The 72,089-nt window shown below is 40.4% G+C and overlaps 1 protein-coding gene across 7 annotated transcripts; it reads left to right on the forward strand.

The window, feature by feature from the left end:
- Positions 1-2,798: 2,798 nt before the first annotated feature.
- MACROH2A1 (macroH2A.1 histone) lies at positions 2,799-45,824 on the forward strand. 7 transcript variants are annotated; one of them, XM_088173693.1, is made up of 9 exons: positions 2,799-2,950; positions 10,851-11,050; positions 23,667-23,773; positions 25,198-25,395; positions 27,232-27,342; positions 33,953-34,043; positions 37,785-37,874; positions 40,945-41,119; positions 45,109-45,824. In XM_088173693.1, exons 2-9 carry the CDS (start codon positions 10,879-10,881, stop codon positions 45,272-45,274), a joined length of 1,110 nt encoding a protein of 369 aa, XP_088029819.1. In that variant the 5' UTR covers positions 2,799-2,950; positions 10,851-10,878; the 3' UTR covers positions 45,275-45,824. The 7 variants fall into 7 exon arrangements, with proteins under 7 accessions (XP_088029819.1, XP_014738901.1, XP_088029818.1 ...); XM_014883415.2 differs by lacking the exon at positions 33,953-34,043 and adding an exon at positions 32,368-32,467 and having other exon boundaries at positions 2,819-2,950; XM_088173692.1 differs by lacking the exon at positions 33,953-34,043 and adding an exon at positions 32,368-32,467 and having other exon boundaries at positions 2,820-2,950; positions 27,235-27,342.
- The last annotated feature ends 26,265 nt before the right edge of the window (positions 45,825-72,089 follow it).

Consider the following 72,089-nt stretch of genomic DNA (forward strand, 5'->3'; position numbering starts at 1 on the left):
TGGTGAAGGCAAGAATGTCACTAGCATGATACACAGTACAGGTATATTTATGTGTCACTGTCACCTGAAGCTAAGAAGCATGGATTAGTCACAGGGTCTGCAAAGAGAGAGGAGGCTGAGCAGCTGAAGGAGGTTCAGATAACCCCTTCTGAGAAGCAGGTCATGTCTGAGGAACCTGTACTTTCTTTTGACCATGTGAAGGTTGAAGGGAAACAGCAGGGATCTGCTGGTTAGGCACACAACATCCTGAAGGAATATTTCAGCAACCTACAGCAACCTAGGACATGCATTCTCAGTAACCAATAAACACACAACAACAAAGAAATACTAGTGACAAAAGAGGTGACACATTTAGAATTAGGATAGCTATCCCAAAGTGAAAATGCTTATCTAAGTTTAGGAGGATTACCCCCAGCCACAGCCCTTCCCACACTGCTCTGCCCTCTCCCAGGTGATATTTCCTTCTCCAACACCTCTGCTGCATAAACAAGTTAAGTGTTTGTATTCTCAATCACTCAGAACTTTCTTCTGCAAATAGTCCCTTGAGGTTGTTAGAACTGATTATAGAATCAGAGTGTCAAAATAAAGTAAGAGTAAATAAATGGAAGAATATGAATTGTTTATGTTAGAAACAAAGACAGTGGAACCCTGGAAAGGTGCTTTTTATCATTCTATAGATATATAAATACATCACAACTGCCAAAGAGAATAAAATCTAAGCCAAGATTTGTTTTAATGAGGTAGTTCATGTAGTGTAGTTTCACAGGCTTTTGTAGAAACTTCTAGACAGTCATGACACATTGTGTGCTTTTAAAATGGGCACTCTTTGTAGACCCAGCAGATGTTCAGTATGATAAATCTGTGCTTTGGTGGCAGGTGAGCCAGCCAATGCTAACATTACACATTATCCACAGCAGTCTTCATGCTAGCATCCTATTCCATGGACAAATTGTTCAGGGCCTCTGCAAATTCAGGCAGCTCCCACTCCAGAAATTCTCATCAATTGAAAAGGCTTTGAAAGTTAAAACTGAAAGTTTTGAAGGCTTTCTTCAAAAGCATAAAATCCATAGACTCCACTTCAAACAAGACAAAATGAATAATGATAGTAGAAAGCAACCTTTGGGTTGCAAAGGACTTTAAAATCATCTAGTTACAACCCACAATTCCCTACCCCTTGCAGCCTTCCATCAATCTCATTAGACAATGTTGCGCATTCTTTAATTTTACATGGGCCTTTACAGCTCATATCAACAGAGATATTTGAGGGAGGGCTAGTTTTGTGGTATGGGTTTGTTTTGTTTTTTGTTTGTTTTGTTTTTTTAATAAAGCTTGTGTGGGTGACTGGAAAACAGAGTGTGAAGAGCCAAGCACTGGAGGACCAGTTCTGTTGGGTACTCTGCACAGCATACAGAAAAGGTTACTGCGTGGGCAGCACTACCAGCAAGGAAAAAGGAAGTGGGGCAGCGCAGAGGAGGAAGAGGAGGAGGAGGTGGGAAGATGTGTGTGGATAGGAACACAGGGAAAGCAGAGTGTGTCCTCAGCTTCATAAGAAGAGCCATGGCAGATGGCCCAGTAAGGACTGTATCTATATTCTTAAGTTAAGGACAATCAGGGACTATAGGGTACTTACCCAGCAGAGAGCCTTTGTTAGGCAAAAGTGCCCCACTGCATGATATGCAGGGTACAATTAGCAGCACTCAGGGAGTGCAGTCAGGACTAGGCTGCATTGGACTGTGTGGTGCACTGAGAAGTAACAAGAGATGTCTCAGGAGACACTGAGTTTAGCCTATGTTAAAAACCAGACCAGGTCTGACCATTTAGATGGATGAGAGCACCACAACTCTAATGCCTGAAACACTTTTTGAAGGGATATTTCTCAGACCAGCCACACATTTTACATAGGTTGTCCTCACTCTCCTGCTTTTTCTTTTGCTTTTAAACCCTCTTCTTCCTTTCTGCTTTCTATTTTGTATGAGAAAGGCCCCATGAAGATACACTGATACTCAGCAAAGTAAGAAGAGCTGGAGCTCAGAATGGTTGGTGAGAAAAGCAGGAGAGAAACTCCTTGTCATCTAGTAGTAACGGTATTAAGCCACTTGACACCTGGTACAGTTCTACCCATGAAAGAACAGCAAGGGACACTATGGAGGAGGCTATGGGCTGACATTCTGCTTTGAGTACTGAAGAAATAGGATGCTCCATTCAAATGACAGTGGCACAAGAGCCTGGGAGCATGAGCAAGCCAGGAATCTTCCAGGACATTCGGAACTCCAGCTGCTTCTAGTCCCACCATTGTAAACACAGTGGCAGTCTGGTCTGACTCGTCTGTCCTGCACCCAAGATCCGCTGCAGCAGCTCCTCTTTTCCACTGGCAGCTGGTGGGCAAGGCAACTAGGGGAGGCAGGAAAGGTGGAAGAGGGACTGAACTCTCAGTCTGGCACAGGGTGTGAGGGCAAGGGGCAGCGGCAACTCAGCAGTACCAACCCAACAAGGTGAGCTCAAGGACATGCGTGTAGCCCATGTACAAACGCCTCCAAAGGCTCCATCTGAGGCCTTGGTAAAATGGCACTGAGCCATTTTTGTATAGCACGAGGAAGAAAGTGCATGCTCCTCACGAACAATCCAACTGCTCGTTCTCTTCCCTCCATGAGCTTCATTCTTCGGAAGTACACAGCGGGAACCCCTGGCTCTGACCTGCCCGTCCCGAAAATTTGGAAACGAACACGTTCGTACACAATGGCTCGGCCGGCAGCAGCTGCAGAGGCCGCAGTGCCAAAGCCCAGCCCCATGCAGGGACCGGGCTTTTCAACAGCCAGGCCGGGCCAGCTGCCGCCTGGGGCCCGTGCGGGCGGGAGAAGCAGGAGAGCCCCCGGGAACCTCCGGGATCGTGGCACCGGTGGCCCAGCCGTGAAGGATCGTCAGGGGATTCGTGACTGGATCGTGAAAGATTGTGAGTAGATCATGGGGGACGGCGATTTATCGTGCGGGATCGCAAGAGGAGATCGTGAGGGGCCCGCCGTGAGGGGCGGGCGGTGGATGTGACGCGCGGCCGCGCGCGGCATTGTGGGAGCTCCGCCAGCCCGTCCAGCCGATCCCGGTAGCCCCGCGGGCAGAGCGGAGCAGCGGGAGCGGCAGCGGGGACGGCAGCGGGGAAGGGAGCGGGGCCGCCGCCGGCCGACAGACCGGAGACATCTTGCCGCGCCGTAAGTCGCTGCCCGTGGCCCGCCTGCCGTGCGGGAAGGAGAGGGCGCGGGGGGCTCTGTCGCGGCGCGGTGACACCCGGCGGTCGGGGGGCCCCGAGGCTCGCTGTGGGACGGAAGGGTGCCGGTCCCCTGCCTTGAGGGAAACCGGGAGTTGGTTCAGCTGATTCTTGCTGTGCCTCGGGTGAAACCGGGAAATCCACTCGCGCCCCGCGAAATGGTGGCAGTGGGGCTGTATTTCTATGGAATCCGCTATGGAATGACGGTGTGGGGCTGGCAGGAGTCCGCCGAGGGTGCAGGAACGGCCGGGGGTGTGGAGCCGCGGTCCCCCACGTCCCTGCTGTTCCACGTACGGACTGCCTCCGTCCTCGTCGTTCCCACCGCGGGTCGCCGAGAAGGGGAGGGTAATCTAGGGAGACTGCGAAAAGCACAAGGCAAAAAACGGCAGGACGCGTTTTCCGTGTAATTCACTTCGGGATAAAGAACCCGTGGTGTAAAAGTTACCTGCCTCTTGTGAATGACTTAATTTAAAAAATGCCAGATGATGTATTTTAAACCGTAAGCAAAGGCTTCCGAGAGTAGTAAAAATAAATGTTTGTCTGGAAACAGGGCTCCTTATTCTTTTAGGACTCTCACTTCTTGTAGAGGCTGCAATATGTCTGCCTGCAGGATTTGAGCAGCCCATACGGACTGTCTGGGTGTGGGTGTTCCTCCAAGGGGACTGTGAGTACTGCAGGGCGCAGGTGAATGCAGGTTCCTGAGGCACCGCACCGGCTCCAGCACAGGAGCGCTGGGACTGAGACTCGAAGCTGACGTGTTTGCGTGTGTAGGAGACAGTGAGGGCAACAGACTGCTTCTGTGACTTGCATCTCCCTGTAATCCTTTTGTTTTTTCTGTAATCTTTAAAAGTAAGTTGTAGAAGGCCCATGAAATTATGTCTGAAGGCAGCAGTTGGAGCTAGCTCCTATGCAAGCAGGATGGTGTAAAGCTGAGGTTGCTTAATTTGTGGAGATAGAAGGAGACTTGTTGTTGAAATATACTTGGATGAGACTTGTTATTTATCTCTTGACCATGCAAGTGAACAACCATTTTATCCTCAGAAACGTGTGTGGCTGTCACTTAGCAACAGGTCTACAGACAACTTGGCAGATCCACTGCCTCCCTCATTCTGAAGAGTAAAAGAAATAAATGAGGGAAGGAGCAAAAGTGCGATTAATAAAAACAGTACCTGGGTTCTCAGGGACAGCGCAGAGTTGAAAGACATGTTGGAACAAGACAATTACAGTTGTTTTGAAAAATGTGTTTTAATGCAGTTGGGTATGAAAGATTTTGCGCCAAGGAGTTCCTAGAAAACTATCCAGTGTGTTTGGAAGTTTGGGGCTTTTTTTTTAAGTGTTGTGAAAGAAAGGAGTTACATTGTTTACTTAGTAATGGTTGCAGGTTATTTTGCTGCATTATGTTTCATAACCTTTCACACTAATCTAGACCTCCTGGGTTTCTAAAGAGTAACTTTGCTTCGCTGTGTGTGCTGTATACCCTTCTGATTGCCAGTAAAGTCAAATGTTGACAGTGTAGATTAAGTCATAACTGATTTAAAAATTAGTGGCAAGACTAGAATTTGGCTTAATGACAGTAAAGTTGGTGGAGTGCTTAAGCACTGCTTATTTTGTAGATCAGTATGTGCAAAAAGAGAAGTCCACCACTGCAAGCTTAGTCTTAAAAGAAGCCAGTATGTTTAAATTAGTTGCCTAGTTCTGCCAATACGTAGAAATGAACTTTGATAAAAGATATTCTCTTGATAAGGTAGGTGATATAATCACATTCTGGAAGAATAGTCATGAACCTTTGCTCTCAGAGAAGTGCAGAAATAATTTTGTGCAACTCTGTCAGCTAGGATCAAGGCCTGCTGTCTGTTTCACAGAAAAGGTAGTCCTACTCCAGCAACGTTATAAAGTAGGGATAAAGGAGCAGGGATCTGGAACTGATGCCAAAAGAGAAGAAAAGAGTCTCCAGATAGATCCTCCACTGGGAGAGGAAATGTTGGCCCTGTGGGTAGTGCTGAGCATTAGATTTTGTCATCTCAAGAGGTAAAATTAGAAAAGAAAAATGCAGCGCTTGTGGAAAGACTGCAGGGCTGGCTTGGTAGGGAAGGATGCTGTGAACGCATAAAGAAGCTATAGGTTCCTTACCCAGACCAATTCTAAAGACAGGATGGTCAGGATTCAGCTCATAGTCCATGTTCCAGGAGTGATGCAAGAATCACACCATTCATGACCTCCTTGATGGGTCAAGTTTTTGCAATCCCTTCTCTGAGCAGTATAATATCTATTTTAAATTTTGTTTTCCATCTGAATTTTGCCTTGGAAGCATCCACATTAATTCTTTATTACGTTTTTATTTTCTCACAAAAATGTCAAGGGACAAAGTTGTTTTCAAAATGTTATTTAAAACAGTTTTCCTGCATTGAATTCACAAATGGTCCAGTGACTTAAGGCCTTCTATAGAGGGCTGTATGCTATCTAGTATACAAAAACCTATAATGTATAAATGGTTATTTCAGGCCAGTTCTCCCAGCAGTGGTCAGTGAAGACAATTATATTTACATTTTCCTGGCTATTGGTGGCAGGATGCCCAGCAGAAACACTTGTCACACTCCCAGCACTGTTCTTAGTGAAGGTTTGCACATTAAGGGGTGTTTGTTTTGGTGTTTCAGACGCACCGTGGGAGGGAGATACTTCTGCCAGTTGAATACAATTGTGCAGCAGTATTTTGTTCAGCACAGGTTTTGTGAAAACGTTATTCCTTTTTTTCCCATCCTTTATGTTACTGCTATAGGAATCCTAATTGTCTTACTCTAAAACAGAAAGTATGCCTATTGTGCATTCCTAGATGGAGACTGTCCTCTTGGTTTTCCAAATGAAAACAAATATATGGTGTTATCTTCTCAGATGAGAAGTTAATGGAGTTTTGGAACAGCTGTTTTACAACTGGTTTCACTCTTCTGTCTGTTTCAGACTCAGAGAGTTACTGCTTTGATAAAGAACTTGAGCTAAAGTTTGAAATCACATCAGATCAAATGATAGATGTGTAATTGGCCCTTTTTAGTACTGTTGTACCTAGAAGCCACAGTCCCAGGCAAAGACGCTGTTGTGCCAGGCAAGTATTATTAGAGACCATTCTCTACCATTTTATAAAAATGCCAGAGCAGCTTCTGATTAGCTAAGAACAGAGCAAGTTCATTGTCACAGCAAAGTCAAATGTACCTTTTCAGCAAGTGTTCAGTGAATGGCTATAATTAGGGACATAAATAGATTTAAGAGAGAATGGCAGCACTTACATTGTTAATCTTTTGAAAAAGTGGAAAGAAAATAGTGTTGCAGTTCATCTCTTGTAATACAAACATGAACTTTCCAGCTTAGTCTTTGTACTGCAAGAAAAGAAAAATAATTACTACATCTTAGTGTTTTTCCTCTTGTAGTAATGATCTCCCGAATTCCACTACTTACTGATATGATGATGTAGATCTAAATTGAATCATCTCTCTGCTGAGTGCAATTAATACACCAGTGTAAGCCCATGCTCAGAACAGTCTCTGACAGCTGTAAGATTCGTAGTAATTTGTTTAGTCATTAAGAACCAGTACCTGAAAACTGTTAATAACAGACTGTGTTTATTATTGCTGTCTGATCAACTGAACTAATGAAGTTCTGGTATTTGGAATTTGGATATAGCTTTAGCTTTACCAGGATGTTCAGGTTATACTTCAAGGATTATGTGATGTTAAACCTTACAGAAAAAAGATGCCTATGTGCATTTGAGGAAGATGGTATTTGAAAGTGTGGTTCAGCAGAGTATCTGTCTTCACACAGAAAAATATAGCCAACGAGAGTTACTCCAGCAAATTTCAAAGATAAAAATGCTAATTATGCTGATTTCATTGCATCAACCTTAAGATTGTTTCTTAGGAAATGTATTTCTGGCTCACGAAGACATGACAGCAGAGGAGCCTTGTAGCTTGAATCTTTGCTGTGACCCAGTTAATACACCTTCAAATCTTGTTTATGCATTTGGAGATCTTAGAAAGCTGTGTGACTCTTACCACAGTCTTTAAGGGGTTTCAAAAGGCTGTGAATCAAGTGCTAAATTCTGTATTTAGGGCAATCTGTGTCCAAGCACAGCAGTCACTGAAGAAAATAGTGTTAAATTTGATTTGAAGTCAAAGGTGAATTTAGATACTTGGCTCCTCAGTGATATCCCCTGATTATCACAGTGATAATTTTGTGACTTCTCACATTGAAAAAAAATAATTTTATTGTCAAATCTTTGGAGACTTTGCAATGTATTTGGTAAAGTTCTGAAAAATTCCATTGCAAAGGCAGGACAGAAGAAAGAAAGGAAAGTACTGGTCCATTGACTGTGATTTATTTAAAAATATACTGCTCAAATCTTGTCTGAACTATGATTCGTGTGATAAGGTTGCCTTCGGTTGCCTCTCTGATCTGTGGGCTCCCAGTGACTCAGCAAACAGCTCTAGTTCATTAGTGTTGGCAGCATTCCAGAGTTTCTGGTGTTACAAAGATAAACCATTTCAGAACCTGTAAGGCATACAGCCTCCTTTGGTTTTTGATCTGTTGCCATGCTCTTTATATTTCTCCTCAATACATTTTATTGTGGCTTTTGCAAGTGAAATCTTTCCCTTCTCTTTTTCGGTGAAGAACTAAAAATAGGGAAAAGACATCTGACAGTTGGTTGGGCCATGCTGCAGCTCAAAGGCAGGACAAACAGGTTCTGCAAAGTAATGATCCTGAATACACAAGCTCTGAGAAAGGTTTCAGTGCCAGGCTCTCACTTTCACCTTCCAAATTACGTGGTTGGTAACAGTAAAAGTGGTACTTGAAACCTAATTGAAGTTTTCCTCCCTCCACCCCCAACATCTAAACAATCTGAACATCCATGGAGGAATGGGTCCTTGGGATGGGAAGGTCTGAAACTCATCTGTATCACATTTCACCTTTAATACTAAAAGTTTCAGAAGTTCTTGATTTTTTTCATTATGCAGCCCTGTGCACCAGCATCTTTCAGATTCAGACAAAGTTTGTCCTCAGAAATAAACTTACAGCTAGAAAGGTCTTTAATGTTCCATATAAGGGGACCAGGTGAATTGTCGAGATAGGTTCAGGGTATCCTAAATATTAATTTTAGTAATGTGACCAAATGCATAAAATAAAGAGATAAATTACCCGTAGAATTTGCAGGGGTGATAAAAGAAGCTTATGGAAGAGAAAAATGTACACCATTTTATATATGGGTTGGTGTTATTCTGTATTACTACCTACTTTACTAATGCTTTGGTGCAAATGTTACAGCAGCTGTTAGCTAAGATGACACTCTCCCAAAGAAAGAAAACATTAGGAAATAAGGATTTCCATATTCTCTTCCACCTGTTCTGATAGCCCATAAACTCACTAAATGATTAATAGAAGTTAACTGCTTAAGGCTTGCAGGCTTTCTCTAGAAATACTGTGTTTTTCATCATTGACCTCTCAGTTACAAACCAGATATATTGCGGGACAGCGCAGATATTTCTTACGCCCCTTTCCATGGTGTTTGATTCAATGAACCTCTTAACATTTGAGGCAAAACATCCCTAGTACTGTTGATGAAAATGGATTATGAAATATGAAAATAATTCCTGGCAGAAGGTCCATAGAGGAGTCAAAGCCCCACCCAGTCTTCCTGCTAACAAAGGCAGAGCTAATGAGATGAGAAAATGCAATTAAATGGGTGTTTTTAAAATCATTGGTGAGCTGCATTTGGGTCATTTCTCAAGGCAAGAAAATTGGCTTTTGTCTTCTTCTTCACAGAATAATGATTGTTACAGAGCTGAGTTCACTATAGATGAAAGGAGAAGGAGCCCTTTCGACGGCTTCCCCTTCCAAAACATTCCTCTCTGTTTCTGGACATGAGTGTCCTAAATGTAGTGTGGCTTTCATCTGATCTGCGAAGATGGGATTATTTTGTTTAGCTTTACAAAACAGTAAACCCATTGCATTTAATTTACTTAATGTGCTGTGCGGGTGTAGATTCTTATGAATGGAATGTGGAAGTTGAAAGGAAAAGAAACCTCTCATACTCATGTTCCTTTAGCTATCCTGACTGGTCTTTTTTGGGCCTGAATCTTATGTATGTATGTATTATGAATTATGAATACATACTACATATTATATATGTATTATGAATATAGCGTGAATCTTATTGACTCATTGAGAATTGAAGGACTGCAGGATGTGTCAGCACAGAACAGAAATTGCAAAACCTAGAAGTGGTGTTGATGAACCTGTTTTGCCTATTTCTGAGATCGCTCCATTGTGGATTCAGGCATGTGGGAAATACAGTTAGGTTCGTAAGGGCAAGGAGAGAATTCAAAATAAACAAATGAAAAATAGAGGAAGTAGAGAAATGGTGCGATGGGAAAGCAAGATTAAGAGGGTTTTCATTGTGGAGTGTATAAACACATCGGTGAATTTGCATGTGTGTTAGGTAAGATTTGTGCAGCAAAGGAAGAAGTGGGATGCACAGAGGTGTGTGTGTGTGTGTATCACTGATGCATTCCACTGGTTTCCCTGGAGTTCAGACATGAGGGGGAGAGATGGGGAGATGAGCACTGTCTCCTTTCCTCTGAGGTAATTTCAAAACCCAGTGAGTTGCCTAAACCTTCAAAGACACCATGAGAGCCTGTGAACCCTCCACCTCTTTGGATTTGTCAGTTTCTATTTACAACCTGAGCAGAAATCAAAGAGAGGACAGAATATGTTTGACAGCTGTATCAGCAGTAGGTTCCCTCAGCGAAATAAACTGAGATACAGTTGTCAGATACGTGCTGGGTGTTCAGATCACTGTGCTGTTAGGGAAAGGTGGCAGATAGAAGATGGCCAAATTCCTGGAGAGAAGTTGAAGTGTAGAGATAACTGAGTTTTGGTAGATTCAAATCTCAAGGGAGTAATTTCAACTCTTTCTAAAAATAGAACATTTACTGTACAGGAGATGTATTTTGCCATCCGCAGTCCTTTCTTCTGTCAATTCTCACAGATCTGGAAAACTGAGTTTTTTAAAGGAGATGAATGGACTTTATGAAAGCTTTAGTGTATACAGTTTCTCCTAGTTTGGAATGTAATTATGCATGGACATAACTGCCCTACCACAGCTGTTCAAATGCCCTATCAAAAGTTTTTCATGGAGGTCAGGGTGTTGTGTCAGTCCCCTCACAGAAAGCATCCTCTGCTTCAATGAAGAAGTTCTATTTTAAATCCAGTACTTACCACTCTTCGTTCCATTAGTGGTACTGGGTTTAATCTGTTGGGAATTTCAGGAAAGTAGATTTTTAGGAAGTAACTTGTTTTAGATATTTTCCGTATAAAATTATGCCAAATTACAATGGGAAGTAAACATTCTGTGGGAAATTAGTTTAGGTTCTTGTTGTGCATATGCTAAAAAGGCAACTTGTCTCTGTGTTTTAGACACTCTAATGCATTTTCTGCCCCAAAATGCTGATTTACCTTGGAATTCAGTGTGTGATCTTATAGTATGAGTCCTTATTAATAACCTTTTCTATTTCTTCCTTTTTTTTTTCCCCTTTCTTCCTAAATATAGAGTGTGTTTCAGATCTGATACAGACAAGATGTCCAGCAGGGGTGGAAAGAAGAAGTCTACCAAGACTTCCCGCTCTGCAAAGGCTGGGGTCATATTCCCTGTTGGACGGATGCTCCGGTACATTAAGAAAGGCCACCCGAAGTACAGAATTGGTGTTGGTGCTCCTGTGTACATGGCCGCTGTACTGGAATATCTAACTGGTAGGTTTTGCTGAATTATGTGAAATAGTAGCAGTAAAAGTTAAACTGAATTTGCACAGAAAAAAAACCAAACTAAAAAAGTTACAGCTGAAGTGCATATTATGCTGATCACACATCTAAGCCAAAATCAAGGTACCCTCGCCCCTGCCTCAGAGCCTTGATGACTTTTGTTCATTCCAGCATAGAATTTGCTTTCACCACTTGTAAAAACATACTCCTTCCACACAGACAGTCAGGGTTCCCACTGCCATCAGTGTGTGTGGACTACATTGTTGCACTTCTCCTTGCTTTGATTTTGTGCCTGATGACTTTGTATGGATTATAATTGTCTGTTAAGCATATACATTAATTTTAAATAGAGAGCTTCTCTATGTTTATGCAGGGCTGAGACTGCTTACAGCCTTGTTTAAACATTTTTGCTCAATTTACAGATTTCTTTTCAGACTGCACATGCTGTTTGCAATTTGTTTGATTGAGTCTGTGTATACAATACACACTGTTCATCTGCCCTCGATCTATGTAGCTTATTTGCTTACAATTGTAGTTCTTGCTCTGTTCCCTTCATCACATCAGAACGAGAATACCTTAAATAACTATCTCATCCTCACCTTCTCACAAGACAAGAGTATTATTTTTCTTCCATTTAGAAAGAAGCTTCAAAGGAAGAAAATGCTTTGCCCAATGTCATAAACAACCAGACATGCAAGGAAAGATCTTTACATAGCTGTTTTGTTCTCAAACAAAACTTAAGACATTGCAAGTTTGCCTCCCCAAACAACAGTAAAAATGCAGTCTTTTGACAGAAAACCCTGTCAACTGTAATAGCATCAGCATATTGGCTTTTTGAAATAATGGTTTGCTTAAAAAAAAAAAAAAAAAAGATAAGAAGGTTCAGTCACCTTCATGTAGTCAGGTTGACATCTTAAGTATATACCTGTGGTATAGGACTCTAGCAAAAAAAGCTCAAGTACCAGATAGATGAGTGTTTGGAGCCAGATTCTATTAGCATGATGAAAGAAAAGCTTGAATTGGATCTTATTTCTCAAGGCACTGTTTTTTTTCCAGTGCATCTGCTTGTATCAGTGTTCTTGCCATAGGTTCAAGTGTTTCAATGGACAGGAGACTTTAAGCTGTATTGGTGTGACAATAGGTACAGGTTTTTCTTTTACTCAAGCACAAAGTTATAAAGCACTGACTTTTCTGGGAGTATTTAAAACTGGAGCAACCTGACCTTACCACAATTTTAGACACGTTTTATAATGGCTCTTTTGACATTGAAGGACAAAAGATTTCTTCCTATCAAGTTTTTTCTTCCCCTAAAGACAAAGATTGGTAACATTACTAAATAATTGAGTGCTTGTTTTCTGTAGGGTATTCATACCATCAAATATATTTTTTTACCCTCATTTGCTCATAATTCAGTTTTATTTATTTGGGCCTTTTCTTTAAAAGGACACTTTTAAACTTCATAGATAGCCTTAAAAAAATTAACATTTCCTTTAGCTAGGTTCCTGCTTACAGCAATAACAACGCAAATAAGAGGCTTCTTAGGGTGAAGGGTGCTTTGAATGCTGTCCTTTTAAAGAAACAGAGCAATAAAGGTGAACTTAAGGCCCTGCTAATGAGCAGCACGTTGCTGGTTGACTGAGGCAGCGATAGTTTTGGCAGTTGAGAATAGGCTGGGGAAATAAATGCGTTTCCTTAACTGCTGCGCATCTTGGGAACCTGTCTGAGCACATTGCAGACAGCAACAAAAAAAAACAAAACAAAAAGCAAGGGAAAGTAACATACATCACTTTAGGAAAAATAAAAGGCAGGAGGAAAGAATAGCTAAAGGAAAAGGTACTTCTTTATCCCTTTAACTATTTTTAGGCAGTTTTGCTGTAGTTTTTCTGTCATCTCTAAAGGCTAGGTAGATAATCCTAGTAAACTATGTACAGGAATGAAAGAAAATCCTGAGATATAGTTGCATCTCAAAAGCACAGATACTCCTTTCTTTCTGGAATTGGTACTGGTTTTGTCATAGAATGATTTGGCTTGGAAGGGATCTTGAAGTTCATCTTGTTCTAATCCCCCTTCCATGGACAGGGATACCTCCCACTAGACCAGGTTGCTCCAAACCATATCCAGTCTGGTGGCCTTGAGCTATCTTGGCCATTTCCAGAAATGGTGCAGCCACAGCTTCTCTGGACAACTGTGCCAGTGCCCCAGCACACTCATAGGGAAGAATTTCTTCCTAATATCTAATCTAAATCCTGTTTCAATTTGAAGTGGTTCTCCCTTGTAGTCCCATCATTACAAGTCCTTCCCTCTCCCAATTTCTTATAGACCCCTTACTGTTCCAATCTGGTGGGTTTTTTTTTTCTTTTCTCTAAGTTTTTCACACTCTGTATAGTATAATTTTTTAGCCCTTAGTGCTCAGTATGTTTTCTGAACTTGAGGTCATTCATCTTTTTCAGTGTAATTCAGAAACAGCCCCTTGAAGTTGAATGCTTGGGGATTTTTGGTTTGTGTTGTTTTACCTCTTGGCAGTTACTACTTCACAAAACCAGAGAAATCCTGACTTCTCTCCAGGAGAGTTTTTAAAGATCCTCATGTTAGCACATGGTATGAGACCAAATCAAAGCATTTCAACAATTTCAAAGTAAAACCAGGAACGTGACATAATAGGAAGGAAACCAGGTGAACTGGCATGCTAATAAATTGGCTAAATCAAAAAGCAATCCTGTGCATCCAGGAAGAAGTATAAAGTATCAAAAGCAGTCATAGGAAAGAGAAACTTCAGAAACAAAAACAGGTGGGGAAATGACAGAGACATGACCTAATAGAAAGGAACCTACTAAGGTTTAAAAACTGTTTCAGCAGCAGTGTGCAGAATATGGAACCAACTTTATTCCTTTAGAAGGTGAGGTGCTAAATTTTGCTAGCCTTTGCTGAGGTTTAACTTCAATGTAAATCTGAAATTAGCCCATAATGTGCTCAGATCTGGAATGTTTTGTTCAATTTGAGATTTGAACTTCTGAAATGCTTACAGAAGTTCTATTCTGGATTCATCTGGAGTTATGACTTACCCACTTTGTACTTTGAAAGTAGCTTATTTTTATCATGTACGTACAGCTTCTCATCAGAAAATAAGAGTACACGTTCTGTGATTTCTCATATCCTTAGATTTCAATATACTTCACATTTAAACAAGTTGCACAGTGAGTATCCTCCTTTTCTTACGTATTCACTAAAGGTTCTTCCTACCTAGAAGAAACATTAGAAAATAATTCTCTCATCAGCACAAGCAGTGTATCCAGTTTGGTGTCTTAAGCTAAGTTGCTTATTGTTTCCTGTTGTTTATCTATGGAAACATTGTGTTATATCCACTGTAAATAGTGTGTCTTTCACGGGTAAATGTGCAGAAGATACCTTAGAGTGTTACCAATATTGAAGTAGGTGGATATACTTCCTTTCTTTACCTTGAGGAATAGTGTGGATGCCAAAGAACTATAAATGCACAGTTCTTGTTTCTTTTCCTTCTTTGCAGCAGCAGTTCATGCAGTGCCTCCTGCCTTGCAGGGAATAGTCAGAATAGTGGATCAGTTCTGAAGGATAAACAGAAATTAATTTTAAGCATTATCAACAGTTTTCAGTTGGCATGTTCATTGTTCGTAATTCCTTTTGTCTTCTTTCTTTACTGCACTTATTTTCTAATGGTTCCTTGTCTATTTGTCTTGTCTAACATGGCCTTCAGAAAACTGCAATCCTCTCCTTAATTTCTCTGCAAAGTAGTGCATCAGTATCAGTTTATGTCAGAAAAGAACTCTAGGTCAGTCAAGAGAATGGCCCCAGACTTCATCTGGGGCATTGCAGCCACTCACATGAATTTTGGTGGTTTGTATTTGTCAGAACTGGTCCTGCCATACATCTCATCAGATGTGGTCTTTTCAGATGTAGAGTTTGCACAAGTTACAATATGTAATCCAACCTTTCTTACTTAATGGAAAAAGATACTCCTTTGCCCTTGAAAACCAGAAATCTCTTGAGCATATTTAAAGGCAGAAAGAGCCAGGCCTGCAAGTGATTTCTGCTCACCCCATCATCTGTTCTACACTGTGAATAATTTTCAATTGCCAAAATGTCATAGCAAATGTGGAGAAGGAAAAGTTTATAAAACAGCAGAAGCACAGGAATACAGAAGAAATGAGAGTCTGGTTTATATTTGTTATGTACATATGAAAGTAGGAGAAAATGTTAAATACCTATTTTCTCCATTAGATCTTTTTCTCAGATGTGCTTTTGGGGTTTTTTGCACAGGGGTACTGTTGATCGTATATTTTCTTGAAATGTAAAATAAGCACTTCTTGAACCTCACGGTTAGAATTGCATCTGAGGCGTTCCTGTGTTTATCCAAGTTTTTGTTTTCAGGCTTTCTGATGTCACCAGAATCAAATAATGGGAGTCATGTGCTGGAGCTCAGTTCATTGTGGTTTTACTTTGATGAATTTTCAATGTGGGCAAATTCAGCTGCTGACTGGCTGCAAAAGGAAAGTCCTTCCTGAGAGCAGTAGGTTTAACTGCTCACTTTAGAGGCTCACTTTGCAATGTACAAGCTGAACAAATTGAACTGCTGTTCACCTCTTGCGTTATGCACACTGATAAAAATCTTCACAGGGTCATAGAGGAAAACAATGATTTTGCCTTCTCTGTCAAAGCAGATGTTCCACTGAACTCCTACTTGGAAGCAGAGGGGAGCTCAGGGGTCCACAGTAAAAAAAAAGCATTAGGTTAAAATCAGATTCAAGTTCCAGGCAGTCTGAGATTCTCATAAACAACTGACCTTGGAGAGTAATGAAATTTAAGAAGATAATTAATTGGCAATATCTTTTTGATACCACTGAAATGTGCATTCACTACCAAGATACATTTCTTCTATTCAAACAGGCAAACTTTAGAAACACTACTTCATTTTATGGTGGTGCCACAAACTCTGTTCCAGAGATGCCTGAAGTAAATTAGGGGTTTGTAGGACCTGTGCCTTCCCTGAGCAAGCATGAAAATACCTCTTTGTATATAGTGTGCTTTTAATATGGATTAATACTGCACCTACAATACAGCAGGGTTGTTTATGGCAATAACCTCACAACCAGAGACCTTTTGACTGTATCAGCATAGGAAAACTCCCTTGTAACGTTCCTTTTACCTAAGACTTGTGTCATACTCTGAAGTGAAGTGTCATCACAATTTAAAATTGCTCTACTTGTGTGTCTTTAGATATAAAATTTTACACTGTTATCAACTGAATGAACAACTCTCTGAATTATAAATGCAAGAATTAGTGTATTTCAAATGTATATAAATGAAGAGTTTTCTTTCACTGGTAAGCCCTTCCTTGGCCCCAACCCTGTAAACACTTACATATGTATCTGTCTTATTGTGCAGTCCCATAAACTTCTATGGATCTCTGAGTTACAAAGGCTCACTCTGTCCAAAATTACTGACCTGATTACAGTCGTAATGAACAGATGATGGGGGGAGCTGCACAGGTCAGGTTTGATGAAAAACTGTAAGAGCCAACAAGAGTGTTTTCTTGTAATAAAAGCTCTAACACACTATTATGCATACTATCATGGCAGTATAGTTAAGAGGGGTAAATATGCAACATTGTGCTGTGTCATATTGCAAGAATGTACAAAATGCTGGATGGGGCTGGATGTTTTTTATGGCATGGTCAGTGAATATATCCTCCCTTTAAAATGTTAATTTTTTTGCTATATTTCAGTTATATTTTAATATCCTTATATCTAGCATGAAATACTTCTTCTTATTAAGTAATTTCTTCTGATTATTTGGCTAAGTTGCAACAGAGTAATGACTTTATATATTGCTGTTTAATTTAATACTGGTATCAGCCTTTGTTTGGAAGAATGGAATGTAAGAGAAGTGTAAAACAAAAATTTGGCTGATTTTGCTACAGTTTTTTCCTACCCATACCTTTGTCTTAACTGGAATTCCTTGTTGAGAAGAATAAAAAAAATCTATAAAGCTTAAGTCTTTCCTTCTTTGGCCTTTTATTCTTGGAATGACAGTTGTAGCACAACTGGGTAGAAGCAGGAAGACATTCTGAGTCCACAGTGTTTTTACCAAGCAGTTTCTTTCCTCAGATAGTCTCAAATTTTAGAAATTCTTGCATCAAGTATTGTAAGTGTGATTTTTTTTCTCACCTTTTTTCCATGAGGATTATTTAGAATGACTATGTTCAGATAATGTTCTGTCTCCGGTCTTCAGTATTTTTCCAAAGTATATTTTTCCCCTGAATTACCTTTAGAAATGAAATTCCATGTGGATTATTCGGTTCCATCAGATTAAATGCTCCATCCTCAATATAAACTTCACTGGGGAAAAATAAATTTAGGGGATATATAGTGAAATACAATATTTCTTAACCAAACAGGAGGTATTTTTTCTCTCAAATTGCAAAAATGTCTGTGGTATGGTTAGTGCAAGATGTTATGGATACTAAAAATGGTGCTAAATCTTTCTGAATGGGTTCAGAAAACAATTAAACACATCCATAGAAGTAAAATCTGTTTGGAAACCAAACAAAAGGACAGCATTTCTAACTTGGGGAACCAGTCAGCTGCACATGGCTGAAATCAGATGGAATGTTCTGGAAAAACAGCATTTTAAGTTTGCGTGTTCCTTTAATGCTCTAGCCCACCTGCCCTTGGGCACTGGCTTTGGACCAGGTCAGGCTGGATGTGAGCTCCAAGGAAGTTACAGCAAGTCATCTTGATTTCTTCAATGTTTAGAAATGTGGCCTTAAAGACTAAGCCAGGATCGGGTCTTAGGATATGAGTAGTCTCCTGTATTCTTTAACAGCCAGACCAAAGCATACATGGAATCATTTAGATTGGAAAAACCCTCCAAGATCACCAAGTCCAACTGTCCAACACTAAAACATGTCCCCAAGTGCCACATGCTGCACTTGATCAGGTAATGTCTGGTAGCAGTTACTTTAATCATGTTTGAGTGCATTTCTAAAATATATGTAAGCTGTTATGAGGAACAGCAAAGTGTACTGCCAGGTGGAAGAAGCTCCACTGAAAAGAATAAAGGATTTGAGTTAAATCAGGATTCTAGTGGCGAAGAGCTAGTCTGTCTCTTTAAATTAGTACTCAGGGTGGGGCCATTATAATAACGTCCGAGTTGAAATTCAGGTTTTCATGAAAATTGATCTCATATATTTTACAGATCAATAGTAAACAAGGAATTAAAATTAAAAAAAATAAAAAAGGAAGTTAAATAACATTGGATCTCTTATCAAAAAAATGATGGATTGTATTAAAGTGTAGAAAAAAGCTGAAGAGACATGTAAGTCAGATCAGAAGGCTCTAAGTGGAAGTGGCTTTTGTGGCCTGAATTGCTTTATGTAAACAGCAGTCTGTCATCTGCCTCACAGAAATGCAAGAATTATAATAACTTGGCAAAATTAACAGTTTTTCCTTAAAGAAGCCTAGTTTTGATACAGCTCAGACACTCAAGACTGAAAGGATTGGGGTTTTTATCATATCCTAAGAGAATGATTGAGAACAGTTGCCCTGCTGAGAGTTAAAGTTTCATCAAGGCTTGTTCAAAGCAGTAAATTTTCTTGAACTGATTTTCACTGCATCAGATTTCCATGATTTTGAACCAAGGCTGAGAACTGTTTTATTGGAATGTGTAAGAGGGAAAGTTGTTAAATTATTCTACCTTCACTCTTGCAACTGCAGGTTCCTGAGGGATTGGGTGGAATACACGGAGAGAAGAATGCAGGAAACTCTTAACAGCCTTGGTTGATTGGGTTAAAACCTTCTGGAATAATGTAAAATGAATCTCAAGTCAATAAAATGCTGATGGGAAAGATGATTAATTTGAAGTACAATAAGTAGACTCCTTGACATGTAGTTGGCTTTGTAGCAAATACATATTTTTCTCAGTGGAATTGTATCAACATTCATTTTTCTTTGATTTCTGGATATTGTTTTCAGTTTTCTTTTGAGGAATGGCTTCACATTTTTTTAAGAAACCCCTGACTTGTTCCTCTTGGAATTTGCGTATTCAGAAATTGGCCTTGTGTCAGCACATCACCTGTTAGTTGTTAAGAGTTTAATTTTCAAAGATATGATTTCATCTCCCTGAAGACAAGGTGGATGAAGAGATTCGATGCAACAGCAATGATTTAGCTTGAGATGTGAATAAAAAAAAAAAAGAGAAAACATTTTGGGGATGAAGTCAGAGCAATTGAATTGACTATTTACATTGAGAGGGTATTACAGCCTGGATTGCATGATGAGCTAAAGGCTTTGTCATTTAGGCTTGAGAGGAGTTTTAGTCAGTAATGACCAGTAATATTTTGTTTGAAAATTAGCGATAAATGAACTAGAGCAATCTCCAGGAGTGGGAGGAAAATGCATTTGCTTTTGTAGCATCCAGGTCTGCAGTTTCTACTGTGCCTGTTTTGTTCTGGCCTAATAGTAATTAGTTTCATTTTAACCATGTGTTGTGTTCTGTTCCAGAATTTCAAGTGTTGTGAAATATCAATGTAACAATACTCAGGGCAGAGAGCAGCCCCCTGTGAAACAGGGAAATGCAAGAAGTGAAATTGGAAACTTAGTAGGATGTCTAAGAGGTGACCAAAATCTCTGAAAGTAAAGGATGAGGAAAACTGAAATCTGAATCCTGAAAACTTCATTCAGGATGAGGTTTCTGTGGAGACTTCTGACACGTTTTGATTGTGTTTGAGTAGGAAGTGTCTTGAGAACAGCTTTTCCTGTGGTCTTATCTCAAGCTTAAATATGAAGATACACAACTGTTTTCTCCTTTAAAAATATGTAACCTTTCTCCTTTTCTCCTTTAAAAATATTTAACTGAACTTCTAAAAACCTCAGCTGGAGAAAAACAGTTTTGGTCCAAATGCTGAGAACAGGCTTAGACCAGTTTTCACTACCCATATCCCAGTTCTAACTATTACAAAGAAGTTTTTCAAGTGATCTAAATAAAAACTGCTTTGGAGATAAAATTTAAGGAAAATTTCTAATTTTAGGGGTTCCCACTCAATGCTTCTACTTTAATAATGACTGAAAAAAAGAAAAATATCAATCATAACTATGTCTTCTAAATCAAATTTGTATGCTTATGGTATAGTCAGATTTCTGAGGCATCCATGGCTTTTTTGCTATTAAATAGCTGTCCATACATGAATGTATCACACACTGACATTGCAGTCCTAATTAATTTGATTTTCCTAATTAAAGAGCTCTCACGCCTTTCTCTGGTTTGTTTTATCTCTGTACTTAAAGCAATATGTGTTGGTTTGCATTTTTGTTTGGAATTATTCAAAAGCACAGAAAAAGTCATTTGTGCAGATGGAGTTTATCTTCATATTAAGCTGATTTCAGCATGTAGTAGTTGAAGGATACCTTCCAAACCATATAATACTGAAAAACTTGGGATTTTTCTTCATTTTATAAAAAAGAGAGCTCTTCATGTTCTGTATTTCTGTAAAGTGAGTCTTGTAGTTGCCTGCTGCCTGAGTGGTGGTGATGTAATTATTCTCTAGGGGGGAAATGCCTTGAGTAAATATATTAAATGAGTGGAATAGACATTATGCAACTTCCATCCTTTTTGTGAGGCCTCGTTTTTGTAAAACATTTTTGTATTGGTCTTCTGGCTGGATGAATACAAGCTCAGTGAAACCTGATGTCATGGAAGCTCTTTCTTTTGCCTTAATAGTTCTAAACAAAGCTTTCTCTCTTGACCCTGCTCATTTGCTGGAGTTGATTTTTAAATGTCTGGGTTTTTTTCTACTGTGGGAATATTACTTTTAATGAAACAGAACTCGTCAATGACTCCAACCTTTGAACTTGGTAGCATGACACTTCCAAAGACAGACTGACCTAAGAGTTCAAGCCTAGTCTGAATTTTAAATACTTTTTCCCACCTACTCCTTTTTCCAGGTAAATCCACAGTTACTCTTCTGAAAATTGAATCATCTCCCTCACAGAGAGATCTAGATCTTCCTCCAATTTAATTTTTTTTTAAATGGGCAAAACACCATTTAAATCTTCAGAAATAAAGCAGCATAAAACAGATGTGAAAGTAGTGCTGTCTGCAAGAAAAATGCAGGCAAGTAGTCTGAATCTTGTCTGCATCCAGAAAGTCCTCATTTCCAGCATTTCTAAGTGCTCTGATCTGTTGGATTTGGATTAGGTTTGTCTCTTGTCAGTTCTAAATCAAAAAACTGTTGCCTATGTTGGCTTCAGCTTGAATACCTCCTAATCCTCTGCTTTTAAATAGGAGAGTCCCCCTCTGACCAGACTTGTGTACATAGCTGAGTTTGGCAGTTCTCAGTGCTGTGGGTCTCTGCATGTACAAGCACTACTTGATTATTGTTGGAACACTGAGGAGAAGTCCAGAAGAGAAATTCCACCCTCCATGGCCTCCTCCTCTCTCCCTCTCCCCAAGCTCCTCTTTTGTGGTTCTCAACACCAGTGCAAAGCGTCTCTTCCTGAAGAGGAAGTGGGGTACCTCAACTTCCCTAAAGGACCATTAGAAAACTGTAATTTCAAAATGAGTTTCCTGTCCAAGGAAGAGGGCTTAGCACTTACAAGAACAGTTCTCCACTGTACGAGGCAGACATTTTAGTTTTATGAGGAACAAATAAAACATTCCTCTGTGCTTTACAGGCATAACACTTTCTTAGAGTCTTTAGTTCCAGAATGACCTGTCAGCGTAGCTGTGCTGATCAGCCACAGAGAGTAACACGGCCTGACTGTTCAGCAGGGCCTGGTGTCAGAAAGCAGCGGAGGTGGGGGAGCAGAGGCAAACCAAAAAGCAGCTGGGATTAAGTCTGAGCTACAAACAGTTACATTCCTGGTGTGAAGAGGTGGAGGTGGTGGCGTTACTCAGTGGCAGAGCCTGGCTGAGGTCGGTGGGGATGGCCAGGGTGTACCCAGGATCTCACCATGTTGGCTGGGGAGGTGATGCAGTGCTTTACCACCACAGCCTGCAGGCAGCTACAGCTCACGTGTCTGAGCTGGGTCTTGCAAGAAGTACGTGAGATGGATTATTGCTAACTTGATTCTGTTCCTTGGAGGTGTGGAAAGGGCAGGTTAAAAATAAATTAAAGCAATTGTTACCGGAATATGTTAATATTCTGCCTCATGCTAAAATAAAGTTAATTGTGTGCTTTGAAGAACACTAAAATGGTGAAAACACACCAAAATCCTTAATTAAGTTTAACTGTAGAATATCCAGAAGCAGCTGAAAGTTTTCCAGTAAGCATCATAGCTTACTTGTTGTGGGACTTAGGACAAAAAATCATTGGTGAATCATGTTAAATTCAGTCTAATGAGAAGCCGTAGTCCGTGCTGTATAATATTACTGAAGATTCACTGTGTCCTATGGTAAAGGCATGTGGTCACATAAACTTCAACTTTAGTCTTTTTTGTTTCCAAGTTAATGCCTTAATTCAGTTCTCTTTGCCTCTAAAGCAAGTTTATGGGAGAGATTTCATGGTGTAGTCCTTAAATGTGAAATCAAGCTCATATATTATTGCAATGTTACATTTTAGTATTAGTGTGTAATAGATGTAAAAAAAAGACAGTTCCTTTTTTTTTTTCCTCTTTTTCTCCAAACGTTACCAGATATGCAGAAGGAAATCTACCAAATGCAGTAGTGAAACACAGATTGTAGAGAGGGAGATGAAAGGTTAGATATAATGGAGACAGCAGTAGCACATAATTGCAAAGTCTGATAAACATGTTATGTCATTCTTTTCTAATCGTTCCCTAGACTTTCTTGTAATTAATTGCATCCTTGCCCAAGGCTTGTTGAACTGCAGATAGATCAGTTAGCAGGTAATGCTCTAGACTTTCTCTTCAAGGATCTCTGCAAAAGAAGCAAATTCATCTTTCCTAATTCAGTAAAAGTCATTATGTGCGTAGCTGTTAACCATTATTTTGTCAGCACTGGAAATATCTTCTAGGGAAATAATTTATGAGGAGCAAACAAACATGATTTATCGATTACTTTTTCTGTTTAAAAACTTCTTCTCAGATAGAAAAAAAAGAATTTTAAATTAGTGTAGCAGCAGAATTTGTATTTTTAGTGTCCTAACTTGGATGTGTGCTTACATGGTTCCCTAATGCTAAAAATGAGTAATTGAGAATAATGTCTTTTCCAAGAATAAAAAAGTAGAAGTGATGCAAGCCAGAAAGGTCTGAGAAAGAGACTATAGAATTTGTACTATCTACTGTACTCTCTCATCTGATAGGAGAGGGATCCTAAGAAATGAGCACACAGTAGTTTTGAGAAGAATACTGAAAAGTGAGGAATCTAGGAAAACTGCTTCAAAAAGAATAAAAAAAATTTCTAGTTTAAAGCACAGGACTTAAGTGTGCATTTGTTCTTCTGTGATTAGACATACAAAAACAAATTTATTATTTTAGAGTTAGATGTCTGTTGAGCATATCTACTGCAGTAAGGATTAACATGCTGTAATTCCCATACTTTTTGCATGGACGCTAAATGACACATTGACTTTTCTTAATGATCACATTGTAATTAAAAGGAGCTTACTTTTCTCCAGCGGAAATTCTGGAATTGGCTGGAAATGCAGCAAGGGACAACAAGAAGGGTCGAGTCACTCCTAGACACATCCTGTTGGCTGTAGCAAACGATGAAGAATTAAATCAGGTAAGAAAAACCTCTGCCGTGTGAAGACCAGGATTTCCTCTAGGGCTTCTTAAATTGTCTTTCCGTATAGCTGACTTGTAACTCGAGACCTCTGCTTATTGAGTAGCACACCAGGAAGCACTCACTAGCATGCTGGCCTTGTAACTAACTACAGCACTCAGCTTAATTAGGTATTTCAGCACTCCTAAAATGTGTAAAAATGCAATGGAGACATAAAATGATCCTTGCTAACACTAATACAACCACTTCTGTTTTACTGGGGTATTGTCATAAATTCTTCAAGGACACAGAGAAAATCCTGCAGATGCTGGGTTTTTTTGTTTGTTTTCAGTTACCCTCTTAGACAGCTGAGGATTCAGTGGGACTTACCCTGTTCTCACTGAAGTCTGTTATTGTGACCACAGAAGAGCTCTGAATTCTTTCAAGTCTGTGTCATTTGCAGACGTAAAGATGCCTTTAACCTTGCCACAAAAAAATGGCGTTATTATTACAGTGATGTGGTGTCAGCCAGAGACAGTGGCTGGGATTAATGTATCTTTGTGTGAGGTGCTGTAAAAACCTGTCTGAAAAGATGCTCTTTCCAAATCTGTGTATCATGATGGAGGAGGAAAAAAAATAATATTCCCCCAACCATCCTTCTTCTTTGGCTTTGGCTGAAATTTGGTAATACTTTCCATTCATTTTCTCTTTGTAAGCTTGAAGCCTCACTGAGTTGAGACTGGGGAGCAGTAAACACAAATCAGAAGGTGGGAGTACCTGGGAGACTTTGATGTTACTGTCTGTATCTTCCTGAATAGTGAAGTAGTCCCAGTTATAAAAATGAGTTAATGTGGTTTTAAAAACAGAACATTATATATTTCACCTCTGCTTTTAAAGGCTTGAATGAACTGCACACTTCTGAATATTGATCTTCAACTGCATATTTTTTTGAAGACAGACTTATAGGTATAGAGATTTGTATAAATGTTGCCCTCTATTTTGAAGTTTATTTTTCTAAGAAAAAATAAATCATTTTATTAACACGATTTCAGGAAAATTCAGCACTTGGGTTCTTCACAGTGTGACACCTGTTGTAGTCTCAGATGGCTGCCCATCTGGGCCCTCAGATGTGTGCCTGGGGCTGTCTTGTTTTTCCTCATTGGGTAACAGCCTTCGTGGCATGGATTCAGAGAAACAGTTCTCAGGTGAACCCTAGAGATGCTGACAGTGACAAGCATGTGTGCAAGAAGGGCACATGCTCCCTTGATAGGTAAAATCTAGTATGTGGTCAGCTCCATTTCATGCATTTCTCATCTCTTCTTCAAGGATAATGGTGGAGAAACTCAAGGCAGTATACAAATTTTGCAGTAAATCCTATTTTCCATTTATTGGTGAGTAAATACTGGAATTTGTCATGTACAACTTTTTATTTTATTTTTGATTAGCTATTGAAAGGGGTCACCATAGCCAGTGGTGGAGTGTTACCCAATATTCACCCTGAGCTGTTGGCAAAGAAGCGGGGATCAAAAGGAAAACTGGAAGCCATTATCACTCCACCCCCAGCAAAGAAGGCAAAGTCTCCATCACAGAAAAAAACTGTATCAAAGAAAACAGGCGGCAAGAAAGGAGCAAGGAAATCCAAGGTAGAGTAATGTGGTTATTTTAAACCCAAACAAGCATGCCAGCAGTAGCAGCAGGGAGCTTCACACTGGGTCAGCTCTCTATTGCGTATGTTGCTACCAATAGTGATTTCAGTCACAGTGTGAGCAGGAGAGGAGGAGCTCTGTCCTCTCCCTGGTGCAGCTGGAGCCTGGACTCACTCCTGAGCCTCCCTCAGGAGTGGCCCAGGTCTGCCACACAGGCAGATGGGCCATAAATACTCTGTTCTTTGTAAGAAACATTCTGAGGTGGGCGGAGGGTGTACCAGGAGACAAAAGAGGAAAGCCTCTGTCATATCATGCCTTACAGGTTTCAGTTTGTAGGAGTAGGGAATCTTTCTAATGTGTACATGGCTGTAATGTGCCAAGGATGTTTTTTCTTTTTGCAAAACAACCACAGTTAAGCAATAAGTTAGGCAAATAGGAAGAAAAGTACAGGAATTCCACATGAAATGGACAACGAATGTGAAAGTTGCCTCTGGGTCAAGCAAAGCTTCTTTATTTATCCTGTTACTGTTTACTTAGTCACTCTTCTGATTGTTTCACTCTTTTGGTTTTTTGAGCTGTTGAATTTATTTTTCTCCTTCAGAGCACCTATTAGTTGACATTTCAAATGCAGTGCTTCCAATAACCATGACTAATAATTCCCCTAAATCTGGAATTTTTTTACCCTGCTTGATTACAAAAGCAGGAAGTCTGTTGTGGGGTTCTGTTTTTCTTCTACACAATAAACTGTACTGTGTGCTTACTATATTGCTATTTGGCTAACAGTAAACTCCAGGGGAATTCAAATAAGACCCATGAAAATCTGATTTTCAAAACACTTGTGTAAAGTAAAGCATGGTTACAGCTTCTAAGAGCACAATGTACCCTTGCATCAAAGTCATTTTAGTTGTTCAGCCTCAGACTTAGTTTATATACTTTGGAAGGGGACAATAGGGAAACAGTGGCTTGCTCAGTATTCCAGGCGTCCTTTTTTTGCTTCAACACAGACATTGCTGAGGCACCAAATATTTATTTGAAATTGTAAGTAATAATTTTATTGAAGATGTTAAATTATTCTTGGCACCAATTGATTTTATGGGCACAGCCTTCGTGAATTGACTTCCTTTTCAAAATGTTCCTAATTCTTCTTTTTGTAAATCATTTAATTCCTGACACCTTTTATTTCATTGCAGTAAGAAAGTTGAAAAAAGAAATGGTGGTTGAGGGGAGCTCCTTATCTCTCTTCCAGCAGTTTCACTGGAGGTGAAAGAAGTTGATGTTAAATAAGACAGAAAATTGTTCAGCCCATTTCCTGCAAGCAGGCAGATAGAAAGTAGATGTATTCTTTTCACACTGTTTCTAAGGACAGCCATATTACAAAGGAAAATTTCTAGAAATAAGTCCCTGAAATCTGGGAGCACCTCCCTTCACAAATAAAATTTATTCTCTGACAAGTCAGTTTCTAGCTTAGAATTAATGTCTGCCCACACACAGAGATCTGTAATCTTTGTCCACACAAGCCGTTAGAAAGCTGCTAAAAGCTTGGGGCTGTTTATATGTTTTCCTGTAACATTTAAGACAGCTGCCATCTCAACTGTGCACTGTTGTGGGCAAGAGGAGGCGCCTGTAGATCTGCAGACGTTGAGGTCATTTTTCCTATTGATCCCTTCAGCTGTTATCAGGCACTTTACTTGGACTACAGGATAAAATCCAACACCACTGTTTGTACAGGCATTTTACTGCCTGCTAAGCATTTAGTGCATGTCATATATCTTAGTGTCATTAAACTGTTTTTCTCATAGCCTTGAGTTAACTAATTAACTATATTTCTGGAAGAAGAAGCAGGGAGAAGTGAGCAAATCAGCCAGTGCTGACAGTACAACAGAGGGAACTCCTGCAGATGGTTTCACAGTCCTGTCCACCAAAAGCCTGTTTCTTGGCCAGAAGGTAAGATCTTGCGTTTTTATAAATTAATACTTTTCTGTGCTGTTTGGGGAATAGCCCCCTCCTACTGCCCCCTTTTCCACAAAACATCTAGGTACAATGCATATTTCCCCACTGAGCAATCAAGGAGATGTATAATACCAGTTTTTTTAATTTCAAAGAAATTCTCTGAAACAACTTTTAGAGCATTTTAAAAAGTACATAAATAAGTCTTCATGTGACTACATAATTAAATACTTAATTAGAAGGAAAGCCTGCGTGCTTGTAATCTCTCATTCATAAACAACATAATTGTTACAGATAAGCATCTGCCAAAGAGATTATTCTAAGCATAAAATGTATTTTTTCCAACAGTCAGCCCACTTCATTGCTGATGTAAATGATTTACAGGTTTTTATCAAAACCTATTTTAGACATTTGTTCATAATAATGGTTTTATGCTGTGTTTTGCTTTGTGATTTACAGAAGTTAATGCTGTGTAATAATGAATTATGATTTTATGAAAAGCTAGAGATCAACAATTCTTTTTTTCCTGTTAATGTGATTTGGGATATAGGTTGGTTTAATATAAATACATATCTGCTTAAAGAGGATCCATTTAAAGAGACAAGTCATTAAATTAATTTGGTCTTTTACCCTGAAACCTGCCTTTAATTTGTGATGCAAAATTTTCTTAAGTAAAACTGCATCTTTCTGCTGTCATTCAATAATCAGATCATTGTGTTGTAAGCCATAAAAGACGAGCCATTGTCCATTGTGGAATGTAACTCTTCTGACTCATTTTTATTTCATACTGAGGTTGTTCTCCATTTATCCTCCAGTTTGTTTGCCAAGTTTAACTTGCATGAGAGTAACATTTTTTTTCAAGACTTCTGATTTTCCACATTTAATTTTACAGCTACAGCTAGATGGTTGGCTTGGTATGGTAGCGGTTTGTTTTTCTTTTAATTTTACTCCTTTAGAGGAGGTGATTTTTGAAAAACATTTTGATAACTAAATTAGAACCTAAAATTTATAGTCTGCATTACTGTTTCAAGAAAGCAAGTAACATCAGACTTCTGGAGCTGATTTTGAGCTTATTTTAGTTACCATAGGAAACCAGTAATAAGACCTAATGTTGTGTTCCAGCAAGACTGACCCAGCAAATCAGTGGGGCTTTGCTGTTGGGCTCACTGGAAGAAAATAATGAACTCCAGGACTGCTTTAAGCTTTGGTGGGCAAAGCCAGTGTCTGTTGTAGAGCTTCCCAGTGAGTCCTAGTACTGGGGAATGGATTTTCTGGCTTTCTCATTCATTTGGAGTCCAGCCCCCTGAGAAAATTACTGCTGTGACACATCCATCCCTGCACTGGGTCCTTGTCAGTTAGCCCTGCACATGGGAGGGACCAGGTGTTAGCCTTTTGGTGTAACACATAATGAAAAGAGAAAAGAAATATGAAAACCTGTTTGTCTCCTATGAGGGAACACTCCAAATCAAACAGGTCATGTTCTGAGGGTTAGAGAAGGCATTTGAAGAATTGCTCTTGAGATCAATCAATCACGATCTTTCAAACCTCCTGTGACATTCTGGAGCACCTTTCCAGCATGTCTGTTTGGTTTGCAAAACCATTATCTTCCAGATCAGAAAATCCTTTGCTAAATGCAGAGAAGGAAGCTTCATTTTGGTATCACATCATTCATAAGTGTTTAATGGGAAAAATCTTTTTCTTGGCTCCCTGTTTACAGAAGGGAGGGGAAGAAACTTATTTGCAAGAGCAGCTCTTCATCCTTCTAATAACCCCAGATTTAATTTGATGCAAAAAACACAAATGAGAATGTTGCAAACCTGGATATTGTTTGGTTTTTAAAATTACAGATATTTCATTAAATCTATAGGTAACGGCTGACATTCAGCTGGAACTTCTTAGAGGTGATGAAATGGCAAAGAACCCTTCAGTCATACCTGTAGAAGTTATTAGTGCCACATTAATTACTAAAATCTAGTTTAATATGTAAATGATTGCACATCCACAAGTGGCATCCCAGTGGAAATGTGGCATTGTGCGCATTAACTAGTTTGTTTTTCCTGTGAGGATTACAAAGTAGAGGCAGAATTGCAGGATCTCAAACCTAAGCTTTAAGGTTTGGACTTTCCAAGAGACCTCAACTTGTGGTCAGCTATAGGCATCTTCAGTTTTCAATATGAAACTCATACCAGAAAAAGCTTCAAGGCTTTTAAGATAATTTTGTCTGAAATTAGAAATGCCAGGCTTGGCTTAGAAAATACTCATGGATGTGCTAAGTGCCATCTGCATTTTATCTAACTAACGCTTAATTGAAATGTTACCTCAAGTTATGTCCATTCTTTGTTGCAGATGTATGTGCAATTTGTCTCTATTTATTTTTTTTAAAGTGGCCCTTTAGAAGATCACTTCTGCCTAATACATGCTTCATACTATTGGGTAGTAAAATTGAGCAATTACACATTGGAGGATTTAATTCTACAGGAAAAATTCTGATTAATTTTTTATTTGTTTTTGGCAATTGGATAGCTAACAGTGCATTGAGCAGTAAATGCAGAATTTAGTAAAATAATACTTAGCTGCCAACACATGCTATCAGTCATGGGCAGCTTTTGAAGCATTTTTTGTTGTTATTAAATTGAAACTTTAATTACCAGCTGGCTGTTATATAAATTCCATATATGAGTAGGTTCAGGGATAGATTTAAGGTTCAAAACAAAACCAGTCTGCAGCTGATAGATCTGGGGCAAAAACTTGTAGTGCCTAGAATTAGGAATCAAAAAGATCACTTACAGAATGAGCAAAATATTTTTATGAACATTCTATAATCTCCACAAAACAGTCTTGGTGTGTGCATGTGTTTTGCTGTTTTGGTTTTTTTTAATTTTAAAATTCACGAAGTTTTTTTAACATTTTGATTTGATTTGACTTTTTTTTAAACAGCAGTTACTTGTAGTCAAACTCAAGACTCAAACTTCAGTATGAATAACTCACCACGTGTGAAGTATTAAAGGATTCCAAGCTATTTAGAAAGGAAGCTTTCTTAGATTTTATTACAAATTCCCAAACAGACACGTACTTAAAACAGGGCTGAATTGTACTCATTTTTTGTCAAAATCACCCTAGTTTGAGGTAACATAGTTTACTCAAGCAACATATGCAAATTATATGAAATTGCAGGCTTTTAAAAAGAGAAAGAAGGCCAATTCATAGAATCGAATGAAATGGAAATATTTTTTTCATAAAATTTAAATATAGGGATATTGGCCTCCTTAAATGTCCCATTCACTTGTATCGGTTTCATGGATTGGTTTATATTCTCTGTTAATAAATTAACATACATAAAGAAGTTATTTGAAGAGTTAAGTTTAAGTACATGGGCTACAACAAACAAGAGATAAAATTCTAATATTGATGGTATAAAGTGCCACACCTGAAGATTTATGTTACGCTTTGTAGGCTGAGGGCTTTGGATTAAAAGCAAAGCCTGGCTTAACTGCAGCTGGTTGCAGGAATTGCATAAATGAATGAGAGCTTTCTCCTTCATGGCTGCTTTCTGTATCACCCAAACAGCTATTGAAAAAATAATTTAAAATACATATTGTAAAGACAGGTGAAGGTCATGCTGTAGCTAATGTATTTCCCCAAATGAAAAAGTCTGGAAAATCTTTTGCACTCGTAAAGTATTTAAAGTTTTGTCAGTAGTAAACTTGGTGCCTGTGAAATCAGACTTCCAACAGAAGCTACAAAGCAGTGTCACAGTGCTCAAACCCTGGTTAGAAACGTCCCATACCTGCAGTTTTGACCTTTGCCAAGTTTAACATTCCCATTAGGTTGCCTCAAATTGTAGAGTTGATTCTGTGGTGTGGGTCACATCCTTGTCAGGAGACACCCAAACTATCTTTTAAGAACACATAGTGCAGATGTAAGGTCGATCTCTAGACCTCTGTGCTGCTTTCTGCAGTTTCCCGTGTGCCTAGGAGAAATCATCCTGATTTATAACAAGAAAGAAATTGAAAGACATGCTTGAATATGGGGGTACATAGAGGAGTAAATGGGGATTAATGGATGGGGTTAAAAATCTCTGCTTTCATAGGGGACAAAAAGAAGTAAAGCAAACAAAATAAAAACTAGGAGCAATAAGCAATAATATCATGTGCCTGCTTACGATATCTCACCAGACATTCCCAAAGGCTGCAGAACTGTAATGCGAACTGAAGTGCTGTAATACAGAATATGGTGACCACTGATAAGGAAAGAAAAGAAAACACATCCACTTGTTGAGATGGAGGAATTGCTGGAGACAAGTGTCTGCTTTCTTAGAGATAGGCTCATGTTTCCTGGCTTAAAGAAGGAGGAGTAGCAGCTTTGATCCAGTTTCAGTGCAGAATGGCCCCACCTCATCACTGTAATTGATGCTTAAGGGATGCTTAGGGTGTCCTTCATGAATACTTGGGAAAGAAACAAATACCCTCCTTTAATGGCAAAATTAGAATCACCAAATAGTTTGCATGGGACCTTAAAGCTCTTCTCAATCCACTGCTATGGGCAGGGACACCTTCCACTATCCCAGGTTGTTCCAAGCCCCATCCAACCTGGCCTTGAACACTTCTAGGGATGGGGCAGCTGCAGCTTCTCTGGGCAGCCTGTGCCAGGGCCTCACCATTCTCACAGGGAAGAATTTCTTCCTAATATCTAATCTTAACCTCCCCTCCTTCAGTTTAAGACCATTTCCCCATGTCCTGTGACTCCATGCCCTCATGAAAAGTCCCTATCCAGACTTCTTGTAAGCCCCTTTTAGATACTGGATAATAATAAGAGTCCCAAATAGCGATCAGCATAAAACCAATGTTTGAGTCTTGTGTTTGAAATTTTTTGGGCTAATAACCCTTTATGACCTGCCTTTTATTTTGCGTATTTGTTTGCAGTGATGCTATCTCCATCTGTGTTGCAAAGCTCACTTTTCTGCAGCTTCTCTGTGATTTCCCAGCTGTCCTGTTATTTCCCACCTCATGCTTTTCTTTTCAGCTGAACCTTATTCACAGTGAAATCAGTAATTTAGCCGGCTTCGAGGTGGAGGCCATTATCAATCCTACCAATGCTGACATTGACCTTAAAGATGACCTAGGTAAATGGGGCCATGGGTTGACACAACTAACAGTCACATGGAAATTATGGAACCCAGAATTTAAACTCTAGGGCTTCTTACCTTTAATCAGAGCAGAAATTCAAATCTCGCAGGTCTTGCTTTGTTGAAGAACTATATTCAAAATACTTTTTGACCAATTCTGAATACTTGCAGTTATTGCTAATCTTTAAGCTGATTTCAGTTCAAAAATTTTAAATTCTTTTCCATAATGATCATATGTGACTGTTAGCTATTTTGGGGGGTTTCTTATTTGGATACTTTGAGGACTAAAATATTTTATTGTCAGGTTTTTCTCAAAATAAGCAGTTTCTCCATTCTACCTACAATCTCAGGGGTTTTATTTCAATACTTAGAGTAGGCTTAAAAATTTTGTAAAGGGCTTATTACATAATTAGCTATCCCAAAATCTTCCATACCTTGATTTGATATTTAATTCAGTCAATAATTTGTTTCCATTCTGTTTCAATTCTTCCCTATCACTTTTACATTCAGCTGGAAACAAATACTGATATTATACCAAGAGTGAACTATCATGGGTGGAGAATCACTTTTAAAGCTTTTCTCTTGTTTCACATTGATAAGAAATTTTAAAAAATCCTTCTTTAACAGAAGTTTATTCTTCAGCAAAACAAAAATTGCCTTTCATGCAGTATGTACTGTATTCCCTTCTTATTTGAGTAGACCTGCTGCTGTCTTTTTTTGAAACTTCCTTAATGGAGTACAACCCATAATTTTAATACTGGTGCATTTCCTATGAGAATGTAGAAAAGTAACTTAACAAGAGAAAAGGTCTAAGAAGACTTAATTTTTGTTTCAACCTTTCTTAGAAATACATATATTTCTGCAAGTGTCTTAGCCATTCTAGCGCATAATTAAAAGATATGCCTTACTTTTAAACTATACAAACAATTATTTGTATTCGTTAAAGCAAATTCTGTACAACTCTGGCTGTAAATACATATTTTCCTACATGTGAAGAAAACTGGCATTTTTGGAAATAAAATGATTAATGGTTTTACATATGAAAATCAGTGCCTGCCAACTTATTAGTGCTGACAAAATGGAGAAACTAATTATTTTGTTTGGCTCGATGATCCTGAATTTCTCTTTTTTAAACAGATTCCATATTTTAATGTCATGCTCTTTGGGGAACTGGTTGTTCTAGGTTTCTGCAAAGTGAAATGGGGCATTAGCTGATTTTAAAACTTTGGAAATGATCTCATGTAATTGCTCTGACTTGTCATTTTAACATTTATTTGATCATGTCATACTCAATATTCCTCCTCCTGCTTCCTACACCCCTTTCTCTACACACACCTGCACACACAACTCAGCAAACTCCTTTGGCGCAAGGTTTGGAGGTGTAAAGGTAGGAAAATATGGACGTTGGTACATGTGTAAATGTAGAGCCTGTGCTGGGTCTCTGTCCAACGTGGTTGATATACATCTGTTTACCTGTTGTAGTTGCAAGTTGTACAGGCTGACATTGCCACGATCGACAGTGATGCTGTCGTTCACCCGACAAACTCTGACTTCTACACCGGTGGTGAAGTAGGTAATGGCAAGTTCAGTGCTGCGGAGTTCGTATGTGTGTGCATGGTCGATCAGCAGCCACCAGCTTGTTGTAGCTATGCAGATTTGCATTCATTTCTCACTTCCAGCAGTCCCGACTGATCATAACAAGAAATGAACAATTACAAACCTAGTGAGCGTTTTTTGGTTTTTATTGCTAAATCGGGCCTTTCAGAAGTAACAATGGAGTGCACCACCAAAATTGAAGTGCAGGAACAGTGCATTAAATGCAGGCATATGACCAAGGAAAATGAATTATGACATTGTTGGTTTGACATGTTAAGTGCCGGTTTGAATGTGGTTTGAGTCTTGATCTTTAGATTTCTAACCAGTTCCAGTGCACCCTCTCCATGCCAAGTTTCAGATGTTCACATCTGGATTCACGGGCTGGATCTAACCTGTCTGTATTTTCCAAACTCTTAAGATTATCCTTACAGACCGGTCACCTTCCTAGCCCTGCTCCACAGTTCTCAAGCCCACAAGCCCAGGCTAGTGCTGCACACACATCGATCACCTGATCTACACAGATGAGACAAGGCATGACAGGAAACAGGACAGACCTCTTAATTCAGCCATCTTAACTGTCCCCTGAGTAGCTCTTCTCCTAGTCCTTCTCTTACTCCTCTCACATACAGAATTTTCTAAAAGGGTAGGAGTGTTTTAATTGAACTGCCTTGGTAATTTGAGAAGGCAAAACAGAATTTGGGCCAAATGCAGAAGTTGCTGGCAATGCTTAAGAACAAGTCAGCTAATCCCAGCCTCTGTTCTACATCTCAACCTCACCATCACTGTGAGAATGGGCTCCCCCCATGCCTGAGGCCTTATTTTCAGTACTGGCTTGCAGGGACACATGTCCTGCACCACCTGCTTTTTCTGAAAGGGCTGCTTTCTGAGTAACAAGCAGAGAAATGTAGCTCTGGTCGGCCTGTTGGGGCAGAAGTACTGTGACTTTGCTGGCTAAATAATATGCAGAGTGTCATAGTAGCCTGTACCTGAAGAATATGCTTCCAAAGTCTGTCAGACCCATTTAGCCAATGTGCCTGTCTCCTACCCTGTGACAAAGAAATGTTTTGCTACCCTGCAAAGAAAATTGTCTCTTGAAGCTGGACTGCTCATTATTTAGTGTAGGTTCCTGTTGCCTCTGACTGCTGTAAGAAAGAATAGAAGTGCACGAATGCTTGGCTTCCAATGATTAACTTTTACCCATCTAAATTTTTTTTATTTTTTCGTTGTTTTTTTCCCTAACAAGTTAAATGTACTGGGGGCTTATCCTGAGAATTTTAGAGCCTAAATTTCTGCTAACACTGTTTTCAACACTGATACCAATGCCTGCTTGGAAAGCATGAGATAATGATCTTATTCTCATGGGAGTGACACATATTTATGCCTGTGAGCAAATAAACTACTAACCTTGAAGCTGTGAAGCAAGACTTCCATAAAGAAACTTGCTAGTGTAGTGGAAGATGGTTAAATACAGTCTGTCCTTTGCCAGATTAAGCTAATTTACAACATAGATGTCAAGTATGATTTTAATATAAATCCTTGCTATTAATCAGAGTAAATGAGAGAATATGGAGAATATTTCACTCATTCATACCAAATATTACTTTTTCTCTTCTTTGTACCAGGTCTGCAAGAAGAGAGCTCAGTGGAATAAACTGATGTGGTTGTTCATTGCTTTTAATTATAAATTAATTCCCAGTAGAAGGGAAAAAGCTGGTCCTTCTGGATTGAATTAAACCAAACTAGGCTAAATTCCATTAAATGTACAACAGCTTTGCAATGGCAAAGAAATGACCTACTTAATAGAACTTTGCTGTTCCTAGGTTCTGCACAAGGCTTAATTATGTTTCCCCTTGAAACAAGAGAAATTAAGGATTATGAATGTCATGGGTTTTAGGACTGATCAGAGTTCATGGACTCATGGGGAATATAACTGGCATATATATAAATATAAATAGGAATGATATGGAAATATATACAACAAGAATATAACTAGAATTTTAGAATGGAAGACTGTTTCATTCCCCCCCCATCCTTTCATAGTCAGAGTGATTTTGTAAGACCCTGGAGTCAAGACACATCTGCTGGATGGGCTCAGCAAAGGGCACATGGTGTTGTGCTTTATTCACTGCCTTTGAAGGGCAGAGTGCTTCGAAGCATCTCAGTGCTGCTCTGGATCTCCTTTCCCTTGCTGCCACAAATAAAGTCATTGCTGTCTTTTCTGAGAGATTTGTAAAGTGATGCTCCCACTCAGTTGCACTAGGATAAGGAACTTCAAGTTTCAGAAAATTCTTAGGAGTTTGGCTGAAATATTTATAGTTAAAGGTTTAAATGAGCACAAAGAGCAGATTACTCTCTGACCTACACAGTCTGACCTTGCAATCCAGTTTTTGGCAAACCCTGTTATGAACTGGGTATGAAAAAAGCCGAAGAAAAGGCATAGCTTTTGTGATTGTCCTCAGCTTTTGTACCCCAAAAGCAATATAATTCCCACTAACAAAATAGACTCAGGGTCACAGATTCAGTTTTTGAATGGAAAACAAATGCATTGTTTTTAACTTTTCTGTTTGTAAGAAATTTAGCAAAACAAAACAAAAGCAGTCTTCTTAGTTCCTAGAGCTATAATCTGATTTAGTAACTTGAATCTTGGAGTAGGGACTCTGCTTCCTGGAGCATATAGTATGTGCACTTCCATCAGAAATTGCATTTTTTTCTTTCTTTATCAGTGGAAGTAAGGGGTGTCACCAAATAAATGTCTAGATCTTTAGAGATCCTAGTTCTGAATTTTTGGAAATCAGTTTTCAAAGCAATATCTCAAATCAGAGCCTTTATGATATCACTGCTTTTTACTTATCTACCTTTATAATTAATATGCACAGTGCAAAATTACATGGGATGCCTATGTAGTTAGGAATATGCTTTCTTGGGCTGTTTTTTCTTCCATTAATATTTAAAACTAGAGCTGCAAAATAAGATCTAAACCATTTAGTGACGGACTGCCTTTGTTAACAGCATACCTTTTGGTTGCCCTGACACACTGTACAGCTCTTCTCCTCCCAGAATTACTTTGTCCAGCTCCTTAGTTGTAGTTAGAGAAGTTCATTGGAGGAATGTGTTCCTTAGAGATTCTCCTTATTTCTGAGGCTCTTCCTCTTGGTTAAAGGTGGCTCAACAAGCTGGGCAGTTACCAAGTAAAGCAGCCCGCTGCACTCACGAGACTGTTTCATTCCTGGGGCCACCTGTTGGGGTCAGGGACCAAGATCAGGTGAGTTTCAAATTCTTATTGTGGCAAATGGCTCTTTAAAACAATTTGTAAGAGAAGAGGGGAAATGAATCCTAGGGGAAGGAATTATGAACCTTCAACCACTGTTGAGCTAGCACATTCTTCTGGAACATTTTACACTAAGAGATGCTCGTGAGAAGGAAGGAGGTAGGGAAGTCATGTCAGATGTTTTTTGACAGTAAATTCAAGTCTGAGAATGTTAGCAAGGGATACCAGTGTGAGGTTTTTGGGTTGTTAGGGTTGTCTTCTTGTTCTTTCTGTTGTTGTTGTTGTTGTTTTTAATGACTAGCTAATTCTCAAGTCCCAAAAGGTTTAGATCTTACTTTGCAGTCCCCAAAAAATGTTTGGGCAGAAAACTCTAGAGTGATGTAACAAAAGTGAATGATGAGTCACATGTCTGCTGAGGTCAGAGGAGTAAACTAACAATTCTCTGTTCAGGGAGCACTTTGGAAAAGAAAGGCGGCAAGGAGTTTGTGGAAGCCGTCATTGAGCTCCGCAAAAAGAACGGGCCGTTGGACATAGCCGGAGGTGAGGCTGCGCTTCGGGACCCTAACCCAGAGCTCTGTGGGCCTTGGGGCTTGGCTCACACAGCCCAGCTCCTCCTGCAGCAGCACTGGGGCTCTGCTGTCTGCAGACATCTCCCAAGGGCTGTATGTTTCTATTCTCCACAGTTAAACTGCACACATTACATATTAAGTAACCTTTACCAAAGCGCCTTGGAAATGGGCAGTGCTGTAGTGTTACAGTAAAGCCAGGCTGTTCACAAGTACGTGCATGCACACTCAGTGTTGATCATTAAGGACACAGTTCAGAAAAGCAATTAATAAGGTGCTTATTTTTGAGTCCAACTCTGTTAAGCATCTGCTTTACTGAAATGCCACTGACTTCCACTGAACTTAAGCATGTGCTTAAAGTTCAGCATCCGCTTGGGTACGTAGTTTAATCAGTGCCAAAATCATCACTATAAAAGCTTACGACTTTCTGATGCCTAGTTATCAAAATTTATGTAATATCAGAGAAAAATCTACTATGTGAGTAATAAAGTTTGATAATGGCAATATATTATTTTAGACCATCTGTGAAATTGCTGATCCATGTTGTTCATATAGAAGGCTGATTCTGCCATCTGTGTTTATGCTATAAAAATAAATATAGTGTGCACAGTTTTGTAAACGAATCCTAACTACAGCCAAAGGGGAGATGTAAGAATTCAGCTCTGACAGGAAAAATTACAACTGTTTACTTCTGGAGCTTAATACTTTGGGGGTTTCTCCCTCGCTTTTTAAAAATTTTAGTAAGTTTTTCTTGTAATTTTTGCTCTGCGAAAATATGCAGAATCAATTACTCACTTCTTTCTTTTTACTAACTTCTGTACAAGATTTCTTACCAGCCCAGACCAAACTGCTCCAAGTAGGTGTCAAATTGAAAAGAAAAGTTTATTTTTCTCAGCTGTTAGTGCATCCCTCAGATCTGGGATTTGCCTGGCAGTTTTACTCTAGGGCAGCTCTGCACTGCACTGCGATAAACTGGCTGTTGGGGACTTGTTGGAGCACTCTAGAGCAGAACTAATACATCCATTTTTCAATCCTACATATACCCAGTTTTCAGATTTCTCAGTTCTCTGGGCTTCCCTTTAATCTACCCATAACCAGAATGCTTAAATGCTGAAATGTGACTAGCACAGAGTAAGTCCACAGTTGGCTTTCTCTTTCTTACTTCCCATTTCAGTGCATTTGCATTTGAAGTAAGGGACAGCTGCTCTTGGTAATGAACAGTTGTCCTCATCAGAATCCTAATGAGTTAATTAGTGACTACCCTGGAAAACACTCCCTGAGAAATATTAAAGTTGGTCATGTGTATCGACACAGTATTTTATTCTTTCAGGATGAGGATGATATCCACATTTCACATCTGACTAGAGATATGTTAACTGCTTTTAATAGATTTTTCTTGGATTTATGATGTATTCTGAAGCTGCCAATGTTTTAGTTGCACATTATGACAAATTAACATTGCCTAACACTGAGGCTATTCAACATGTTGGGACTCTGCAAACTCATAAGAACATAAATGCATGTGCTTCCATTGTCCTGCAAAATGTTCTGGTTAACCCCTGGTCAGGATCCATATGACAAAGTCTATTTTCTCTTTCCTGCAGCAGCCATGAGATAGTATCCATATGTGATGATCATGTGCAAAGAGTTACTTTTACTATACTTAAATAGCAAAATGCCTCATGAACATTCCAGGATGGAATAGAGGATTTCAGACCTCTTAGCACCTTTGAAAAACTGATTTTTTTAATTTTTTTAAAAAATTACTAGTATTTTTATTATGGTTTTGTGAAGACATAAGCTGCCATTTTATACCTACACTTCTGTGGGGTATTTTAGAGGCTGACTTGTATACTCTTGTGAGATTTCAGGTAGATGTTTTTCTTCCCTCAGTTTGTGATTAGGGTGATTTGCTTCCCCCGACTTTTTTTTTTTTTTTTTTAACAAACTGAAGTTAAAACTTTTTATTTGCAATCACAGCCCAGTGAGTTGGAAATGACAGATCCTCTTACCCTGGTTTCTGGCAGGCAGAGCACAGTCTGTTGTTGCTCTGTGATGAGAAGTGGTGAACCTGGAATGTGTTCTCCTGCAGAAAAGGAGGCCTCTCATCTGGAGAATCCCTGCCTGTCAGCAGTTTGTAAGCAGGGTCTGCTGCATCTTCTTAGTCCTCACATATCCATAGTAATATTGTGGTGATAAGATACGATTAGCATGGTAAAAATTCTTCTTCATTTCTTTGTACATACAAGGCCTGGCCTGTTATTACACAAACAGAGTGAATCAAGCACTGCAAATCTGTAAATGCATCCTCTCCACCCCTCTGTCAAGAAGGTGATGAAAGAGAGAAACTAAGCCCAGCATTGTTCAAATGATCTTGCATGACCCATACACAGAAAAGCTAAAATAAGACCAAGCCCAAAGTCTTGAAATCACACGAAATGTCTTCATTATAGTTACTCGGAGACAAAGCTGGAAAGAAAGCCAGAGTCTTAATTTACCTCTTTTCCATCCTTCTTTTGAGGTTTGCAGAGCACTAGCGGCTCTGAACTGCTCCAGTTTGGGCTGGGGTATGATCAGAAACCAGCTGAACACACTGTACATTTAGCAGGAGAAGCTGAAGGTCACTGGAGTCGTAATTCCTTGTGCCTGTCCAGCATCCTGGTATTTATTGTATCTCTGCAGTAAACCCAGCCAAAGCAAGATCATCCCTTGTCTGGGTTTGGGTTCTAACAGATACTGCCCTTCTCCTTGCCCAGTCTTCAGTATAAATGTGCTTCCTTTGATGTCATCCATGAATTCTTACTCTCTCTTAAATAAGCTCGATCCTAGCTATGATTTATAAATTACCACAGCAAAATGCAGCTGGAAATGGAAAACACAAAGTCTCTGTAATCATGTTATATTTTAAGGCTGTGATTTGTAATCTAAAACATTCTCAGGGGCTAAAGGAATGTCTGTTGATTGTGTGCTATTTTAATCACATGTACACTCCTTTAATCCTAAAGAGAGGAAAGTAATTATGTTTCATTTTCAATTCTTCCTAGCTGTTGTCAGTGCTGGCCACGGATTGCCTGCAAAATTCGTGATCCACTGTAATAGCCCAGGTTGGGGCTCAGACAAATGCGAGGAGCTGCTGGAAAAGACAGTGAAGAACTGCTTGGCTCTGGCTGATGAAAAGAAGCTGAAATCAATCGCGTTTCCTTCCATTGGCAGCGGCAGGTAAGGCTGTCAGGCAAACATGATACCAAATAGGTCACATTCTCTAAGTGCCATCTGAAATTCCAGTCCCTTCCCATGTACAAAACACATTGCTACAATGCTGGCTTTTTTAATTCCTTGTTTAATAAGTTCCTTAAAAGAAGAGTTTCTTCTAGTTTTGTTCAGGTAGTGCATGGAGCCTGCAGTGTTTTCCTGCAGTATTAGTTTAGTGCTGGCAGATCTCAGTGATCCCTGCAAATCTTAAAGCATGCAAATGGAATAAAGAGCATAAAATGAACTTTCAAGAGAATATTAAAAGAATTCTTTCAGACTATCAGTTCATTCATAGAAATTGGAAATGTGGAAAATAAATTAAGAAAAGGAGTCTCTTTTGCCTGATTTTAGTGCGTGATGAAACTTACCTGTCTTACGATGGCCAGAACACATGGCTTAGTGTTTGTTTAAGTAGCAAACCTAAAGTGCTTTGATTCTCAGGATTTGCACAGTCACTTCAAGCTTTCATCCAAAATCCATAAGCTGAATTCCATGCAGTTTACATCATGGGACTATTTAATTAAAAAAAAAAAAAAAAGAAAAAGACCTTAAAAACCCTTGCCAAGGTCTTTCAAAGCCTCAGTCTAAAGTTCAGGTCCTTTGGCTCTATGCAGTGTGCTCAGTGCCTTTGAAAGTTGGATCATGTTCTTAAGAGTCTCAGTCCAGACTGACTGCACCTTTAGTCTGAGGCTCTGGATTGGGGTGCAGAGGGAGGCTGGGAATACCTGGCCTTCATTGATGGCTCAGTAGGAAAACCAAGGGCCAAATCTGGGCTGAATTACACAGTTGTGTCTCTTAACCCTGAACAACTGGACCCTCTTGAGTTTGCCATGAAAGAAGTTGGCCGGTGTACAACCAGAATATTCTTCCCATTGTGCTGTGTTGCAACACTAGATTAATTCTTGCATATTCTGCGACCTGGGGAGAAAACAGTATTTAAAGTTTTGGGTGAATGACAAGAAATAAAAGTTTCATTAGGATGTTAAATTTAAGCAACTTGCATCATACAAATCTCCAGCTGAGGTTAATTTGCATAGGTGTCATTTTAAGGAGATAATTTGAGAAAACTTTGCATAACAATAGAGAAATAGAACAGAGAGTTCATAGTAACCTTTTGGATTAGCGGTCAGGGTCACAGGCTGGTCAGTACAAAGAGACTCTCTGAATCACTCTCTGAGAGAAACTCTGTTCTTCCACGGAATAATACGGAGAGTGCAGAGTGACTGTGGAATTGGTTATGTAAAAGTGGGACCACATCTTTCACACAGCCCTGTCTTTTCTGGATAGCTCCCAGCAAAGAACCAATCCCAGCCCTTATTGTGAAATAGGTGATTGGTACTGGAAGATGATGAAGCCTTGAACAATCCTTAGGAATCACATTGTGTTCTGAAACCTGGTTACTGACAGGCAGGATTTAGGGCAAGTTCTCCACTCGGCATATACATATCATTGTTACTTGAATCAGCTGAAGTGGTGCTTTTAAAAGATGGAGAGGAATCAAAAGGCCTTGGGTAATATATGAGGTTATGTATTTTTCCTTTTTTTTCCTTAATTAGAGATACTCAAGCATAAGTTAATTTTGGAGAGAGCATAATATATTCTGACAATACTCTCTACTTGTTTTTATGAAGTCAAAAGCATTAAAAAAAAGAAACAAGTAAAGCTTTAAAAGATAGCAAATGCCAAAGACACCACATGTGTGCAGCTGTTCTAGTACAGGCATCTGTCAAGCAGACATCACCCAATAAACCCACATAAACAGTTTCATTCTCTTTTATAGTTGAGGAATGGGATTACATGAGGGCAGTTCAAATAAATCACGAGGGGAATTAAAATAGCATACTTGTAGCATTCATTGGGCCAGATGCTCAGCTACAGCCAACTTATGGAAAGCACAACTTGGGTGCTGTTCAGAGGTAGCCTGGAGTTCAGTCTGGTAGGGACAGCAGGAGAAAAGGGAGAGTTAGTGATTGAACATGAAATCATCCTCTGAGAAGGGATTTCATTCTAAGGCTCTTTGATCTGATCTTTGACACTGCTTTGGTTAAAGTCCCAAATTGCCTTTTCACAAGAATTTAACTCAGACCTATAGATCAATGCATAAGACTTATTTTTCTTGCAGCCCATACATGGCCAGCAGGCCAGCACCTTTCTCCTGATTTTTCTGCTCTCTTTTGTTTCTTTCGGGAGAGGTGTCCTGAGCAATGGATTGTTACCAGCTTGCCTGGCACTGTGCCTTCCTTTCACCAGGCTGCTCTTCTTTCATGTGCCCTGGTGTGACCACCCTGCTAGAGCACTTGGAAGTTGTGTGACTTCAGAGGCCTCTCAGAGCACTTCAGAAACAGTGTATGTCTGCATTTTGATGCTGCCCTGCATGACAGTTCAGGAGCAAAATTCCTGGAATATTTCTTCACTGTATGCCAGGATGCAGCATTCATAAGTTAACCTGCAAGTGCTCAGGTGTGGAGGCTGCAGACTCCTGAGCATCTCCTGTGTCAAAACTGCTGTCAGCTGATTAACATCTCACAAGCTGATTGCCCCTGACCAGCTCATTTGGATTTAGAATAGTACAAGCTTTGTGCACAATGCTTTTTCCTTTTTTTTTTTCTTCAACAGAAGAAAAAATCAGGCATTTTCAGAAAAGAAAAAAAGTGTAAGCTATTTCATGCCATCATTTTTGAAATACCACAAACATTATCTTCAAGACAGCATGTATAATATCACATTACAGGCAGAACTGACACAGAATTCCTCTCTAGGAATGTTTTTTGATAAGTCAATATGCAGCAAGTGGGCCATGACACAGGCAGTTGCCCTTCACATTTGGTGTGTTGCAGCACAGAATAAGAGGGACATTACAACAGCATTTTACTACCAGTGTGGTGCTACAGTGAGAAAGTGCTGAGATATGCTCACGAGTTAGATCCAGAGGTGGATTTAGCCCAGCTTCTTTGAACTGTTCAGGAAATGCTGAGAAACTCGTCCATCTGTGTAAGCTGTGTATTTGTAGTATTAATAGTACAGTCTTTATAATGGGGAGCATTAACTGCCAGGTACCTGTAAGTGCATGTCAAGGAACCAGGTGATGTTCAACAGGCTCTTTTTCAGGTTCTTTTTTGGTGTTACTCCTAAGAGAGTGGACATGTCCCATCACCTTCAGACTAGCTACAGAGTACACGTCACTGAGGCTGGGGGAGGGCTCAGAACTGGGCAGGGTAAAACCACGTTCTGAGTAGCGGTACTTCAGGAGTAACACAGCAACAAAGTTCAGGCCACGTTCCAAGCAGTTACCAGATGTAATTCCAGGAGTTTCCTGTGATCTATAAAATTCAGGTCATAAAGTTCAGGTCATAGCTTTATTCAGACCATTCTACTAGGGCTTGACTTGTTTTAAGATTAGATTAATCTTTCAGACGAGGATTCCTAGATTAAAATGTGAAGAAGTCTGTAAAGATTGTCAGGTTAGGTCCTGTAAAATCCTGCGCTTAGTTACCATTAGTTGTGGTAAGATCGTATTGTACTTTGAGTCTTTTCATGTTTCATATTCATATCAAGTTCTCTGTCCATTTTTACTTTTCTTTGACAGTTGCTTTGCTTTCAGGACAGGTTTAATTTTGCAGCTCCAACACATACGCTGCTTTCCAGAAAACAGCAGGCTCTTAACTTACCTGTTAAATGAGAATAATTGACTCATCAGGTATCATGAGATTCAACCTATCAGAGTGTGTAGACTCTGTATTCATATTTTGGGAATGCTTTTCTTCTGTTTCAGCATTTTAACTCTTGCCTAAATCTACAAGTTTGTAGCTTCTAATTCAGACTGTAGACACTGGCTTTGCAGCTTTATTTATCGTGAAGTGTCAGAGAAAAGCCGGAACCTTCCCTAGGAGGTTAAACCATCAAAAGTTGGTTCAGCAAGTCTTGATTTTCTTCCTTTTTTTTCTCTATCCTTCTAGAAATGGCTTCCCAAAGCAAACAGCTGCTCAGCTGATCCTGAAAGCCATCTCGAGCTATTTTGTGTCAACAATGTCCTCTTCAATCAAGACAGTGTACTTCGTGCTCTTCGACAGCGAGAGTATAGGGATATATGTGCAGGAAATGGCCAAACTAGATGCCAACTAAGCCTAGAAAGCTACAGTACCAGCCCCCTCTTCCATCCATCAGCATCCCCAAATCCTTAACTCATTGTGAGGCAGAACATCCCTTATTTTAAATTTTGCTCATCTAGGGAAATAAAGGTGAGGGTTTTGTTTTGGAATTTTTTGTTTGTTTTGTTTTTCCTCTCTAAACTGTTTTATGTTGGCACTGATAGTTGGCATTAGTGCTTTTAATGCACTGTTATACCAGGCATTGTCTGAAGTTTGTGTAATCTAGAAGATTTTATAGTTTTATTTTAATGAAGTATGGATTGAAGCCAGAAGCTGTTAAGAGTATGTAGTCTTTTACTTGTGAAAGAAACAGGCCAACCCTCTTTTGTAACTGTGTCGTGGTGCTTTATCAATACATCAAGTGGCGTTCCTTTCATTTTTTAAAAGAACAGATGCTATAAACCTAATTTGTGTTTGTTTATTGTCTTAATGATTCTGGAAAAAATACAGAAACCCTGTTGTCCTTAATTATATTTACAATTTTGAAACTGTGTGAATTGATTTAGTAAAATGTTTGAACTGTTGCTCTTGCTATACTTGGATTGATTTTTCCTTTAAGCCTTTATTTTTTAAGTTCTGAAAAGTTAGCTCTGAGAGGGATGAGAGCAGATCAGAATCAGTGACCTGGAAGCTTGTTTGGATATGCTGGCATCTTCCCTCTGCTGGCTGCATGTGAGTGTGCACAGTGATGCTCACAGCTGGGATTTTTCCAGTGCTCACACTTCCCAGTTGTTGCTTCAGATCCTCCTGTTCAGAATCTGCCCTAATTAGGTCTATTCAGTTTGGGAGGTTGAAGCCTTTTAAATCCAGCAAGGCCTCTAAGATTTTTTGAACTCTTTATAGTCATCTAATACTGGCCTGTTTGAAGCTACTTTGTATTTTTTCCGTATCATTTGTAGTGGTGGCACTGTCCTTTGCACAGCTGAAATCCATAGCAACATAGACCTTTATAGATGTCACTTGAGTTTGTACTTTGGGAAAAAGAAGTTACACTATTAAGAGCTACGGATGTGGATGCTGCCCTGAAGCAGGCAGCTCTTCCTTTGAAGTTTTTAGCTGATTTCTGCGTAGGAGGCATACGTTTTCCATCTCTGTTGAAAACTTTTTGCTGATGAAAGAGTATTTCACATCCAGTCTGGACTGGCCCAGAGCAACAAGCTGACGAAATCTGACATTTCAGTAAGCTGAGGGTTACCAAATATTGAAAATGTGTAGATTGAAATCCTGCAAAAGTTTGGGGCGTTTTGTGTGGAAGTCAAAATACTTGGAGCCTTCCAGTATAGAGGAGCAGTGGAATCAATAAGAGAAGGCAAAGTTCAAAATACAAAATAAAAGTTATTGTAAATATATACCCAAAGTTAAAAGGAACAAAGAGAAAATTATTTTTGTTCCTCAAATGCATAAAGTGTTTGACAGAATATGAGCTCAAACTTTAAAATTTATAATGCATTAAAATTTGTGCATTCCTTGGGCAGCAGCTTAACAGACAGTAAATGAAATAAGGTGCAGTACTTTGGGCATTTAATTGTCAAGCATCTGCTACTGCAGTTGGATTGATCATTGGAGTTCAGCTGAACTTGCACTTTCTCCAAGTTTCACTAGATGTCACTAAAGGAATTGAAAAATACCAAAAAAGTCTTATGAGCGGCTGACTTGGAGTGAAATGGGCCTTTTCAGCACAGGAGGGGACTCTTAACACAGGAGAGCATACACCACACTGAGCATTTGGATAACAGAATCCTGATCTGTTTGCAGTGTAGAATTTACTATACTGTATTAAATATCACTCTTTTAAACTCTGAAAGTTTTAATGCCAACAGAAGTGTTTATCCAAAGATATTTTCTAAGTAGTTGAAAGTACAACCTCCAGTGGTATTTCATACATCCCTCTGACACTGCACCAGGTTGGGAGGGCCAGCTTTTGTCTTTCAACTACAAAATCCTAAAGCAAACAGAATTATATCAAATCATGTGAACTTGCTTCTTCTGGTCTCATCTCAGTTCCTTTTTTAGCTGTGGGCTCCACCAACAGTTTGGCTGACTTCATTGGGATCACCTGTGATGCACCATTTTATTTTCTGGGATTATGGTGCTTTTGTAAGGAAAAAACAAAACCAAAATCATTTCCAGTGTTGGAGTTGGTCTCATGCAGAGCACCGCCATATTCTCTTTCCACACAAACATCAGAGCATCCTCTTCTTCCTCCTCCAATGGCCCAGAGGCATCCGTGTTCACCCACATCTTCCACAGCCCAAGGAATGCTGCTCCAAGGTCCCGAAATCCAGCAGACTGTCAGGGAGCCAGAGATCCCAGAACAAGCTTGACCTCAGGCAGCCCGAGTAGATTATGGCATCTATTCAAGAACCTAAAAAGTAACGTATCAGGTTACATTCATAACAAGGAAAACAAGAGGAGAAATTCCAGCTAACATGTGCACTGGGGCCGGGACATTACTTTGGCAATCTCTGTGGCATTTTGCTTGGTGTAGCTAAACATGCAAGCAGCACTTGACAAAAAGTCATGCTTTGGGAAGACCACACATGGAAAATTGTCAGTGAGGTACCTTTACAGCTTCTTCTCATACTGGTAAGTTCATTCTTGCTTTTACCTGAACACAGCAGTTAAAATAGACATTCTCTAACTTTTTCAGTACTTTCAAAGTAAAGAAGTTAAAAGCATTTTGTGGCCAATAGCATTTTCAATTCACATCAGTAGAAGTCAGATGGCTGAGCAAGGATGACCCTGACAGAAGGTACAGACACATGGCAGAGACTTTGCCTGTCCTGATCTCTGTTGCATCCTGGAGATACCACTGCTCCCTATTTTAGAGCAACTAGGCAAAGAATAGGTGGGACTGCACTGCTTCCGTGTGATTGACTCAGAGATTGCAGGTCTGACACTACATTTTATCATCAGGATTTAAAGTTACAGCGTAGTTGAGAACAAATAATTATTCTAATTGTTTAATGAATTATAGACTTTTTAAAAAATAAATTTTAGATTAATAACTCAAGCCCCCTTAACCATAATATTGGAGAAGCACAGTGTGCAGCAGAGTAACAAAGGCACCAATGGGACATCTCCAGAGATTTGTCACTAAAAATGATTCCATTTACAAGATTTTATCACAATTGGGAAATGCAATTCAAGGGTCCATTGGGAGCAGTACCAACATAAACATAAGGATAATATGTCAATACAAAAATGTGTTAATAGCTAGATAGGAGAGTGTGTAATCCTTCAGCCACCAAATGTACCAAGGAAGAGTCACTGAAATTACTTGTGAAAATGTGAGGAAGACTGGAACTGGAGTCATTAGGTGTGAGCAAAGCACTTTTAGAAATGCTTTTTTCAGTAAGAAGGTGAATTGAGAACCTTCCTATTCGTATAAATTCTCCAAAAAACAGGGTAGAATCAGAGTCCTAGGATGGTTTGTGTCAGAGGGACCTTAAAGATGTCTCTTTCCAACTCTCTGCCTTGGGCAGGGACACTGCACTAGACCAGGTTGCTCAGAGTCCAGCCCAACCAGGCCTTAAACACCTCCAGAAAATTCAGAAAAAGCACTCCAAAAGGGAAAATACTAACACACAGACAAGGATGTCAGAACCATACTCCGACTGAAACAACCAGAGAGGCAAAAGTTTACAGAAAAATAAGGCTCCAGGTTTCCAGCATTCATTAGCACAAAGTTTTTGTGAGCTCCCTTCTCCTTGATCCTAGCTAAAATTGGGGTTTCTAGCCTGAGAAACAGCGTTGACAGGAGTTGCAGGTGCTGGCTACTCGAAGATGAGGTCTATAGCCTGTGTTAACCAGTCACATACTCTGCTCTGTGCTGGTTTTACAGAGGACAGTAATACCTCAAGTTGTAACAGCAACTCGGAGGGAGAAACATAATTGATAGGCCTGAAGAGTGCAGGTAAGTAGGAGGATTGTATTTATATCCCTGACATGAAACCCAAAGGGAACCAGGCTATTGCATACTGGCTAAAGTGCTTGAAAATTGCCACCAATTCCTTTTTGTGTCAAGTTCTTCAGAGATTTAGTTCAGTCCTCTATAGAATCCCACTTAATGCCTCCACAATTCATGTTTAACCATTATCACAAGCAACCTGCTCATAAATGCTACTTTCTTGTTAGATTCCACGACCAGGAATCAAGGGCAGATGATACTGCTGTTTCCTAATACAAAGGAAGGAGCAACAACGTTTCACAGCACAGCTCATAAAATCCCAACTCTTCCCCACTTTTTCACCAGCCTGGTTAACGGAAGAAATTTGATATTTTTGTACCTTGAAATGACTAACCTTCTTAGGCTTAGGAGAATAAATTAAAGTTGAGCCAAAGTATGCCTCAGCTGCAGCAATGGGCAGATTGATTTGCTTTCCATCTGGGAGATTAAATTCCACTGCCAAAAAATGGCACCAGCATAATTAGCTGTCAGTCAAGTTGCAGAGATTGCAGAGAGACAGACTGTGGGATAATTGAAAGCCCTGCAGCTTCTCATTACATACTACAGTAGCCCTATTTGCAAATTTCCACCTTGAGGAAGTTCTCCTAACATGGTCAGGATTGTACTCATTCCTCCTGGCACATTCCTGTGAAGTGAAACAGGAGTGTTGTGCAGGGATGGATTAATTTTAAGTAACTCACTTAACCTAAGTTGGCTATAATATATTTGTCAACAGCCCCTGACACCTCCACTAGACTTTAATTGCAAACAAATCCAAACAGCTAGAAGGAAATGGTACATCTTCCACTCTGGTTATGCCCAGGAGACACCTTTACAGGCATAAAAATCACCTCCCTCCCTTTGCCTTTGTTCTTTCTCCATGCACTGTCCCTCTCAGGAATCCTCCTATTCAGCAAATTGTAATTCATAATGAACCCATCAGTATGCGATATTACAAACATGTACCCTTCATAAAATAATGAACTCTCTATTTTCCTCCCCTGTTTCCTGAGACTCAAGCATGCTTCAGCAATTGCTGAGTGTACAGGAAAGTTTAGAATCATAGAAGAGAATCACAGAATGATTTGGGATGGAATGGACCTGCAAGATCACCTGGCTCCAACCCCCTGCCATGGGCAGGGACACCTTTCACTAGACCAGGTTGTTCAGAGCCCCATCCAGCCTGGCCTAGCTCTGATGATCAGTCCAAACCTTACTGAAGGGTGTGGAGTAATCTTGGTGATGAGGCAGGAGGCAAAAAGGGTTCTAAGAGTAAAACATGTTACAGCTTTCATCCTAAAACTATAGGGAATATGTAATCCAGATTTTTTCCTCTGACTATAATGGGATTCAGCACTGCCTGCACTCTCCTTTTAGGGTGAGATGTAATTTCTGTCCCTCTTCCCCAATAAATCTAAGGAGAATTGGGTCCATCACACTCTCCAAGCTCTCAGTTTTAAACAAGGCACGATTATAACCAGCTCCTGCTAAATACCCTGGCCATCCTTCCCTCTCCAGGGGAGGAGGCAGCCGTGCCCGCCTCACAGCTGGGCGTTACCTGATCACGTCTACAATAATGCGATTTATACCAATGTCCCGACATGGGAGAGAGTGGGTAGGTTTCGGGAGCTTCATCTGCTTTTGGCGGCTTCAAAGTTCTCCAACCCAGAAAAGTTACGGGTTCCCACAGAAGAGGGAGCCAATGTCACACCTCCCACATGGCTGTGAAACCTCCAAGCTAATAAAGCCCGGACTAATACACTAATAACCCTTCTTAAACCAGAGCTTTCGTTATAAATATAATTTATGTTCACCTTTAAGAGCATCACAAACCTAAGCCGTCTCACAGGCACAGGTTTGCCTCTTGCCTCCCTGCAGCACTTCCTCAATACTGGGATGCACTGAAATGAACTGGGAGCCAAACTGGGAATGGAGCAGTTGGTTCAAAAAATGAGTAAAACCGAAGTGATGAGTTTGCTGCTGTGATGTGGGAGAAGACTGGGTTGGCACAACAGGGCAAGACAGAAACTGCAGAAAACTGTGTGAAACTATTCCTGATTATTCAGGCTCCATCAGAAATATAAACACACCAATCTACTCCTATGTCTAGAGAGAGCAAGTCAGGATTTAGCACAGAGACAGGTCTCACACTGGCTTATCCTCACGTATGTCAGGAATGGGAAAATTGTCCCTCTTGTCTGTGCACAATGCCCCTTTATGATTTATTAGACAGTCCTCTTTTTTTGCCTCAATTACTCTCTTCAAAAGAGGGTGGAAGTGGGACATTCCTAGTCCTAATACTAAATGCATGTAGTCAATAAAAAAGAAAAAACACTGAAAAATGTTTAAAGGGAGGGCGCTTAAGTTATTGCAGCCCTTGGGAGCATTAATGTATGTGCCAACAAGTTACTGTATGTGGCTTTAATATGCTTATTTATTCTGCTGTGCAATAAAACTCTCTCTTAAATAGTGCCAAAACCTGTTTGCCATGGCAACCCTTCATCACACATGTGTTCCAGTAGTGCTTACAAGCACCTTCTTAAAGAGAAATACACAGCAGGATGAATGTCTTGTGACCTTCAGGGCATTTTACAAAGTTTTAAGCACCCAAGTAAATATTACTTTGGACTGAAATATTTATTCCAGGTATATTATTTTTTCTTTTTGAGCAACATTAAGCAGTGAAGCAAAGCTTGTTCCTTGCTCACTTCTCTCCAAGTGGAGCTCTAATGACTTGGACAAAGCACAGAGCCTGGTTTTTACCTGGCAAGGCTCAGGTGTTGCCAGTTGGCTAGGGATCAGCTGATCTATAGTTTCAAGTGCACTGCAGCTGTTCCTGGTGTAATTAGTCGTCCTATGTACTGTCACAAGAAAATAGATATTTTCCCTCCCATCCACACAAATGTTTGCTCAATGTAGACACTGGCCTGGAATCCAAGCATGCACATGTCTGTAATAAAGCTACTAACACTGGTGTTACACTTCCAGTCCTGCAAGTGCCCAGGAAAGGGGTCAATCCTGCTTCCTTTTACCACTGTTTTATTTACTGCTGTGCCTTAACAAAGCTGGCAAGACCAGCTCATTTCCCACATCACTGGGCAATACATCCATGGACCACTGCAGGAAACTGCATGGAGTAGGTCTGGGTTATCCTGCTAAGCCATCCTCCCACGACAGGATGCTGGAGTGTGGGAATCCCTGTAGGAAACGAGGTTCCTTGGAGGGCTGCCTTGTTCACTGTCCAACCATCATCTCTCAACTGGAGACAGCACTAAACAGAGGACATTCCTCAGCCTTTCCAGATACAAATTCCCAGTGACTCTACAGCAAAACCTGATTGATAGTGGCCTTTTTTTATATCATTGGCTGTTTGTCCAGTTGTGCACAAGCAGGACCAGTGGAAGGAGCAGGTTCTTCCCAAGGAGTGGGACTGCCCCCAGGAAGGCTTAGTTACCAGTATTTACCCTATCTTCCTTTCCCTCCTCCCTTCCTTCTCACCTGCTTCTCTTTGTGGCGTTCCCACTTCTTTCCTTCCCTTTTTATTTCAAAGAACATTATTTAATATTTCCCAAACCCATCACAGGACTGAACAGGATGATGCAGCACCTATATTCCCCAGGCCTGGAGAGGACAGGGCTGGCTTTGTGAGCTGAGGTGGCTGAGCCCGTCAGAAATGGCTGGTGGGACCTTCTGGGAAGCCACTCCCCAACAGCTACAAGGACCTTGCCTAACAGCACATCCTGAAAAGCCCCCACAGCCCCCAAGGAGGATTCCCAGTGCCCTCTATCCTGAAGGTGATATTGCCCAGGTATGAGTTCATGCTTGGGGCATCTCTGAGGGCATGCTCACTCCACTGAATTCTGCAAAAATTTTAAAATATGAAAGTAAGAGATATTTTAATCTTCTGACATTGTATAGAACCACATGATTTTATAGGTTTGAAAAAAATATGATCAAGTCCAACCATTAGCCTAACACTGCCAAGCCCACCACTTAATATCGTGACTTTTTGCACAATGAAGTTCAGTTTAATATTTACAGAAAGAAATTCATGAGCATTATCAGCCTCTCCTGGGCCATGCACTTTCCTCAGAGCTGATGAATCTTGCCCGCTCCATTGCCCACCTAAATTCCTTGTCCCAGGCCCTGCTGCAGACTGTGGAGGGAAAGGGCTGGTCCCAGTAAGGCGCAGGAATATTACCAGATATGGCTGTACAGATGTTCCTTCTTCTACCACCTCCAGAGAAATGCTCCCTCCAGCACCCAGGAAAGAAATCATAGAAAGCACCAGGAAACAGTTGTTTTAAAAATAAACAGATGCATATAAAGCAAGAAAAGAAAACAGTGTATTCTTAATGCTCCATTATTAACGGTGCTCAGGAAGGGATTTTCTGCTTTGCTGGAGCATGTAACAGGCTTAAATAAGAAACCCCATCAGAATAAAACTTTGTAATTATGCAGATAAAATTTTGTTCTTGTAATGTCAACACAAACACTCACAAGCTCCATTACTTACACATTTCTGTAAATAGCAGGGATGTCTCTCAGGTTGCACTTCCATGAAGACCTCAAATGTGTCACCCTGACAAACCACAAATCATTTAAGACTCCAGACATTTAATAGCGAGACTTTCAGCTACTGGCTCCTGGCAGGATTCCTGAAGCAGTTGTGCCAGGCAGAAAGCTGATTTCCCAGCCCTGTGTTATTATTTAACCATTTCAGCACCAACTCAGGTGCATCCTTTAATGCTAAGTAAAGCCTGTAAAGAGCCAACCATCCTGAGGGCTGTTTTGAAATGCCTCAGTTTTACTCTTTATCTCCCAAAACAGCAATACCATGCCTAGAAAGAAATAAATCATGCAATAGTTTAAGTTGGAAAGGACATTAAAATATCCTGTTCCACAGCCTGCCATGGGCAGGGGCACCGTCCACTGTGCCAGGTTGCTCCAAGCTCTGTCCAGCCTGGCCTTGAACACTTCCAGGGATGGGGCAGCCACAGCTTCTCTGGACACCCTGTGCCAGGGCCTCACCACCCTCATGCTGAAGAAATACACCCTTTTTTCCTTCTTTATTTTCCCAGTGACTAATACAGAATATAAACACAGCACTCGCATGCCTGCAGCTGTGACAGGACATAACTCAAAAATTCCAAATGTACAGAAATAAAGTCTAGCAGCTCTATACAGTAAGTGATTCCTCCTGGTAAACTGTGACCCACTTCTATGCTATCACAGCAAATATGCATTTTACTGCTCTGGCAATGGGATCGATCCCTTCCACAGTAAGTGTTTAAACAGATACATGCTTTGCTGGAGAACTGTTTTTTGGATCAACTTCATGAGAATTCAAATTTGTGCTGAAATGTCTAGTTATGAACAATTCTGTCATGTCTTGCAGCTTCCTAAATCCCAACTGGAAAATATCTTTATTTTATACGGGTGTCATCAGTTTAAACAAACATATAAAGTTCCATTTATTGAGCTGCAATTTTGCAGTGCATTTGCAAAATTCAGAAAATACGTTAATGTGTAATTCCTCCAAAAGGCAGGCGCAGAAAGCATGTGTTTATAATTATTTTTGTACATTACTGTGTCCAAACAGCTGTTAGAAAAAATTCCAGGCTTGTGTGGATATGTTTAGTTTTACCCCAGTGTCCATAAATGCATAAGAAATCTCTGCTGCCTAGAGACTTCTGAAAGTCTTGTTCTAGCTGGAGTCAAATATCAGGAATGATACCTATTACTGCATTCCCCTTGCCTATCCCATTATAACTTGAAGGCATCACAATATTTTGTGTCATTACATGGTGCTGGAGGTATGAAAACTCTCCAGGCTGATTAACATCTTAGAATTTCTCACACAAGCACCTAATCCATTGGAAAGGACTGTTGGGTCTCAGCTGATCATTCATTTGTCTCATTGAAACACTATGACTCCATTTTAAGAGCTTTTTTTATAGACTCATATAAAGGAGAAAGTGAACTTTTTAACATGTTTGCACTTCACTAAGTCAATACACATAAAAAGAAATACAACTGGGGTTCCTACATGGATATAAAGCCCAGAAGTGCTAAGCTGGTAAAGAGATACAGCTACTAGCTAGGCAAGATATTAACTTTACTTATTTCCTTTTCTTCAATTTGCTGACTTCTTCCTAGAGATACAAGGGACATCCAGGAATGTGACAGCAGGATGAGTCAGATCCAAGACTCTCCAGAGAGATGTTTTACCCAGTACATTCATATGTAATTTTTTTTTCCCTTAAATCATATTTTTAAACAGTCCGTGTTACTCTGTGGGTTGTTTTGCTGTTGCTTTTCTGTCCTTGGAATGCCAAATCCAAAAGCAGAGCAAGATTCCCAGAGCACTGTCATTCCTGTCTCTACAGAACCTTGCATACAGCTCAACACACATAATCTCTGTCCCAACAAGCTTTTCTGGGGAGTACTGTCCTCCCTGACAGGAGGGTCACGGAGCAGCAGGGAGGATTAAGGGTGTTTCTCCTACATTAAAGTCTGGTGCATTTGGCCACCCTGCTGCCTAAATATATAACAATAGTTTATAAAGCATGGTGGAGTGTTCAACCTCCCCAGTTTAGTGAGAACATCTCCTCCTCAGCATCCCTGGTTGTTGTCCAGATCATTCCCACACCAATACAAAGGTCTGAGTCATACAACAGAGAAGATAATCAAGTTCTCTGCAATGGTAGTGCTGGAGGCACTTGCTCGCCTCTCTGATGCCTGTGAAATGCCATGAGAAAGACTTAGAGGAAGTCAGACAAAGATGTAAGATGCAGCAAACAAGAGACATGTTTTTTAAACAGAAATCATCAGTACCAATACAGTTGTCTACTGCACTTTGCCCAAGTGAATTTTTATTAAGCTCTGTAAAAGCTTCCAAATCTGACATTTTAAAAACTTTTTTTCTGCTTAAAATTAAATTTAAAGTGGCAAGTTTTATTAAAAACTAATGTTAAAGCAAGAACATAGCCAAGATAATCACTGAGATGAACAATGTCATCAATTATCATTTGAACATTTACATCTTTAATAATCATCCAAAATCTGTCATAAGGAAGACAATCAAGATCTCCCAGCTAGATAGCTGAAACAGCATGAGCCAACCTTTCCCATGCCTCCTTCATAGTCTAACTTTCAAAATATTCACATCTCTGACAAAGTTTAAAGAAAAATGTTTGATCCAAAATTAATGACATTGATGTAGCACCATTGATTGCTCAGTTTGCAACAACCTGAGTGGCGCTCAGGAATGTACCAGAAGAAAGTATGAAAAAAGAAGAAAAGAAACTAAGCAAACAGAGATTCAGAAAGTCCAGTTATATTCAGAAAATAATATTCACATCAACACAAAGTGAAAGTTGCAAGTTGTCTTGGATGGTGTTTCAGCTAAAGTTTTTCCAGGTTGTGGGTGGGGTTTTTTTGTTTTCTTGAAAAGAACACACATTATTGCAAACACTCTGATGGGTGGTGAAAGCCACAAAATTCCCAGCCATTGCCAAACATCATCTTTTCCTAAAAATACTGTTCTATGCTGTTACTTGACCTAAAAGTTGAGAACATTTAAACCAGAGTGAACCACAGGCTAGAGACAATGCTTATTAGAAACAGCCTCAAATTATATGTATAGTTCGATACTGTGATCTTGAAGTTATATAACAATAATTCTTCATGGAAGAGAATCTTCCTGGAAACAGGGGCAGAAATTTGGGCAGCCCTCTCCTTTCTGACACTACATTGAGAAATACCTTGGCACTTCATGATTTATTACCATGAAATGAAAGTTTAAGGGAGGAGATGTGTCAGGGCAAGCAGACCTGTAGCTATTGGATCAAGATACATACATCAGAGAAAAAGTGTTCATAGCTAAGTCTAAAACCTGAGGGAAGCCAACTCTTTCCCAGTGCTGTAGGTTTAATACAAGTGTCTTATTGTAATAGCCATAACTGTATGTGGGGCATAACTGCTGCTTAAAATAACCCTGAGAATTAGGTATTCATAGGTATTCATACTTGGATAAATCTGGAGCTTCATGATGGCAGCCTTTCCATTTATAAAATAGGGATGTAAACCAACTGGGACCCACCAAACCCACTGCTATGCTCTGCCAACAACAGACAAGATTTCCGGTCCCAGGCCAATTTGCTGTGGAGGATTAGGGATGAGCAGGGCTGGGCCCCAGGAGCTGGATGACAGACATAGTGAGAGTAACCCTAACACAGCCCCCAGTGCCCTCAGAGCATGTTCAAACACACCAACATCAGCTGTCAGATATAAAAGAGGGTTGAGAGCACTGGCATGCAGAGTATTTTCTCCAAGTCTACACCAAGCTACAGTGTTGAAAGGAAATCTTGATTTATGTCTCTATATAGTCCATAATCAACCTCATGACCCAGGAATTAAGGGGATCTTGAAATAATTGCAAGCTTCTTATATAACTAGGGAATTTGTTTTTCATTCCTACCCTCCAACAAAAAAAAAATTTGACTCTTCTGCTTCTGCATGATCCCGCACCCTTCGCAACAACAGGCTTATTAACTTTTGATCCCAAAAGGATGTGAAGAACAAAAGGACATCAAGGTCTTTGGGTGCATGAATGCAGTACAGCAAGCCATATGCAAGCAGTGTTTGAGTGTTTCTGCTGTTCCCCTGACTCCCAAAATTCTCTGAAAGATCTGGTGGAGCTCATGTTATGATGGGCAATTTGACAACAATCTGAAATATATCCTATTCAAAATACAGTCTGTGACACAAGTGGTCTAGGCAGCAAATACAATTTTTGCCCATGTGTTATGATTCTGTGAACATGTGGAGTAGCATAAAATGAGATTTTTGAAATGCTTTAGAGTTCAACTTTATTACCTCACTCAGTGCCTCGTTAACTAGGTCTAATTTTAATCAGCCAACGGTCCTAATTGAGCAGAGTCATCTTCCAAGGGATGGTGGGAACGACATCACTGTCCCATCACATTTACTCAAGGCACAGCATTCCTGGAGTTCTTGTCATTTTACAGGCTTTGTTTCAGAAACCATGGGCAGTATGATTTTATCCAGCCCTGGTGAATATGGACATCCATTTCATCATACTTCTCACAACAGGACTGGGGGAGATTCAAGTTTCTAAGCAAGGTCACCATGACTGCTCCCACCTCACAAAAAGGTGGGAAGAGAAAGCCATCCCATAGACAGATTTTGGGGCAAAATACTCAGCCCTTCAGTATTGGGACTGTTGATTGAAAGATTTCTAATTTTCATTTGCTCTAAGAGGTAAATTTTTCAAGCAGCTCCTTACTTTTTTACTCTTTTATTAAGACAACTTACTTCCTTTTAATTAAGAAGCCAGTGGCCTTCTGAGAGATAAGCAAAAGAGAGGGAGACCCCCAGCCAAGTGAACTGGATCCACTCTCTGATATGCAGTTTGTGCATGGTTAATGGATGTTGGGCATTAATATTTCTTACCCTTTTGTCTGTGTTCTCTGTAATGGAAACCCCTGTCTAGACTGAGTGGCTACCACAAGTAATCCCAGTAATATCCAATAAAATCACTCTGAAATGTGATAGCTATAGTTATCAAGGAGCACCAGGATTAACTTGATTGATTGAACAATGGACTTCTGGTTTTTAACATGATCTATATGTGTTCCCAAAAAAAATTCAAAAATATACATACGGTTGTAAAACCTTCAATGCTGGGCAACTTATCATAGTCTGTAAGTGTACTGACACACCCTGAAAGGAGAGCGATTAACGCTGCTCCAAAATTAAAGAATGGCAATGGTCATAAAGAAATACTTTCACTTAACTAACTTCTACAAGGACAGAACATATCACTCTCTCACTGACAGCCAGCAAACAAAAATATCAACTCAATCATTGCTTGAAAGTCCTCTGCTGAAAATACTGCAAAACTCTTGTGATCCAAGTCTGACCATGAGAACTGCCTGCTTTTCCTAGAGTGGACTCAAAAGTGTCTCAATAAATACATCTTTCATTGAACAAGGAGAATTAGGTTCTTCCAAGAGGTAAGAGACCACATGGAATGCATTTGCTGAATTTACATAAGTAGTAAAATGTCTAAGCCTAGGTGTAGAGCATCATCCACTTCTATTGTGAGCCCACGATGACTTTCCTGCTGATCTAGGTCTGAAACTGTGCATCCAATACCTTTGCTTTGAGCTTGATTAGTTTATGCCTGATCTTTCTGAAGACTGAATCACATCAGTGGAAAATTAATTGGTCAGAGGTAGCTGGAACCAAAACTGCTGCAATTATTTCTAGTGCTGCTCATAGCCCTCTTTTTGAATTTGTTCAAAACTTTGAATTCTTTGCATGGGTTGGTATGAGTCTGGAAATGAGAAAAATGTTCCTGTCTAGCACAAAAGAGAGAACATTCAATAACTAAATGCATACTTAAGTTGAAGACTAATTACTTCTCAAACTAGAAAAATACCAACTTTTAGGAAAGCTGCTCAATAAATCAGTTTAATCTAAGGAATCCCCACCTAAAGAACCACATTTTATTTCCGGAGTTCATAATCAATTCCCAGGAGATTGAAAGGGAACTATCTCGAATTTGCAGCAGTATGCAGCTGTACAAAGGCAACAGTATTGACACCAGGAATTTTAGTGAGGCACAATGTCTTAGGAATAGGTTTTGAATGACCTGGCAGCAAGATGGGGTTTTTTGCTCATTTGTGGTATACCAACAAACAACATGTCTGCAAAGGAATAGAAAGCTACTAACCTTAAAAAATTCTTCTGATGTTCAAGTTATTTCTGCACCAGATGTGCAATGACACAAAACATTCAGGCACTGTGTCACACTGCAGCAAAAAGGCAAGCTTCCTTCTGCAGTACCTCTGCCTTCTCTTTTATAATGCACCTGTGGATCATATTTCCCTTGGTTCCTGCATTAAAACAGCAGAACAGGGGGTCAGGTTTGTTTGAAATAACAATTAAAGGAGCTCTCCCTATACTGCCAATTGTTAAGTAGCTCAGCCTTGCTCACCTGGGACTGGTCTGCTGCAGCAGGGCTGCTCATTCATTTTGTTCCTACAAGTAATCCAATTTGAGCAGGGCAGGGAAGGAAAGGGAATTTCAACCAAAAGTTCTTAATTTACTATTAATTTTTGTTTTTCTAGTGGAAGTTCTCTTGTTACTGCAAACTGGGGCTTTACCCTGCCCAACTGCTGCTCAAATTCTAACCAAATCCAACATTTAAAATGAGCAAGAGGAGAATACTTTCAATCGCTTCCCATCCACCAGCCACTATGGAGCTCTGACAGTTTCTTAGAGGAGGATATGGACCATGTCTAGCAAATCATGATTAAAAAGCTCCCTTTGCTGACCTGGCATTGAACCTTTCCCTGACCTGTTCTCAGTGCAGGAAAATATTTATTTTATTACAGCCCTGAAGAACTCATCCCAGTCCAGGCACTCAGATTAAGACCAAATGTGTTGAACTTCCATTAGGTGAAGTTATGAGATCTATATTTGGGATTTTATCTTTTTTGTAGATGCTGGTGGTACTGAAAGGGCACAAAATAAAATAATTGCAATAATAATGATGCTCGTGGCAGCGTGTGGGTTCTGTTGAGGACTTCATATAGGGGATAGCCCTAACCTGTGTCAAATGTTGTTTTCAAAGTCTTATGTAACACAAGTCTCCCTGAATCCTATGAAATTCCTTTTACAAGGAAATTCATGAGGCTCTCCTGGCTAGCTGAGCAATATCAACCTTTTGAGCCTTAACTTACATCAGCTCCTTGCACATCAGAGACATCTCCAGACCCAGCTTATCAGCACCACCAACCACCCCAACACCAGGAGGGAGATGGAGGAGAGAATCTCTCCCTAGCCAAAAAGGAAAGGTGTCGAGGTGGGGAGAGGTCACAGGGCACACGTGTCTCTAGGCATAACCCAAATCTGATCCTGGGAACCTGCAACGTGAGAGAAGGGACCATCTGACCTGCACTGAGACCTAACTCAGGGGTGTACATGCAGACACCAATGAATCAAACTCATTTATTACTGATTTTCACTGCATTAATAGCTATTTTAACAGCAGTGAGAGAACTGAAATCTCATGGGGTTAGACATTGATGAAACCATTGAGCTTTCTCACCAAAATTTCTACATAATCCATGTTCTCATAGTAACAGCAAAATCCCTGTTTAAAATATAGTTGCAAATATCCTGTTTCTTTTTATTGCTGAGTTGATATATCAGACCTGGGATATGAGATATGTGATATTTCCATTACAACCATAATGTCTCTTTGGGACCTATATGGTGTCACTGTGTATTAACAGACCTCAAGGATGATCCTGAATACAAGGATTTTATTTACTAAAATATCATATATACCAGTTCCTGATCCATGTACTGTAATACAAAGAAAATTAAAACTAGTGAGAAATAAATGCTAATTCCAATATTTTAAAGCCCAAGTGTAAATTTCCACCTTTGGAAAACATGGTAGGGAAAAAAGAGAGGAAGGAAAAAGAGTGAAATCATAAATTCTTTTATCTGATCACAAGAGAAATGCCAAATTAATAGCATGAGGGTTTATTAGTGTCTCTGGGCTTGTTTCTGAGACTGTGAAAGGAGCCTTTATATAGGAGGCTTTATTCAAAGACACCCCCCCCAGTTCTCACACAATTTTCCAAAAGTGTAACAACAGATCACTAATACAGAAACTGAGATCTGCCACGGTATTATCTGTCCATCTATTTGAAAGCCGCTTGAGAGGAGGGGAAGGGTGGTGAGGTGCAGATGTTATCAATTAGCCAAAGAAGTTAACAAAACAACTTCAAACCGCAACAAGTTGTTGCAGCTGAGAAGGCTGAGGTTTGAAGTGGGTATTGAGCTGGTGCTGTGTGCTCACTGCTTTTGTATGTGCTGATAGGAAACCAGTTGGACCACAGCTGTGAAATCCCAGCTTTGGGAACCAGATCCTCACTTTCAAGTCCAAGGGGCAGCAGACAAGGCTTGTATTGCATAGGATGCACTGTCCTAAGGTAAAAATCACAGTTAAAACACATCAAAATGGTTATTGATGAACAAAGTGAGAGAGAGACAAAAGTAAAACCACTTCTGTCATAGCAAAAGCAGCAGTAATATGAAGGTTATGTAAATTGCTATTAAAAATAATTCCTTCAAATCATGACACATAGGCAAGTGTTTGGATAAGGATGACCAAGTCTAGAAATAGAGAAAATGTGCTTCTTCTGTGCCCTGAAACGCCACCGAGTGAGGTGCAATTGTACAAAGTATAAGGATATTTGCAAACACTGCTTCATCTTTGGACGTGCTGAACCCTCAGCACCATCTACTGATCACCTGCTAGAACATCTGAACTCTGGATTTCTATTTCTTACTGACAAAAAAAAAAAACAGACACAGGAGAGTCTAAGAACCTTCCTTCCCTAGGGCAGGATTCCCAGCCCGTGTCTCTCCATGCGTTATTTAGCACAGCTTGTGGCCGTCCCAGCAGGCCCATTACCTCCAAGCAAACATGGCTCTGAAATCCAGCCTGCGGATGCTCCCAGGTGCACTGAAGTGACTGCACTGGCAGCAGCCAAAGGCTCTGTATGTTCCAGAGCTGCCTAAGGATACTGCAGGATAGAAGAGCAGTGTTTAAAGCCTGTTGGAACAGGCAGTGGTGTTTTCTGTGGAGCCTCCATGGCCTGACCAGAAGCTGCTCATCACCTCTGCCCAGTAACATTCATCCAGACTGCATTTCTGACCTCCTTCTGCAAAAGTTAAAGCAGGGTCTAACAAACAAGTAAACTCAAGATAAATACAACTTGCCTGCAAAGTCACGATGTCTTGATTATGGCAAGCCTCCTGGGGATGTCCTTGGCCCAAAATCTTGGGTGGGAGACAAACGCATGATAATGTTCAGCCAACAAGGCTCCATAGTGACAAGACCACAATGTAGAGCTAACCAGGGAGAGAGAATCAGGGTTACAAGGTTGGAAGCAATAGGAGGCCAAAGCAACCAAGGCCAGCTGAGTAATTGATCTCACAACAGTTAATTAAAAAATCAGTGTGATTCAGAAGAGTGCAGCCAGAGGTTTATAAGGCAGTGTGCTGTGGAGGGCATGTGTTGGCATGGTTTCAAATAAATAACAGCATGAAATACAACATTCTCAAATCCTGAGGTGACAAGAGAGAAACAGTAAAAAGTTGCTGTACCTGCAGTTTGTCTGTGAGCTCTACAAATGGGAGTGAAAGACTTTGTTTCATTACCTTGGAGCATAGAGCCATCCCTTTGTTTCCATGAGTCCTGCACAACATGACCACTAGCCCAGAGTTGCAGCCACCCCTGGGGCACCACTGAGGGTGCATCTGCCTTGTCTAACACTGCCTTCACTGAGTTAACTGGCAAGTGGTTGCACCAGCAGACAAGCAATTTGAATGAGATCTGAGTCACACAGCTGTGGCATCTGGTGTACCAGTCCTGGTGGAATAAAGGGCTGAGAGAGGCCTCCTAGGTCACCCAGCCTTGTCTCCTGCTATCACAGGCACCATGTTGTATAATCCCCTTCATAAACAGCAGCAGCTGTGGGAGAAAGGCCTGGAATGGCTGAGGATGCTGAAAGTGAGGTGTTACAGGGCCCTGAGTCAGGGGGATTTGGAGTATGTGAGGAATGCAGTTATGTGCTGTTCAGAAGAGCAACATAATATTTTATTAATGAAGCTGGAAAGTCATATATCCAGGGAAACACCTAAGACCTTAATTATGCCAGAGATGCATCATTGTAACGCAGTACTTACTTTCTACTTCTGGCCTTGAATTCAGAGAATTATTTTCTTCTTCTTCAACATTTGGTTGGCCACGACATGCCAGCAGGAGAGAAAAAAAACTGCTTTCCATTCCTGTGAGTACTGTGTCTGGTTTAAATCATGAAAGAAGGAGACTTCTAATGAGGCTGATTCATATAATGATGTATTTTACAAGCTATTCTTAGCAGATTCACTGCAATATGTCATTCTTTATATACCATGAGAGATATATGAGCACATGCACTTACAAAGGGTGGGGAAGTCTCTGAATAACTGGCCAGTTTTGCACCTCATGTGCTAGAGAAGGGGAAGTTCACACAGACTATTGCTTCCAAACCCTCCAGACCTCAGGTCAGCTGTGAATTCCACTCCAATAAATCCCAACATTACAAGACTCATGTCTTAAAACTTATTTCCAAGGAAGTGTCTCATTTTATTGCAACAGGGATAGGAGACTCTAAGGTAATATTTACTTTGGTTTACATTTCACAAAAAAAAAGAAGACTATAATTTCATGGAGGCTCTAGCAGAAATTCCTCTTTCCATCCAAGCGGAAGAAATCATGTTCAGAACGTTTCCCCAAGGGTTTAAGGAAAGCACATTAACATGGCAACTCCCATTTTGCTTTATTTGTGAGTTACCCTTGCAGGAGGATAAGGCTGGAATTGAGACAAGCTATAAGTCTACTAACAAGCCAAAGCCTGTGACATTAAGGGGTAGGCAAAGATGCTGAGAGGATAATCCCAAAGATGCAGTTCTCCAGCTGATGAAAATCAGAAGAGCCAAATAATCACTGAGAGAGATTCCCACCTTGACAGAAGGTAATTGGAGGGGCTGTAGGCATAAGAGTGCAGTGCTTACTCCAGTTCTGCCTGTCACCCCTGCCACTGCTGACCTTCCCAATACTGTGTTTCAAGATGCTAGAGGAGGGGCTGAGGCCCTTTCAATGAACTGAAAGGATGAGCAGGAGGCCTGTCCAGACCAGCAGCAGGAAAAGACATGTACAGCAAGTTCTGAGCATGGGGGAAGCAGAGTTCCAGCCTGTTGCAGCCACAGGAGCCACTGGAGCGCAGATGACCCCAGGAACTCTCCACACTGAGCCTGAAAGAGCTCTGGCCAGATGAGACACTGCCACAGCCACACTGGCCCAGCTCTGTCCTGTACCCGCCTTGGGACCCAAGGATGCTCGGACAGGTGAGTGGCTCCTGGCCTGGGCCTTCCCAGCTCTCGGGTGTCTCCTGGCAAGCCCCGTGTGCTGCTCTGAGGGGCTCTGCTCCAGCCTTGCCCTCAGCGCCTTTGGAGCAGCCTGAGCTCTGGCAGGGGGAGCTGGCTCTGTCCCCTTGCTGGGCTGCCAATGGACCTCCTCCTTCTGGCCCAAGGAGCCACCAGAGAGTGATCCAAGCTGCTGCCAGCTCCGTCTGCTGGGGAACAAGGGACCCGGCATGGAGCCCAGCCCAGATCAGAGCTGTTCTCTGCTGCTCGCCTGCAAACCAGCCCTGCTGGATTTCTTAAGGGCAGGCTGCCCTTACTTACTAATTTTTCTTAATTTTTTGTGGCCTCATCGATGACATAGTCACAACACCAGAGTCAGCCACCAGCTGCTGCCTATTCCCACGGTATAGCCTGCCCCTTCACTGTCTTTCCTTAAATGTAATATGTGGTATATTTGTGTCTGGTACTTTCTCTTGTTTCTCCAATTGAAATTTTATCCGTTCATGGAGTGCCCAAAATTCTGCAGAGACACTTGGCCTGAATACTCATTTCATTGCTGAAAGCCAATACTGCTTTAACAGATGCAGTAAAACTGTGAGAATCTAAAGTTCACTTTTCTGCCTTAACTGCCCCAGATGAAAGAAGTGCACTCCACACAGCTGAATACCTCTCTTGAGGGCTGGCATATGAGCTTTAAAGGTGTTCTGGTAGCTTTCAGTCCTCTGTGTTGCCAGAGTACTTTTGTCCAGATCCTCAGCTGGAGGAGATGGATGCAGCTTTGCTGCAGCCAGCGGAGCTGTGCTGATTTATACCCCCAGGCATACTTTTTAATGTGTAGATATCCTTAGAAACTAATCACCAGGCTCCCTCAAGCTGATTCCTCATGACTTGCAACTGCAGTTTCAAAGCAGTGCTATTCCTGAAGCCTGGGTACCCCTCTCACACTGCGTAGGAATCTGTCCAAGGCATGAAGGAATCCGGACCCACACCAGTGGCAAGTTCTCAGCCTCTTCACAAAGTATCCTTCGTCCTTTGGCATGCTTGACTGTATAATTATTGTATTGCCTTGCACAATTTCAAACATTTCATGAAAAAAAACCTCCAGACCAAGCTGTCAAATTGTTTGCATTACAATAATTTAAAAATTAAAAAATCTGTCATATCTTCACCTCAGAGAAATGAAACCAGAATGAGCCAAAGCTTTAGCACTGCACACCGTGTCTATACCCCACGTCTTTAGATTCTCTTTCAATATCACCTCTACCATGTGAGTTAAACCAGTGCAGACCAGTTCCCTTCTGCGTTTGCAGCAAACACCCTGTGGAGATGTTAGGCTCTGTTTAGTGTAGAGAACTCACAGTCCTGAGTTACAGGGCTATCTCTATCCAGAAGTACAACCCCTCTGTTCTCTGCCGACCTTGCAGGTTTGTCACCATTTGAAAATAATTATTTTCCCCTGACTTGGCATTTTTGGCTCTTACCCAACTTCTTGCAGGCACTTTGGGATTTATAGTTGGAGCTCCTCAAAGGAACAGTTATCTTGAAAGCTGAAATTATATGCAAAAAGCTAAAACATATCTTCCAGCTGAATGTGGTTTTCCCTGCCAGAATTGCTTCACATGGATCTAGCCAATTAATTTTCCTGCGACATAGGAGTTGCAGGAATACCTAAGGGCTAGGGCAGAGGGAAGGTTGGACTGAGTGTCTCTTACCACCAGGGACTTGACAATAGCAGTACAATTTATTTCCCTTCTTAGATGCTTTACATAGCAGGAAAATGTGAATCAGATCTTCTGACTGAATAATTTTGTATGAAGAAATAATGTAGAATAAAGTAATTTAGCTGGCAAGTGAAGGTAATAAGTATTTTTAATGCGTGCAAGAGAAGGAGAGAGGAAGATCCAAGAATTATGATTAGATCCAGGTACCACTGAAGCCTTTAGTTCCCAAAGAGGAAACACAAAGATCCCAACTGTGGCAGCCTGTCTTCCACCATGTACCATGCAGCTGCTTTGCCAATGGGAACACAGGGAATGGGAACTCAGCATAAAATTCCCTCAGCTGTACCTGTCCTCCAGACTGTAATTAGGATCTTAACATTTTTGCATGCTGTATGGTGTTAAAAATTATTGGGTGTAATCCAATGGACATCTTATCCCAACTTTCCTAGCTAGTGTTTAGCTGTAGGGAAGCCCAAGCAAGCCTCTAATTTTGAATAGGAGGAACTGTTTGTGCAGCAAAAGTGAGATTCCAGACTTGGAATTGGTGCCATTTCCCAAGCCAAAACTTTCCAGGCCTTGGTTTCAAAGGTGACTATTTGACAGATAAAAATAGAAATAAAATTACATCAGTGTTTATCTTGCAGTCACCCCTTACTCGTTGTAGTCAAGACATCTTTGAATTATTCCTCAAAAACGCACTAGCAACAACAATAATAACAAAAACTACAAAAAAAGAAAAAAAAAAAAATCTATGTACAGAACTTCTTTCCTGGGTAAGGCCTCTAGCACCTCATGCTGTTCTGAGTTTTTATAGCTGTGGAAGGAAAGAAATTAAGCAAGATTTGGAATTTGTGTTTTGATCACTAGTTATGTCATACAGTAGGACGTGCCAAGTGGAACTTTCTACAGTCTTAGAAACACCCTTGCACAAATCCAAGAAAGGCCTGGACCTCAGCCTGGCACATTTCAGACTTGCTGATTTCTGAAGTTAAAAAGAAGCAGTGCCAATAGCAGACTTTTGGATGTTTTTGATACCCAGCCTTGTCACATAGCTTGTTCATGGTGCAGTGAGCTGGATGGCCTTGGTCAGGACTCCCAGTATGACTCCTCCTCACACTTCTGCCCCCTGTTATGACCCACTCATTTAACAGGAGACAAATATTTCAGTCATCCTCCAAGTCTGGTTTCTGCAGTTGCAATATCTTCCTGAAGTGTTTGCTTTCACCTGCTTATTAATAAAATATGCAGGTGACTGTGGTAAAAGGAAGTGAACCAATGCACTTTTTCACTGCCAGTGAAATGTCAGCAATTTTTGGTAACGACTTCAGCACAAAACAGATAAGCTGAATGTTCAGTGTGATTTGGGTAATTGTGACAGTGAGGGTCATGCATAGTCCAGATTAGAAATGGTACTTGACCAAAGAGGGTAAACAGAAACAGAATAAATGAAATAAATTAGTATCCACACTGGGCTTAAAAAGGATTTTCAAGGCTCTGCCATTGGATGAGTTTATTCATTTGCAAATAAATGAGCCTTTTCTCTCCCCATTAACAGAAATATAACATCCTTGTAGCTGTTACAGAAAAAAAAATCATATATCAAGCTCACCTTTAAATCCGTATTTAACAGTATATATTACAACAGGTGGCCATGAGGAGGAAAGCTGGGACTACTGAATTATAATCTTCATGCTGCTCTACAGCTGTCAGGGGAACATGATCTGGGAAAATACTCACTAAGGAAAATTGATCAGAGACAGGAGTTGATAAAAGCCAACACCTCTGCCTTCTTCAGAGCACTCAGACTTACCCAAGCAGGTGCATCCTATGGAGCTGAGCCTACCTGTTTTACAAAAAAAACCATCCTACTCATATTTCGCCATACTTCATCCTAGGGAATAATTCCTCTCATCCTTCTGGTTATTTGTCCACACACCGATGCTCAAATGATCTCCTTAGAAAGCATTCCTCACAGGGAGTGCCATCCAGCCAGGACCCTGCTTTGACTTGTGCCAGTGCTACCTGCATGAACTGATCCTACAGAAGTGTCTGCAGCTCCTTGGGATTCCTTTCCCATCTGAGAGATCGTCATGAAAAACTGTTAGTAAATTCTGTTATAAGTGGTTAAATCTGTTTCCTTAGAGAAAAATGAAACCACAAGCAGGATAAGAAGGTCAAAGGAAATTCTTAACCCAGGAATCTAATGCACTTTACAATAAAACATGATAAATTTGCTTAGTGAGTGACAGCAGGACTTGGTAAGAATACAGTTGTAGCCCATCATTTATCAGAGCTGTGCTTTGCCTCATGTCTTTATCAGACATATTTCCTTGCAGAGCTTGGCTACATCATTTGGAAAGCTCCCATAAAAATGCAAAATTTGTTCTTACCTGCCTTTGCCATCCATGCAGTCCCTTAGTTTGCACTGGGTTCCTAACTCTCTTGCCCCTTGCAGACTAGAGCTCCATTAGCACAAGTTTTAGGTGATACTCAGATTGCTTTCGACACCCAGAATGCTTAATTCTTCAGGCTGCCTGGAATATACTGGCATCAGTGGTGAATAATCCCTCCCAAGTCATCGCATCAGGCCTGTTTTAGTAAATCTTTCCACTTATTAAGAACAAATTTAAACCATCTAAATATGCTTATGTAAGGAGTCCTTTAAAAATAGTTCATAAATTTAGGAGCCAGCATACAGTGAAAAAATACAATAAAAAAGAAAAAAGTTAGTGACATACTTTAGTCCATGTTTAAACTCAGCTGAATCCTCCCATCTTTTACAAAGCAAACAGGAAGTCTTGCATAAAAGTAGCCAGCAAAATCTTGCTAGTGTTAAGACATTCTTTCTGAAATGCAAGGCAACACTTCATCTGCTTTATGAGCCCTGCTGAGCTGGTATCTACATTCCTGAACAGGCCAACAGGATTTAGAGAGGTACATGTGCAGACCAGTGACTCCCCAGCTCTGGAGGAGTGGAGAGGGTGTCCCCTGGACCCAACTGAGCACTCCAGCTTATTGTGTGAATCTTTGGGGGAAAGAAGTCAGGGGAGCAGTTGCTCGGAATAACCTGCAGGCTGTTCATGGCAGCTACGGGGAGCAGCACTCTGTGCCAAGCTGCTAGCCAAGCACTGGTGCCAGGATACTGTAATGTTGGCTAGGAAAAATCAGCAACACTCAGGAGACTTACTGTCAGATCTTGGTCGGAGTTGTATTTCACTAAAAGTCAGACTTCCTGCAGAAGCATCCCTCTCTGCATCCTACAGGGCCTTGTACTCCTGCAAGCACAGCAGCCACTGCCTGGCAAGGGGACCTTATCAAGCAGTCTCAGAATGGTTTACGCAGGAAGAGACCTTAACGCTCATCTCATCCCAACCCCCTGCACTGGGTAGGAGCATCTTCTCCTATTCCAGGTTGCTCCAAGCCACATCCAACCTGGCCTTGAACCCAGGGATGAAGCATCCACAGCTTCTCTGGACAACCTTCTCCTTGCCCTCCCTTCTGACACAAGGCACTGCCCTCTGACTGCTGCTGAGACCTACTTTCATTTGTGGGTGTGCAAGAGGAGGTGCAGGTCCAGCCCCAGGTATTATCATTCTTTGTCCTGAGTGTGGGCATGAAAATGGAGTGGTTTGGTCAGTGTGTTCTTAAATCCTATGATCCTATTAAAAAACCGGACTGCCAGTGGATGCAGAATTCATTGGTATTGCAGGACTGTCTTTTAAAGATGCTCCCCGGGGCTGACTTGAAGCTTCTGCTTGACAGGTGTATGTAATGTACCAGGATCCAGGGAGAAATCCTGTCTTGTCAATTCAGCTGAAACGAGGCAAGGAAGAGAAAGGACAGAGTCGGCAAGTTCATGTGTGGGTTAATTTACAGCATTTCTAAATGTCTGCCAGTTCAGTATTTGGAAATCCTGTCACATTCTGTGTATTGTATGAATTATGAATTCCCACCAATGGCCTCACACATATGGATGTTTCAATAGTAGTTCCTTATTTTTCCTTTTCTATGTAACAAAAAAGACAAAAGGAGTTGCAGCACATTCCAGAGTGATGCATTATCTGATTGTGACAGTACTTCCCTGTGCCAGTAGAGTTATATTTATCATTCAGGAAGGTGATCTTCTACACTTCCAATATAAGTAAATATAAAGCATTTTGCTCTGATTTTTATTCAGGCAGGTTCATGCCTTGGATAAACCCCACTTCCAAATGTACAACCAATATTTAGGCAAGTCTAAACAAAATCTTATTTTAATAAATACACATAGTTTGGGATCTGAAAAAATTTTGCCTTTTTGCACCAAAATGTGTGAACAGCAACTATATGCCTCACAACATTTCCACTGAAAGCAAGCATGATGACACTGCCTGAGGTGCAATCAAAGCAGAAAGATGTGTTTGTACAGCATAGAAAATGTACCGAGATATCCAGAGAAGATTATGGTGTCTTGCTGCCACACTGGCCCTTATGTGTAGAAATAACGATTCTGTTGCAAAGCACTGGGATTCCATCTCAGAGTTTCAAATGGAACCTTCTGATGGAAAGAAAAACAGAACAGATGTCTCCCCTAAGGGATAATGGGGAATGGCTTTAAACTGACAGAGGGCGGGTTAGATTAGATAGTAGGAAAATATTCTTCCCTGTGAGGTGGTGAAACAGTGGCACAGATTGCCCAGAGCATCTGTGGATGCCTGGAAATGTTCAAGGCCAGGTTGAATGCGGCTTAGAGCAATTACAATGATCTATGCATTTGGGGCAAGGGAGGTTAATATTTTAATCAATAGTTTCCTTTGAAAATATCCTCCACAACTCTTTGACTGCATGTTCAATTATTCCCCAACTTTTCTATATTCACATAATCCTAGATGCTCTGTATTAATTACATTTGAAAAGCTGTCCAGACACAAGCTTCTGATACCACGGCTGATCTGGAACCCAGACACAACCCCAGAAACACGCGTCAAGCTCAGCTCATTTATTATTGCTGCATGTGATCTTCTGGTGCTGCAGTGCAGGGGACGGCTGTGACACAATAAAGCCAGTTTCTATTTAATTTCTGGAGGTACATCCCCTCTGCTTGATTTCCTTCTGCCAGC

This window comes from Sturnus vulgaris, chromosome 15, assembly GCF_052056855.1.
Source record: "Sturnus vulgaris isolate bStuVul1 chromosome 15, bStuVul1.hap1, whole genome shotgun sequence".
NCBI lineage: Eukaryota > Metazoa > Chordata > Aves > Passeriformes > Sturnidae > Sturnus > Sturnus vulgaris.

Coding starts and splice junctions, on each gene's coding strand:
- MACROH2A1 (XM_014883415.2), top strand. CDS start 10,879: ATGTCCAGCAGGGGTGGAAAGAAGAAGTCTACCAAGACTTCCCGCTCT. Junction 27,343..32,367: donor GCCTGTTTCTTGGCCAGAAG/GTAAGATCTTGC, acceptor TTTTCTTTTCAG/CTGAACCTTATTCACAGTGA. Junction 37,875..40,944: donor GCCGTTGGACATAGCCGGAG/GTGAGGCTGCGC, acceptor AATTCTTCCTAG/CTGTTGTCAGTGCTGGCCAC.